The sequence below is a fragment of the Pygoscelis adeliae genome, unplaced genomic scaffold (assembly GCF_000699105.1).
Source record: "Pygoscelis adeliae isolate BGI_AS28 unplaced genomic scaffold, ASM69910v1 Scaffold232, whole genome shotgun sequence".
Classification (NCBI taxonomy): domain Eukaryota; kingdom Metazoa; phylum Chordata; class Aves; order Sphenisciformes; family Spheniscidae; genus Pygoscelis; species Pygoscelis adeliae.
In genome coordinates, this window is record NW_008824473.1 from 4,497,576 (window position 1) to 4,553,531 (window position 55,956).

A 55,956-nucleotide genomic window follows, 5' to 3' on the forward strand; every position below is an offset into this window, starting at 1 on the left:
GATTGTTGTTGTCCCTACATCTTAGGCAGCGGGAATGTGCTCACACTATGGAAAAATACAACTACACAATGATTTTAGATAATTCTGCAGAGCTGAAAAAGAAACAAGCAGGGATAGGAATTGGAGAAGACATGTCCCATTTACAGCTCTGCCCTAAAAGAGGAGGAAGCCGAGGATACCTCTGACCCGCTTCCACCCTCCCTCACAGTTCAAGTGAGAGAAGAGTTAAAAGAGCTTTCTAGCCACTTGGCTACCTCACGGACAGCTTCTGGGCTGGCATGAGAGCATGTGTAGTAGTACATGAACATATGTGAACCTCATGAAGGTCAAGGCAATCCCAGTATCAGTACAGACTGGGTGATGAATGGATTGAGATCAACCCTGCAGAGAAGGACTTTGGTATACAGGTGAATGAGAAATTGGGTATGAGCTGGCAATGTGCACTTGCAACCCAGAAGGCCAATCACATCCTGGGCTGCATAAAAAGAAGTGGTCAGCAGGTCAAGGGGAGTGATTCTCCCCCTCTACTCGACTCTCGTGAGACACCCGCCTGGAGTTATGCATCCAGTTCTGGGGTCCCCAGCACACAAAAGACATGGACCTGTTAGAGCAGGTCCAGAGGAGAGCCACGAGAATGGTCAGAGGGCTGGGACACTTCTATGAAGAAAGGCTGAGAGAATTGGGGTTGTTCAGCCTGGAGAAGAGAAGGCTTCGGGCAGACCTTATTGCAGCCTTTCAATATATAAAGGAGGCTTATAAGAAAGGTGGAAAGAGACTTTTTACTAGGGCCTGTAGTGACAGGACAAAGGGCAACGGTTTTAAACTGAAAGAGGGTAGATTTAGGTTGGATATAAGGAAGACGTTCTTTACGTTAAGGGTGGTGAGACACTGGAACAGATTACCCACAGAAGCTGTGGATGCCCCATCATTGGAAGTGTTCAAAATCAGGTTGGACAGGGCCTTGAGCAACCTGATCTAGTGAAAGATGTCCCTGCACATGGCAGAGGGATTGGACTAGCTGATCTTTAAAGGTCCCTTCCAACCCAAAACATTCTGTGATTCCATACGCAGTACCAGGGTCCTGAGTACACCAGGAGGCTCTTGCTGCCATGACCATACTCTTCCAGAGCCTCTGCTTAAGCAGACATCTACCACTCATTGTCCCAGGAGCTACATTTAAGCTCAGGTCCTTGTCCTTTCCCTGAGCTTATTGTTCAGGTTCAGCAAGACAGGGCAACTGTGCAAGGGAAGGCAAGCTGGGAGCCAGCGGTTACACAAGGCAGGGCAGCAACCTCATGAGCAAGGTGCACAGTCCCACAGCACCTAATGAAGAAGAGCAGAGCTGGTTTGGTGACTGTAACCAGGACTGGCCAAGCATCCAATGACAGATGTCCACTGAGGAGGCAGGTCCAAGGTCAAGCTCAGCTATCAAGTCAATAAGATAATGCCAGGTACAAAACCAGGCACAGCATACCCACAACACAGCTAGGGCTGGAGGTTCAGCTTAAATACAGCTGCTGAGCCAATGGGTGGAGGCAGCATGGCTGGAGAATGTGGATGAGGCTGGCCAGGGCAATCAGAGCCTGCTGGTGTGCTCAGGGCCGAGAACGTGGTGTGTTGTCACATACAGAGCTTGCAGAAGTCCCCAGTCACTCCAATGGCCTTGTTTGCAAGCTTGAAATGCAGGAAATAAATTAGTTCTTCCCTGAGGACACTCTTGGCTCCAAGCTTAACAGGCAGTTCAGACATAGACAAGATGACCTTTACTAGGCCGAGGGGCACATAGGTATAGAATAAAATGTTCAACATCACCTGAGTGAATTAGGAGCTCAAACACTGTTTTCCAAGACCTTGGAAGGCACATTTCTGAAAATGTTTTGACATGTGAATATGTGATGAGTCATTAGTGGTGACTTTCAGGAGAAGGATATCATGCTCATTGGTAAAGCAAACACCTTCTTCCCTTCACTGTGCTTTGAATCAAAATGTCGTGGGCTATCACCTGCACATCTATTCCCCACTTGCTTGAAAGAATGACCTTCATGTGGGTTCCCTAGAAAAGTCACCAGTCTGAGAAAACGCAAACCTCTGATGGGTCTGGACGTAGGGGACACGAGGATGCAGGCTCACACGTACTCAGAACCAGCCTTGCTCATTCACCAACATTTGCATGCCTCAAAAAACCCTTTTACTAAGTCCCAGAAAGGGGGAAGAGTAAACCTCAGTAGGATAGGAGAAAAGCAGGAAAGCCTCACCAAAACTCTTTTACAGAAGGTGTGGGTCTTTCCAATGTGATTGCCCTATTTATATTGTTTTCTGACACCAGGTACTCTCAGGATTATTCAGTTATTTTTGTGCTAAACGTTCCATAATAAATGCAAAGATTTAATGGCTAAAACACAGTGTAAACCCCTTCCATTAATGAGCAAAATTATTACAAATGTGTGATGCTCAGCTCTGGAAACAGGAAGGTCTCATTCTGCTTTCATGAGATTGGAATAAGAGCAATGGATTTTGCTATACCGCAACTGGCTAGCTATATTATCGAAGTTATCTATGGGATAGGAACATGACCTAAATTATAGTCTTGCTTACTGGTACTGCTGTAGCTAAGTTTGTGTCAGCAGTTCTATGCGAAAACAGCTTTTCCACTTAAAAATTATTACTGTGCTAAAGCTTGGAATCAGGTCTTATTTCTGGAACATATTTGTTTCTCTTCTGAAAATTAAAAATAATCCATGTATCTTGTTCAAAACTTCAGCGTAAAGCAAGAGTGACATATGCACACACACACGCATGCAAACACAAATTTTGAGAAAATGGTGAAAACAATGAAATTATAATTTGATAAAATTCAAATTGTGGATCAGCTAATGTCAGCAGACCTCAGGACCTGAATGTCTGCTTTCTTATTGATGGCCCAGGCTATATTCCAGAATCTAAAGCTGCCATTTTCTAGCTCGGGATCAACTAGCATGAATTAGCCCCATCTCTGCTGTAAGGCTATCTTACCCCACGAAACAGGGTGGCTTCATTTAAACTCCCTGTTGAGGATGGTAAGTCCCAAACCATGGCTAGGAATTGTTCAGTTCGGGCTAGAATCATGGAAAAGCCCCTTCTAATAAACAAATACTATAAAAAATTACTTGCCAGTGCCAGAGGCACTACGTGATTTACTAGCGTAGGTAGAGCCTAAAGGGTAAGTCATCCATTTGCATATATACAACAATTTTAAGTGTGGTGACATGAATATTTTTCATTGATCTCCCCAAATATTGACAATGTTGTTACCTGCTTGTTATCTGAATGCTTTCCAATTTTTTTTTCTCAGTCAGTTGTAATGCTTTCTTCAGCCCTTCCTGGTGAAATTTATCTCTGTCTTTTTATATCTTTGAACAGCTGATAACATAGAGTTCTGTTCTCTCTCTCTGACTGAGAGTTTGGAGGAGTTATATAATTTGATTGCAATGTTTTACTTTCCATACCTACAGTCCAAAAGAAATTGCAACCCAGCATTTGAAGAGAGAATGAAAGAAATTCCCTCTAGGTTAGCTTCATATCGCTATTCCAAAAAGGTGCAGCATCTTTGAAAATGTTATTCTATTTTGTAGCAAACATATCTATATAAGCAAAAGTAATTTTAAATATTAAGAAAACATGAAAAAGACAACTGGGAGCTCAAGGGATAGAAGTTGATTCCAGTTTTTTGTCCAAATCACTTTGCCATTTAGCAAACAGACATACATGTGTATAAATATAAGATACATAATTATCCAAATACAATTGCTAAGTGCTTACTGAAGTCCAAAGAATACAAAGAGGTGAAGAAAAAAGAGTCAGGCTAAGTATGCAGAGGTCTAAAGCCTATGAGAGGTGAACAATCAACACAGGATGAGGGAAATGTTGGTACAGCTTATCCCTTCTTCGGTTGGATGGAGAGCAAATTAGACCCTAGGCACTCTTGTGTCAATTCAAAATAAGCCTATGAACACTTGTGATGCAAAATCTTTTAAATTGTTTCTGCCCTTTCCAATGTCTACAACTTATACAATTATATATGAAAACTATTGAAAAGCTTTGTTTGACTAAAATAAAAGAAAACTCTTCGGTGAGGACTCAGGTGATGATCTAATTGAAGAAGAGGACTGTCTTCTAAATTTTTATTTGACCTTTCAAAAAATTCCCTATTTTGGCTTTTTTATTACTATGTTTTTTAGAGGTGGTAAGAAAATGGAAAATACCTGTGGTGGAATAGATCATGACTGTCTCCAGGCTTATACATCTCAGTTTGCTTGGCTCTATTTCTGTGACATGTCTTTGCAGACATTGTGCTGAATACTCAGCTAAGAGAAGTCTACAGAGAAAATTGTTGGAGAAAATGCTGTTCAGATAGTTTACACAAAGTGAGGATATTATCTTACTTAGGAGACTGGCTATCTACCAGACTCGAGCTCAAAGGGCACAATACAGGTACCAAAACATAAGTGTCTAATGTCATTCTAGACTGCTTAAATGTGCCTGGCCTCCTGCCACTACTTCAGGACAGGACAGGTCTCCTCAAGATCCTGAGTCGTAGCAGCCAGCCCCACTGTCCAGGCCATGTCAGACAGCAGTAGATGCCTTTGCATCACCAGCTGACTGAAGCCCGTTGACAACAGGCAGTTGCCTAAAAGCAGATGCTTTGTTATTAGGCACTGTGGAGTACTGTGCTTTGTCATCAGCTGCCACTTGAAAAGGGGACAGGTCTTTAAGTCCTTTCTCTTAGCCTATACAGATGAGTTGGATACTTTAGAGCATCTCAAATGATACTAGATGCCTACATGTAGGTAACAATACTCTTATGGTGTCTGTGTTAGAGAGTTGAAACACTCCTTAGGCTCCATAACTCTATTTACTAGATCCCTATTGACCATAGAATCATAGAATCATAGAATCATTAAGGTTGGAAGAGACCTTTAAGATCATCGAGTCCAACCGTCAACCCAACACCACCATGCCCACTAAACCATGTCCCTAAGCACCTCATCTACCCGTCTTTTAAATACCTCCAGGGATGGTGACTCCACCACTTCCCTGGGCAGCCTGTTCCAATGTTTAACCATGAGGAGTGCTTGGACTCCTAGCACACATGTAGACACCTATGTTTGCTGTCTCTCAGGATCAAAGTGTGAGATACAGCGTCTGAGACCATTTATAAAAAAGGTGGTCTGCATCTCACAGAGAAGTGGAGGTAATCTTAATGAGATATACGATGGAATAACTTATGAAATAAATAGCTTTTCTAACGGGAAATTTTATTTTGTGAGATGTTGCTAGCAGTGCCATGCAGCCTATAATAATGTATTAATAGAGTTTCTCACCACTGCACAATTCCTAAGACAAAAGGTATTGCATACAACATGAGGTAAACCCACTCTGGACCTCCTTACAATGAATAAAGACAAGTTAATCACTGCATTGGAATCTGGTGGTTGCCAAAGCTGACCATTTAATACGGTCAAAAGCATATTTCCAGCCAGTACTTCAGAGGAGCTCAATGTCCCCAAACAGGAAAAGGATGAGGAAATTTGTTTGGGAGGAAAAAATCAGAAGAAAAATAAGAATAACTATACTTAAAAAGAATTCCAGAGATTATCCTCAAATACCTTTTCCCCCCTGATTTTACAACCAAAAAAGGACAATTTAAGCCATAACCTTGCTTGTTTCAGTAGAAAAGTGAAATGGAATTAGAAGTGAAAAAAAAATTAAAAGTATGAGACATGAAGAATGAGGAAATATAAAGTTTATATAGTAGTGTCTCTGTACTTATTAGTAATAAGGCAAAAATAAAACTGAGTTGCACTGAAGATATCAGTGACAGATTCACAGCATGGCTGAAGATAGTTGGAAGAAGCTGAAGTTTATGATGAGGAAAATAAATTCTAGTAATGTTACAGAACCATAACTAAACAGACACAAGACAATGGGTAGAAATTAAATATGTAAAAAAAGTCATTAAACACTGTTTCTCTGCATTTGGAGAGGAGTAGACTGATGCACTTTCATCAGACTGATGTACTTTTATCATATGAGGACTATCATGTTCTTTTTAAAGGGAAAAAACTAGATAATATTTGTTAGTGAGAAATACTTTATAATTGGGTTTTCATAATAATTTGTACTTGGTAACTTGGTGGGTAACAGAGTCTTCTTCAGTAGCAGTGGATTTTTCCAAGGTGTTTCATTTAAAAAAATACAATGAGCGGTACTTTAAAAAACTGTACTTTAAATGGCTCCCAAACTGTCTCATCTTCACAGCAAAGACAACTTATCACCAAGTGGATATGTTCCAGTAGAGGGTCGCATCAACTGGCAGAAGGCCAAATGCTATGTGCTGGTTATCTGGACATCATATTCAAAGCTAAGGGGTATGTGGCTGCACACCAGACTGCTGCTTTCTACATAAAATCATAGAATCATAGAATATCTTGAGTTGGAAGGGACCCATAAGGATCATCGAGTACAACTCCCTGCTCCTTGCAGGACTACCTAAAACTAAACCATATAACACTATAATGCTGCATTACTTTAGGCAAAGGGTTGCAGTTATAGGAACTCACTGGGAGACAGTGTCTCGTGGAGAAGAATAATGATGCAGTAAACCAGCCTTGCAGGAGGCAGCAGTTCCCACTCCCACTGAAGTCTCGTAGAGCAGACTGTCCCAGCAGCTGCTGCCCACTGCAGCTGCATGCCCAGACAGAAGCAGCCAACTCCCCAGGACCTCACCATACGCCCTGCAAGCTGGAAGCTACTGTTCCTGTACCAGCTGGCAACCCTGTTAAGTTCATAAGCTTAAAGTTTTCTGGTGTTTGTACTTCAAGGAGGAAACAGAAGAAGACTAATGTACTGAGTGGGGATGCCTTGGACCTGTGCTAATTGAGCAGACCCTCCTTCCTACCAGCCTGGGAACCAGCCCTCTACTTCTGGATGCTTCCTGCAAGGACACATTAGCAGACACAAGGATGAAAAGTCTGATAAATAAGCCTTACTCAACTGTCAATCTAAATTATGTCAGCTGCTACCCCAAGATGCAACCCTCTGTACACAGACAGGAAAGTGCTGAGTGCCTGTCATAACCTGCCAGATCCTGAAACCAGCCTAGAAAAGTCCCAAACTTTTCATGTCTTAGATCATGGTTATATGTTGTCTGGAGCATAAGCAGGCAACGGCATTTTGTTGAACTCAGTACAGCAGTAAGGATGAAGTTTAATGGTTTGTGTTATACAACAGTTCGGGGTAGATGATGCAACATCCCTTCTGACCTTAAAGAGTAGTGATCTGAAAGCAGACAGGCTTTGCTAATGCTTGGATTAGGGGAAGATGTTTAACACCCAACGATTTTCAAAGGAGGTCTACGTTGATACAGCATTAGTATATACAAACAATAAGCAGTGAGCTAGCCAAGTTTGCCAGGTCCACCTTTTTCTTTTCCTATAAATTATCTGTACTGTTTGAAATACAGAGCTGCTACCAAAATTTTTACCTGTAACCACAACTTTCTTACAAATTCAACAACTCCTTGAGACTCTCTTACACTCTTTACATTAGGAATCATTTGAATTGGTTCATGTTCCAGGGCCACCTGACTTTCTTTCATACATAGATCAGCACATTTTAGATGCTATAATACAAAGTACAGTATATATATATATGGATCTGTTTTAAAAACAGCATCTTGCCTTCATCTGTGCAGTTCTTATCATAAAAGAGGTTTGATCAACCTTTGAATCAAATCAAAGGAATTTTGCCATTGACAATTTGAATCAAATTAAGTGCAGTCTAGTACAAAAACAGTCTGAAAAGCAATGGAGAGGAGGCTAACAGTACTAGAATATAGACACTGTCAAGTTTGAAGCAAAACAGTGAGCAATTTTTCAGAACAACAAAAACAAAGATTCATGCTCAACTAAAATATCTGTTGCGGTCTGCTAATAGCTTGTACCACTGTTACCATTTTTGTAAATTTCCAAAGCTATAATTTCCTTTTTAGGAGAAAGGAAAAAAAGGATTTGGGTCACCACAAATTTTGTAATGCTTATAGTATGTGCTCTAACACTTTCCATTTAACATGTAAGTGCAGTGTAGAGTCTGAACAAATAAAATTTCAATTTGGAGGAATGGAAGTTTTCAGATGAAAAAATAATAAGCACCTACTGCCTTCAGAATCTGGAACTGAATTGTTTTTAGTGGAACTCATTTGATATGAGTCAGCCTTAAGTAATATTTTAAAAATGCTGCAGGACTTCACAGAAATATTTAACTAATTATTACTGGAGATTTGAGTCAATATCACATTTTTGTTTATTGAATATATATATGCTAACAGGCTGTATATTCACTATTTAGAGATATGGAAAACACCATGCATAAACACTACACTACCTCTTTATAATTAAATGGCTTGCTGTATGGTGCCCATGGAACTGCCTTTTCCTTTAATGGAGATTTCTTTACCTTCTGCTGCAGGTAGACAATTAAAATGAACTAGCCTTCATTTCATCTTGAGAGTAATATTTAATTTAAATTATGAGTGATCAGTGCAAAAAATCACTACTCATTTTATGTGACAATGTGAAAAGTTCCACAAGCACCTTTTCTGGGGGTATATGCTCCTATGACCCAGATATCCTACTCTTAATTTTGGGCACCTAAATCTCTTGGTTCTTAGGGTACGCATCTGTGTACCAGATGTGTACATAGGTTTAAGACTAAAAGGAAGAAGTTGGTTTAGATAATATCTATTAGGTTTTAGTAACTTGAGACTTTTTTTAGGAAAACGGGGATTAAAAGCAAACAGACTGGGAGGCATTTCCATTTATGCAGAAGTGCTTAGAAGTTATAACGAAGATAGTTTTACAGGAGAGGAAAGACAGAAAGGATATCACTGATGAGTGAAGAGAGAAAATAATGAGACTGTAACTCAACAATAGTTGAAGGCTAGGTCTCACCCACTGCAAAGTGATATACTTGCAGTGAGTTCTGCTTTCAGATTCTTTCACTACAACCCATGAGACTTCTTGGCCACCTCCAGCCATGAAAATATGAATTAACAAGAAAGGAGCTTTGCATCAAATAAAAGGAATATTTCTGTTCATGTATCACAAGCCGAAGAAAACTAGATGAGAATAGGTTTTGATCACATTTCCCAAAAAAGAATAATTTTGGAGAAAACAAACTGAGATGGCTTAATTAGGAGCACAGTTGCTGTAAAGGTGAAATATCAATATGTCCTGACATTATCAGGTATGAAACATATTCACAATCAGTTTTCAACTTAGATGTCGTAGGTGAATTTACACATTATTTTGTGTATTCCTTGAAAATTAGCTAGACTATGTTCACATGCCATTTAATGACTTCTGAGAGCTACCAAAAAACCCCCAACAAACCGAAATAGGGCCAGAAAGAAGAAATCACCCACCCACTTTCCCACCCTTTGCTGCAGAAGAAGCCATACCTCCATTTGCTGGGCTCTGGTCCCTACCTGCTCTCCCAAACAGAGGTTTATGAGGTGAGTGCTTCATGAGTCAGAACAGTAAGGTTAGGAAAGCATATAAAATGATGCTGAAGGGACAGTATTAAATAACAGAGTGGAGAGATGGCAAAAATCTTATTAAAGAAAAGGGAAAATCTATTGTTTTATATCTTATCCTTGGAAGGCATGTGATTCTTCATCTTGACTGTGCAATTTATATCGCTAATTTAAAACAGTCAGCAAGACAGGAACTATATGAATGAAAAAGTCTCAGCTGAACTTTATGTGACCCAAGCTTTTACAATATGTTAATTGCAAAATATCACGTTTGTTTAATAAGAATTTTCTACAAGTTATAAAGATATGCATGCTTTGTATTTCTGTTAATAGAATGAGAAAAAGGATGTATACTGGACCTACAGAAATCAATGTAATAAACAACTGGTGCATAAATATAACTGTGCCAAAAACATTTTAAGACTGCACTATACTGTATTTGCAGCCAATGTACAATTCTATACTGCAAATATAAAACTACGTCTATTACTGAAAGATCAAAAAATATATTAATTTATTCTAATATTGAGCTTGTCCTTCAAAACAAATCCTTAATCATAGAAAACACAACTAGTGCCTTTCCCGTGAATTTTAAAATTCTCTTTACAAGCATTATGCTCCTTTGCTCAGCTTGCTGCACCTTCTTCCACAGAGCAAACCTCAGTATTGCCTTAAAGGGCATTTCTTTCTGTGTTAAAAATCTTTTCTTTATTCCAATTGATCTTTTGCTGAATGCTCCTGCTTGTTGACCCATTTGCAGCTGAGGCTACAGTTTAGGTTTTCCTTGGTCAGCTGAGACTAATGAAGTAATTTTCAGACAATTGTCATACCGCGCATGAGAAACTCCGTCTGGTCTCCGTTTGTCCACATGCAGAACAACAGCTTTGTCCACTTCTACACTTCCAGTTCTGATACCGTGCATATTTCTTCACCTACTTAGGTTAATTCACTATCGTAATCCCACTGCTTCACATTCACTTATTTGCATCATTCAAATAGTAATGTAGTTATGGTCTGTCATCAGCATGTTTCCTAACGTGTAAATGGTTCTCCCACAGCAGGTGTGATCTCAGAACATCAAAAGAGTAACTTTCACTCCCTATGGGCTGCACTGGCACTTGGCACTCTGTCTTGAGCAAATTTGTTTGCTAATTGCTTTATTGCAGAAGCACAGAGGTCTGTCATTGTTTGGCGTCTTTCCTGTTCTCGGTGAAGGGGACTGAATTATGCCAGGCCTTTCCCTGCTCCCAGTAACCTGCGTTGGCATGGAGGCCCAGGTGCATCAGCAGCAGATTTTGGGGGAAGCCCACATCCAGACTCCTCTTCTTCAGGAAGTTGCTAGGGTTCTCCAGTGCAGCCACATCCTGTACCATGACTTTTCATAAATATAGCTAGTTGGTAACAGGCAAAAAAACTTGATCTGTACCCACAACAATTACAGTCAAATACAATTAAAGCCACAAGACACTTTAAAATAGCTTGTGCATGCTTTTTGTATGTACATTTCACATTTGTCCCCATCCAGCTTTATAAGAAAGAGCTTGCACCCCATAAAAAGGGAAGACATCCACCATTTAGAGATAAGGGAAGGTTCTTGTAGAAACATTAAGACCCACTTTAAACAGTTACTGTCTTAATGCATTATTTTTTGGCATTGCCTGGTGAAAATAACATCTCATCCAAGCCTTAAGATGCATTCTTGAACTACATCCATGGAATAAGAAACAGACAACGTAAAGCTGAGTAGTTCCAGATTCTGAAAAGCAGGAGAAAGCTGTAAGTGCAAAAATGAACAAATGTATAAAGTGAGTTTACAGTAACTGCTGAAAAACCATTCCTGGGATGTGTTTTTATTAAACAAACATGCACTCAATCACCAAAGTAAATCTCCAGACCAAGTAAATTCCAATGCTTTGCAGAAGAAACTTTGAACTCGGTATTTAATGTTGTGGAAAAGGTTATAATTCAAAGATAATCCTGCATCTTTGGTTCTGATCCTCAAGCTAAAACTTTTATTAAGGATATTTTACTGTGGACATAAGATAGTTAAAGAAAAAGGCAGAAATGAATGAGTCACTTGGCTGAAGAAGCACAGCAGCATTGAGGTCTGAGCACTATTTGTTAGCTCATGTCTAGCAGTATAAAATAAGTTGGAAAACAAAAGTCTGTTTGTAATCTGTTTTATAATCCAAAATGTTTTCCCTCTAAAATACAAAAATTCCTTGTATAAGGCTATGGTTAGTGGTCTAAACTTTCTCAGGTTTGTGAAACACTGATCATTCTCTCATCCCACAGGAATAACAGATGGGTTGTCCTTGTACAAAATATGGTATCCACCTGCACTTCATTAGAGAGCTGCATTTTTGTACATGCCACACCACAAGATCACCATGATGACATAGCAGCTTCAGAGAACAGCGTGACTAGGGCTTTTTTTTTTTTTCTCTTGTAACACAGAGGATCTGGCAGACTTTTACCTCCTGACACTGTTTACAGCATATATTGGTCGATACAGTCCCTTATTGCATCTGCTCTGGGAATTAAGGAAAGCAGCTTCAAAGCAGTAAGGTAAGTGCTGCTGCATGTTTTAACTGTAATGTTCAGCTATTTAAATGTAGCTGTAATGGGAACATGAAAACATGTCAGGATAAGTTTGCCAGTTTGTAAATTGAACACAAATCAACAGTTGCTTAGTGGATTCGCTTTCTCAGTTTCCTTAAAACAACCTCACATATTTTGTGCATCAGTGTTGCACCTTTTTACAGTTTTGTCCTACTTCAAAAGAAGAGTTGATGTACAGTACAAAGAAATTTGTAAGACTACTCACTGCTTACTTATTCATTCATAATCTATCAGTAAGAGCTCCACAGATTTCATTTGTTAAATCATTTTGCTTCATTTTAAAAAAGACAAGGTATCCTGATATTTAAATAATTAATCAAGAAATTTTTAGTTAATTTTAAAGCACATTTTAAATATACTATTAAAACTTCTTAAAATTAAATCTTTTGCAAAATGTGTAAGATGTTATGCTGCAGAATTAAGGTATATTTAGTTTAAGGCTGATTGAATAATAAACATACTTATTTTGTTTCACAACAACTTTAGAATTAAGGTAGTATAGACTAGCTCCAAAGTAGTTTGAGTAGTTTGTCTACTCTACTGTAGTAAGCATTTTTCCAAAATTGTGGATTTGCTATTTAGTATGTTTTGGCAAGTTGCCTGAGGAACTTCACAAATATTTTCACAGGTATTTTACAACATAACTGGTTAGAACAAACGCAGGCAATTAGTTCAAGCATGCTTATGTTATAACATAAACATCTAAGAATGTATTCTGATTTTATCTTTTGGATTCATATAGTTCAGTGCAACAAACAAGAATGTGTACACGATGTATTTACCTTTTACACTTCTGACACAGAAATATTTAGATACATGAACGATAAATCCATGAATAAAACAAGTTAACTACACTACATATGTGCTTTACTGTGCTATTTTATGTCACACACATGCTTATATGCCCTTGCACTACAGAATTGTCACCTACATTTTAAAATGTTGTTGATAAAATAATTCAAAACACTTGCTATCTAATTTTTTAAATTATTTCCATGGTTCTGCACAGTAGTTAAACATTGTATACTATTCAAAATAACTGTCAGCCTATGATATCAATAATAAAATTAAGCATTACAAATATTATTTGAAACTAGAACAATAGAATTTGAATTTAAAATAGGATGTTTATGCTACTTTATCAGTAAGACTATAAAATGATGCAGATGTGTAAAAATGTCACTGTAAGGCCAAAGAGTGTAGTCCAAGAAGTTCATTACACTTTGTCTTATACTTTGAATACAGAAGCAGTTAGTCCCCCATCCTTAATGCTTAGTACCTAGATAGGACCAGATTTTGAGCTGAATTGTGTCACTGTAGTGTCTTTGCTTTCAGAGGAGCTGTACTTATTTATACCAGCAGGGGACTGAATGTTGAGTTTGCATGTTCTCATGCAGTAATGAAGAACAGACAAAGGAAATTACACTGATAACTCATATTACAATGATTGCTCTATTCTATGGTTTGGAATTAGATTAAATGTGATGGGACCAACATCACGGAAAAGATATGCAATCGTCCTCCTTATGCAGGGAACAGCAGCTTAACATCTAGCAGAGGGACTTTGTGGGTGATTGGAGATAACATGAGAACATTTTTTTAAAAATCTTCATGCTGTACTGCATGAGACCAATAGGCCCTGCCTAGAGGTAATTTAGTTGAGATTATTAGCTGACTAGAATGTGATGTGGCTTTTATCAAGCCAATAAAAGCAAGGAAACTTAGAATTAGGGAAGGGAAGACTTTCTAGCTATGGCCCTGCATTTTAACACTAGGTACTCTGTAACACTAAACAATGCCAATAACAAGACTAACTTACTCTGCTGGAAGATTGCCCAGGTCCAAGATCAATGTTTTGTGGTCTGTTTACAGGCTTCATATACTTTCTGAAATTACTTGAGAACAAGAATGTTCTAAAGATTTTCTTAATTGTCTCACTCCCTGAACAGTAGTTGAGTACACTGAGCCTTGTCTTTTACTGGTGAAAATCAAAGTAAGCTTACTGACTTCACTTTTCCAACACATCTATCTAGGCAGTAAGAAATAAAAGCAAGATACTAATCTTCACAGATTAGCATCTTGTGAAGTATCTGGTGAGAAAGGTATGCCCTTAAAAATTCAGGTGAGACCACTCATATTGGATCACAACAAAACATCCCCAAGGACGCTGAACATCCTTTTGTGATATATGAACTGGAAGACCAACGATGTGAAGCCAGTGTTTTATTGTTCTATTGGTTTAGAATGGTCTTACAATGTAATCAACACAGTTATTATTATATATAGAATTTGCAAGAACATTTGCACTATCTGAAATTTAGTTATTTCAGATCAACTGTAGATACATATTAGATAGAGTATACTCATGCACACATATGCAGTGCTGGTTGTTTGACATGTCCAAGATAATATGCTATATATTTCTATTAGTTTGTTCTTTAGATGAATATGAAACTTAGTGGATCATGCTTTACTGGACATGATCCATGAGAAGAAGATATTTCAAGCTACAGGCATCTTAACAACACACTATACAGAAGATCATTACCCTCAGTTTGTAACTTCCCTGGCTCTTTCAAACTTAAGTCAAATTGCCACATGTTATTTATATGTGAGACAATTTGGTATATTATAGAATCATAAAATCATAGAATAGTTTGGGTTGGAAGGGACCTTTAAAGGTAATCTAGTCCACCCCCCCTGCCGTGGGCAGGGACATCTTCAACTAGATCAGGTTGTTCAGAGCCCCGTCCAACCTGACCTTGAATGTTTCCAGGGATGGGGCAATATTAGGAAAGCTTGATAGAATTTAAATGGCAGAAGTGCCTCTGAACATGGCCTTCAGCAAAACTGAAAACTCTTCTGTGCCAAGTTTAGAAAACTTGGACTTTATTATCATTCTTGTGACTTAATGAATGAATGCAGGAAGGTATAAAGAATGTTTTACTTACAACAGCAGAATGGCCTGCAATTTTGCTTTAAAAAGGCAGGTTATAACAAGACAGGAACTGTAAGTTTATAATATTAACAACACAATACTAACAAATTAATACATTTTTTCTTAATTAATAGCTTTAAACAGGAAGCCTAAATTAATTAGTTTTTAATTATAATATTTATGTGGAAAAGTTTCAAATATTGCTGAAAGAGAGAAAAAACTAAAGTTATAACATTTTATTGCCTTTCACCATACAGGGACAAGACACATTGCAAAGATGACTTTAAACTCCCTACCCGTCTTTCTGTTGTTGATTAGTGGCATTTTTTGCCAATATGACTATGGTCCCGCAGATGATTACGGTTATGATCCTTTTGGGCCATCCTCAGCAGTCTGTGCCCCAGAATGTAATTGTCCTTTAAGCTACCCTACTGCCATGTATTGTGACAATCTTAAACTGAAAACCATTCCGATTGTACCAAGTGGAATAAAATATCTTTATCTTCGAAACAATATGATTGAGGGCATTGAAGAGAACACGTTTGATAATGTAACAGACCTACAGTGGCTGATCCTAGATCATAACCATTTGGAAAATTCAAAAATTAAGGGAAGAGTCTTCTCTAAACTAAAGCATCTGAAGAAACTTCACATTAACTACAACAATTTGACTGAAGCTGTTGGACCACTCCCCAAAACTCTGGACGACCTGCAATTAAGTCACAACAAGATCACAAAAGTCAATCCTGGTGCACTTGAGGGGCTGGTGAATCTGACTGTCATTCACCTCCAGAACAACCAGCTGAAAGCAGATTCTATTTCTGGGGCTTTCAAAGGCCTGAATTCACTTTTGTATCTTGACTTAAGCTTCAATCGACTTACAAAGCTACCAACAGGACTGCCTCACTCCTTACTCATGTTGTATTTTGATAATAACCAGATCTCCAATGTTCCCGATGAGTACTTCCAAGGTTTTAAAGCCCTGCAATATTTACGTTTATCCCACAATAAATTAACAGATTCTGGAATACCAGGCAATGTCTTCAATATCACATCACTGGTTGAGTTGGATCTCTCCTTCAATCAGCTGAAGAGCATTCCAATTGTCAGTGAGAACCTCGAAAACTTCTACCTCCAAGTCAACAAAATTAACAGTGAGTTAAACTTGCATATTTTCAATATTATTAACCACAGTCAATGCAAATATCTGAAAGGGTAAATTAACCAGTCTGAAGAAATGGTAGTGGTTAGACTGTTAGCACATTGACATTTCTCTGACTGTTGTCCACATTAATGTTAAAAGACAGACATTTATCTGATAGCTACTCAAATTAACCTTAAAGACAGAAATGTCTGTTTTTTCTACTAATGTGGGTATTATTGGCCAAATTCTCATCTCATATAAGTTGGAGTAACTCCATAGAAGCCAATGGAGTTGACTTATACAGTTGAGGAAAAAAACAGTGGGAAAAGTTTAATCAGTGTGGAAGACGTTCAGAATTCCTGTCAGCAAAAAGAGACAGCTATCAGCTGGGGCTCTGACTATGGTATGTGTAACCATTCAGAAGGCTGGTCGTGAAAGTGCTGGAGGGAGGAGAGCGGGAGAAGACAACAAATTCATAAGGTATCAGGCACAAGGCACAGTGAAAAAGATACAACAATGTAGCTGCTTTTTTCTCTTTTGTTCCTTCTTTCACAGAGTATCCTTCCAAACCCATCTTGAAATCCAAAGAGCTGCCCCTATTGTTTCTTCTTTTCATTCCCTTTTCCCACATTGTATTATCAGGTGGCAAGCTTGTCTCCATTCAAGCATGATTTGAAAAAATGTTTCTTCTGAAGTCAATAAATGTCATACCTTGCACGAGATCATGGAGGTTTCTACTGAGACAGGGCTTTTACGAGGCTGTCCTAATCCTGGGGTGGGAAGGAGGTGTTGGAGAGCTGGAGAGGCCTCACCATCACGTCATAAGCTCTCCAGCTGCACCTCTGTCAGCGGTGGTCCCTGATGAAGAGGCAGATCTGTCAAACATAACAGTGTTTCTGCAGGAGGACTTAGATTATCTTGCTAGCTGGCACAAGTTAAACCATAAAACCCTCTCTTCTGTTTGCCTGCTCGTATCCATCAGGGGTTTAGGTTATCAGTGTTAGCTATTCCATACATAGCTAACTCCATACAGATGTAGCCTTTGAAGCCAAATATTTTAGTGCTGATTTTACCAGACAGAGGGCAAGACCTTTTGAAATGTTTTGTATTTACTATGCTTCACATTTTCCTCAATGTTATGATTTTTTTTCCTAATAGATCTCAGTTCCTTGTTTTGATGAGGGAAAACAATGAGTTAATGCTTCCTACCTGAGGCACCACATACAGCAACCTGTAGAACTCATATCAGATACTCTCCCTCTCCTAAAAGAACAAACAATGATAATGTTTAATTTCTCATAAGATATATGAGGCAATTTTCCCTGCTTAGAATGGTTGTTCTGAGCCTTCTGCAAGATACCCAGGTACCGAGTTTGCTTTCCATCCACATTTCCAAGGACTTCTGAGCAATTGTGACAACGATTTAATTTTGCAATGAAAGCTGTATTTCCAGAGTACTGGTCAGCAGCAGAGGGGGATGGTGTGATAAGTGTGCACCAGCTCTGCTGCACTGTCATTGCTACCCTATGGACTGGTGCAAGAGAACTCCGATTTACTGGTTTTTGTTTAACCATAAAATCTAGCAGACTTCAATAACAAATTTTCTTGACTATCTAATTTCACAGGCATAATATTGTGTTCCCTAAGATGCTAATTGACAATGTGGGACAAAATTTAGTTAGCAATAAGCATTTCAGTTTAATGAAGTACAAGATACAGGGTGATCAAAGCCTTTGCATTTCACTATTCATTACACCTGACCTGCAGCTGTGAGTGCTTAGTCTTTCTAAAAATTCAGCTGATTGACCTTTGAGTATTTGAGCCTCAAACAAATGACCAGTTTCCTTTCTTAATAAAATATTGTAATTTGCCAGCCATTTGTGTAAGGATGACTGTAAACAAGGCCAGCTTCCCTTCCATACCATGGCCCGTGGTACACATATACTGTGAGAGGGAGACTTTTGTATTAGGGGTAATGATAATTTGTCCTACAATGTACAAAAGGTATAATCTTTCAGATTATGCTTATATAGCTTAAAGTTTTCACTTATACTGAAACCTAACATGAATATATTTCTCCAGAGTTCTTAATTTGCTACTGTCTCCCTTTTTCTCAGGTACCTTTAGGCTATCAATTAACATTTGTATTTGTCTAAGGAAGAGTAATCTGGTTCCAACCTTTTTGATATTCCCAGAAAGAAAGGAAATATTTCTCTAAATTATTGTCCATGATTTTCATCCTGGGCTTGCTACAGTCATTATGCATTGCCATACATAAGAAATTACCTGTTTGAGAAATATCCTCATTTGAGTGACTGAGCTTTTTGAACAAGAGTTGATGAATATACACATAAAAAAATTTGTAGCAGAATTGGCATTACTTCAGTTCTGTCTCCATCTGTGATGCGAGGAGCAGTGGGGAAAGCAGATAGCAAAGCGGAATGAAGACAAATTCAGAGTAACACCTCTGATCTCTAACTAATAAATTGAAGCACATCCATTGTATTGAGTGTAAGTTAGGTATCAACTGTATACTCCATCTACTGTACTTGATGTTAGTTGGATCTCCAAGCTAGCATAGGACCATGGAAGGTTTATAAAAGCCTTTGCTTTCTCCATACCTCAAACCTAAACTGTAACTTCTAAATTGAAATTTCTTTTTTTAATATTTCTTATTAGTAGTAATTTAAGGATAGAATTTTCTATTTAATAACAGTGGTTTGCTACCATGCTTTAAGATGCCACTAGGATTATATACATATATACACACACACACTTGTAGAGAAATGGATTGTAAACTGCAGGATGGAAAAAAGTACAGGAATCAAAGAGGTTCAGTGATACAAGAAGAGGGTCCAAAGGCAGACTTCTCCATATTTCATTTGTACTTGTAAAGGATTAAGAAGAGAGTCGTTTCCGTTGAAACCCCAGCAAGAAGATACCACATGAATGGAGTATAAAAAGGGGAATGTGAAAATGTTCCAGATGACAGTTAAGGGGCCACGTATTCTGCTCCAGTCCATCAGCTGGATCAGTACCTGTACCATAATTGCACTTATTCTAAACAGAGTTAGTTGTGGAGATGCTTTATCGTCTTTTATCTGGCTCACTCCACCAAACCCAAAGGATTTTTTTACAATGGCCTGTGCAGAAATGACTCAGATATGATTACTGTGGGACCACAGAGCAGCAAGGATGACTATGGGACTTCAGATCCCATTAGGATTGCCCACTGTATTGCATGCTTGAACAAGGAAACTTTGCACAGTTAATCTTCCTCTCAGCTAAAGGCTGCTTACACTCCTGATGTACAAGGGATATACTCTCACCGAGCATATAGTAAAAAAATAATTCTGTCTAAAAATAAGTATTTCTATGCTCCCATTTTGCTCTATGGGTATGGGAGAGGAGAGGAGAGGAGAGGAGAGGAGAGGAGAGGAGAGGAGAGGACAGGACAGGACAGGACAGGACAGGACAGGACAGGACAGGACATGCTTGTTCCTGATATTTTTTTCCTCCCAGATATTTCAAATATTCAGGTAGTTTGTTAGAATATCAGAATTTCTTATGACGACAGCCATTTTTAGTGAGAAAATCGTTGTTCAGATGATGGAAATTTTCATCCAATCCTTCTTAGTCTCTCAGTGTCTGGCTCATGCAGGAATTCTGTGTTGGGAAAATCTGAATGCCACACTAGTGGCAAAATTCCAGGTACGCTGCCTCTGAACCAGAATATTATAAATTCAGGAAGACATTTTAACACCTGCAACACTAATAAGTGTGATAAGGAGGAAGTAAGCTACTGACATGTTTTATGCAACAGCACTCTAATCTCACTGATTGCAGTTCCCATATAGATCATGTAAGTAACAGCACATCAAGTGCATTCACAAGATCCACTTATCGTATTTTCTGCTAGTAGAGAATGCAATTTGAAAACAAACATTTTTAATATGCTTCTAACAACTGACAATTATATGAACTGTATAAAAAATTAATACTCAAATGCAAACAGTGTGCACCAAATATTGGAGCCAAATCCCACTGAAGTCCATGACAGAATTCCTTTGAATTCTGTGAGGACTAGATCTGCATCCACTTCCAAAGTGGTTTCAGTCTCATAAATAGTCAACACAGCCGTGTATTTTGGTAACATAGATAAATTTTGTGGTTTACATGCATGAAGTTTAAATTCTTTGAGTAGTTAAGCTTCTACCCAACTTGTATAAGCATACCTTATTTTGCAGCCAAATGTTAGTATTTATGCTCAAAACTAACAATATGAAAAAAAACAAATAACTAAATTTAGAAAGTTTTTTAATGTCTGCCTTCAACAAAAATATACTTACCATGTCATTCCTGAATGACAAGAAAATGGAAAAAAAATCTATATTAGAATTAATGTTTATTTTAATCTTTACAAATTACACCCAAACTATCTGCAGAAAACTGGACCTAAATAGTTAATGGTATAGCCTGTAGGCCAAACGAATGAGTTCAAAGTCTGAGGAACTTGCGTTTTCATTCAGCAAAATTCCACACAGATCTAATACTATAAACATCTATGAGATTATATGATCCCAACTCACAAGAATCATCAGTTCACTTCAGCTGGTACATTTTGAATCGGAAAAGTATCAGAATTGGTCTGCAGGCTTAAAATTATACAATATTGCAATATGGACTGCCCAATAAATGTGCTATTAAGGATGCGTTTTCTCTCTCACCCTTCCAAAAGAAGGCTGTACAATATACAAAGTCTAGGAAATCGTTTTGATTTGCTTTAATCAAATTGGTGATCAAGATCTAACATTTGAAATACATTTCCTTAATCCTTACTCAAAACAACTTATTTTGTGAAAGATACACAAACCTTCACCCATTCTTCAACATCATATCTCTGTGTCCAAAAAATTATCTAAGCTCTCATGCTTTAAAGAGCTGCCTGTACAGATGGGTGTACATTTATACTTAGTTTACACAAGTCGTGTTTCATCAATGATAGCAGATTATTGTAATGCCAGTTCTGAAAGAATCCAATTGAAGTTAAAATGGAGATATGACAGATACTTCCTCCACTTCCTTTAATACTACAACACGATGTAGGTCATCACATTTTCTTAGGTGAGTTAAATAGTGATGCAGAAAAGATATATAAGGTGGTTTTTCAAATGTCCATGAATGACCTATGATTGGTAGTTAAAATGGCATCCAATTTTGAGAACACTACCTCGATTTCTCAGAAATTATGAGAGCTAGTACTTCGCAACATAAAAGCAACTGAAGATATGAAATTTGTCCGCATACTGGTGAATGGGTTCATTAAAGGAATCCCTTTAAAATATTTTCTGTGTGAATTCAATTCATGTCAACAGCCCGAAGAAGATCAAGCCTCTCAGACTGCTTCTTTAGTAGTGATGGAGCTTTTTAATAGACTAATCCTCTGTCTGACTCAAAGGAAACTCAGGTGAGAATGAAGAATCATCTTTGCAGAATTACACTATGTGGTATGCAGGGGACATCAGGTTTATTCACATACATTCTCTCCTGAGGATAGATCTTCTCTGCATGACCGAGGTCTATAGTATGTATTTGTGTATGCTTATGTATACTCAGCACAGAATTTCTCTACTTCATGTCATTTCTAGCTTACAGTTAGTACTGCTCATAAGATACAAGACAGTTTTCCATTCAAGACCTGTCTGGTGTTATGTGAACCAAATAGTACTTCAACTGAATAGAGGCTATATATATATCATGATATATAAATTACAATAAATATAAATATTTTTATAAATATTTTTTACATTTATACTCACCTTCTAATCCTGCTGTTCTGGAAAGGTTCAACTATACAATTTAAATGTAAAACTCCTTCCCAACCCCAGCCCCAAATTTCATTTTGAAATTAGTAAATCAAAATGACACATCCAAAATAATATTTGACACAGACACCCATTGGACTGCCTGTTCTTAAGGGTAAAGCCGTATCATGGTTTCAGTTTCTCCAGAAACTTTTTACTTACTTCAAAATCTCATGTAGTACGGTTTTACCCTTCCATCATAATGTACCCAGCATGATTGATTCTTCCCTCTGCAACTCCACTTTTACTGGAGATTCATTTTTTTTCATTTTTTCTCAATGTCAGATTAGACCTCTGTATAAAATCTGAAGTCTTAAAAATCACATAGATACTGGGAGCACATAGCACTTGAAAAACTCAGTCTTGAAATTCTGAACCTCTCACAACTAATGGAAAGAACCTCTCCTAACACAAGCCCTTCAAGTTCCAGTAAACTCATGGGGAATTACATCAGTGGACATGCAAAATATTGAAAAATAGTAGAATAAATTTAAGGTCACAATTTCCAAATAAAATTTAAAAAGTGGAAAAATAATGTTTTTGTCCTATTTGTCCTAATTATTCATGCTTTCTCTTGTTCATGTTCCCTTTGTTTCAGAGTTCCCATTGAGCAGCTTCTGTAAGGTTGTTGGGCCAATGACCTATTCCAAGATCACACATTTGCGCCTGGATGGAAACAATCTCACTCGGGCTGACCTGCCACAGGAGATGTACAACTGCCTTCGGGTGGCTGCTGAGGTTTCACTGGAGTGAGATACCTGGGAGCATCCAGTTCCCTTCTAGGGGCAGTAACTACAGGAATTACATCATGATAGCTTTTTAAAAGTAGGATATGCCTTAAAAAAAGTGTCAATCTGCATATTATCCATTCAGTTTGTTAATATTTAGCATGCACTTGGCAACCTTAAGGAAACGTGTGTATATTTTTACAAATGGTTTTATTTAGAAAGCACAAGAATGACCAAATGTGGTGCAAAATATGCCTTCATCTGGCTAGGTAAGTTGATGAAAAGCATTCAACTTCATAGAAATCTATGTCCATGCATGCAATACATGCCAGGTGGTACCAGACTTACATGGAAGTCAGGTGGGTTTCATCAGAGTGCTGAGCAGTATGAGCTAGCCTGTGTAAATACAAGATTCCTCTACAACCAATCCAACTTTTTTAATTATTCATGCCTTTTTCATATTGTTAGCAATTATAAAGGAAAAAATGATGTAACAGTCTAAGAACAATTTAAAATGTATGAAAATATGTTTTCAGAGGCCATGACATTATTAAATTAATGAAATATGTAAAAGATAACAGGGAAACATTCTTCAGGTTAAAAAAGTTGTTTACTCTTCTTTTTGTCATACTTTCATTTAAACTTTCATGGTAAGATTTTTATCCATTGCTGGTATAATTTTTACTTCAAAATAAGTCATATATACAAGTATTTTTATTCAATTACTTGCATGCTACTTTTAACCAGATTGTAGAAAATAAAACATAGCAAATAGTATTTTTGTGTCCATATAATTGTCAACTATGTTTCAGTCTTTTATAAATTGAAAAAAACACTTCAGGTTAAGACAGGATAATCTAAGCTATTCTATTATTATTAAAATTAATTGTAAGGTTAAATAAACTGTTTTCTCTACTTTCAAGTTTCAATATGTTTGTAAACATACAATTTAACATCCTCCACTGCACTTGTGTTGGCCATTAAGTCAATGCCTTATGGAGTTTGCAGTATGGGAGTCACAACATTATGAAATAGTGCAAATTAATTTCTCAGCATTGTCAAAAGAACAATGAAATATCTCAGAAGCCACAGGCAATGAGTAAAATGCAGCCCTAGCTACTCATGATAGAGAGATGGTAGTATATTCTACCTGGGAATGAATAGTCCAAATATTGTCAGCATCCTGGAACACACACTAAAATAAATGTGTTGGTAACTGAAAGCCATAAATGGCTTGCTTGCAAACACAGGTCATCCCATGGGTACTATTTTCTTTTCAACTACTAGACTATTAAACACTCAAACAGAAACTCTTGTAGTTTCTATAGCAAAAGCAGATACTACCACAAAAAAAAAAAAAAAACAAACAAAAAACAAACAAAACACACCAAACCATTTAGTGGGCACATTGCCAATTCCAGATGTTCAGAATCAATACACAATTCACAGAGAAAACTGGGACTAAAACAAAAAGAGAGATGCAGGAGACAATAGAAATATTTCCCTCCTCATTTTTTCATCCACATACAGGAAGGATTGAAAGTAACTTTTGTTACAAGTAAGCTAGAATTTTCATAGAAGAATAAAGTCTAAAGCTGGGACTTTCTGAACGCATCAAAGTGGGAATCACTATGGAATAGCACTTTGTCATTATAACATAAGAGAAGAAAGAAGTGCATGCAAAAAACCCCAAAGAATAAAACAAAAAAAAAAAATGGGAACAGCATTCAACCATTTCCAGAGAGACTTTAACCCAACTGCCCCTTTCACAGGAAAATACACAAACACTAAGACCTCTAGAGCACAAACTGATACTGAGATGTGTCACCACATAGCTGTGATCTAGCAAACAGGACAGAAATGTATTCTTCTTTCAGCACACCAGTTATCTTTATGCAAAATGAAATAGTGTAAACAGTGAGACTGACAACAGTCCTCAGGATAGATTAAAACCTGTTGATGAGGGTACTTTCTGCATACCCGTATGTTGCAAATAAAGCATCCACAGATGTTCACAAGGCATTTTGAAGTTCTCTTCAAGGGATACCCTAGAAGGAAGCCCTCTGTCAGAATAGCAAACAGTACCAATGACCTCCCTCAGAAACAGAGGAACCTTCATCTTTCAATGAACACTTGGACAACTAAGAGAAAATGGCATTTGGCAGTACATTTTTATCTTGAACACCTCTTTCTTGTGGTTCAGAAATTCTCAGTTAGTTGGAGAGAGATAACACTGCAAGCTTGTTCTTCACACTATCTGTGAAAAAACTAGAACATGAGGTCCTTCTGCTAAAAGAGAAACGTGACTCTCTACCTCTTTGCTTTCATATTGTGAGACACAGAAGCACAGATTTCTGCTTCTGCATTAATGAATTGGTCTAAATCGCTATAAAGACTGTTTAAGTTCCCAATATCTACATATCTTGCAGAAACAGATAGGCAACACTATACATGTACCTTAGGTCTCAGTTTGTGAAAGCTGCATGAATTGTTTTCTAGGCACTAGGCAGAAATGTAGGTGTTTGGGAATACTTAGCAGAGCTAGAGCCTTGGAAACTGATTCATCGTAACTTGCAATTTCTGCCCTTCCTGGAAGGGAAGGTGATGGACCTTGGTTATAAAGCACTCAGCATTCTGGATACAGAAAAACTTGATGCATACATCCCTGTTCCCACCTAATCTGATCATATTATAAAATACTTATGTGTACAGGTGCAAACATGTTACTTAAAAGTAGGCAGACATGAACAGATAATAACGCAGCTGCAGTAGCATAGAGACAGCGGAGTGGGTAAATTAGCCTGAACTAAACTCTGTTTAGGGCTACATAATATGCAGCCTATAGTATAGCTATACAATTTACTTACAATATGTGTCCCTCCTTTCAGGTCAAAATGGGTAAATTTGTCATGACACTCATGTCCATGTGAAGTTTCATATGGAAGAATTTACAAAAATCAAGATCTTTTGGAAAGATATGAATTTGAAAGCAGACATAAAAAGGAAAGTTTGCTACTAGTGTCATGAAAAGCAGTATTACAACGACAATATACAAAATCAACAGACAAAAACTTCACCTATGAAATTTCAGGAACTGGTCCGCAAATATGTTGCACAGCCATTCACAAAGACAGAGACACCTTTCCAATAAACAAGTATTGTCTGATTTAAAAGACATTTTTCATGTTAGATTAAATTACAGAAGTTCCCTAGAAGGAACAGGCAGTGACTCACGTGAATTTCTGGACATACATTGGAAGCATAAATCCTACATGCCCTCTACTGCTTTAGAGAGTCCAGCATAGTCAAATGGATCAAGAAAGGAGTGAGCAGTGGTTGATTACAGCTGTCCTTCTAGTGCAAGGTACCTGGCAGGGTCCCATCCTTACTTGCAAACCTTCAGTTTTACTGAAAGGGAATAAATAGGTAGTAGCTTAGCATAAACCAAATTATTTTGAAAACTGGGAACAAGAAGGCAAAACATCATTAACAAAGGCAGTCTGAATTGTTATATGTGCAGCTGCAACAAGCATAGACTGAAGACGGTAGACTGTGAGGTTATAAAGCAAAATGAAGTTCAGTGGAAAGCCACTGAGATGGAAGGCTGCAAAGACAATTTCCCTCAGCCTTCTCCTTTCCAGACTATGCCAAGTCAATTCCCTTAGCTTCTCTGAATATACCGTATGCCTCAGTCCCATGATTTATTGCAGTCTTCCACTGCCTCAAAGAGTACTATAGAAAAAGGGGCCAGATTCAGGGGTGCACAATGAAAGGACAAAAAGGCACAGGAAAAGTTCTAAAAAGAGAAATTCAGGCTGGACATACAAAGAAATTCTTCACAATGAACATGTAAAGTACTGACATAGATTGCCCAAGGAGGCTGTGGACTCTCCATCCTTGGAGATTTTTAAAACTTGCATAGGCAGTGCCCTGAGGAACTGATCCGGCTTTAAAGTTAGCCTTATTTTTAGAAGGAGGTTGAACTAAATGACCTTCAGATGTTCCTTCAAACTTATTTATAATTTCTGTGAATCTGTGCTTCTAAGAATACTAGTAACCAATGGGGGACATCAATTTTAATAACCAGCTCTACAGCTGAAGAGTTTTGCATTAAATTCATGTGGAAAATTTATTGTTTCAGGTTCCAGTCCATAATTCAGACTCCCATGATACTCACAAAATCATAACTCAGCTAACATTGGATATAGATTCCATAGGTAAAAACTGTGGAAACTTCCCTTCGATGCCCAGATGTCTGCAGCTGACTTGTGCAAACCTGCTCCCATTTTGACACTTGTGAGTTACTGAGTGCTGGCAGCAAAGTCAGAGATCCATCCCATCTAACTCTCTCATGTGGGACTGCACTGGCAAACATGCTTGGATGTCTACACAGAATAAGGGAAACAGTCTATGAGCTACCATCCCAGTGGACAGAGTGCTCATGGAGGACATTTTGATTCTCAACTTTTTTGAGGATTTAGATATTGGATGAAAGACTCTCAGTCTGTAAGAAAATAACTTAATTGGTAGGCTATATAGCTTTCATGGATAAATACCTCTTAAATCTTTCTACTTAGTGTGAACAGTTCAACATTAGTTAGCACAGAGAAAGAAAAAGACTGCTAACTGTACTTCAGGACACTCACCTTGAATGCAGGAATGTCAGGTTCAAGTGCCTGGGCAAATGATCGCTTTGTTATGCAAAGCAAAACAACCTTAAAAGAAGAGGGTGAAGCTATACTCTGCAGCTTCTCAGATAAAGTTGTGGCTGTGGGCTAGACAGGAAATAATTGTGCCCATATCTCCACATGCTGGAACCACAAGAAGGATCCCACCAGTCGTTTCTGAGAGGTGACCTGCCTGAAGTGCCCAACTCAAACAAGTTCAGAGGTGAGACTGAATTGCTCAGGGCTGGGCTCACTGAATCACAGTGAGTGATCGTCACTTTGCCCTGAAGATTTCAGTTTGGATGATTTCCTACTTCACAAGGAAAGATATAAAGGATCATGGAGTTTTCTATTCCCTCCAAGAAAACAATCTTGAGTGACCTTTTGAACAGCAGTGTCTAAATCCATTGTTATGAGATGTTTAAAAATATTTTTAAATGTTCATGAAAAAAATGCCACATTGTTTAAAATGTTTTATAAGTGCTGCCTATACCTTCTGTCAAATCTGGTTGTAACTGTTAAACCACTGTAAGATCATTCTGATTAGCATATAGGCTGTGGTTTTATAGTTGCAGAGATCTCTCTACTGTAATATCTCAGCAGCGGAGGTGGGAAAAATCACCCAAATATTTTCTCAGAATTAGACCTTGCAAGTGGTTTTTTTTTTTTGTTCCCCAAGGGACAGGTATGAATATTGGTAAGAGAAAGAAAACTAAGTCTGGGATACCAATGTGAATTGTAGCACATGTCTTTGCCAGAAAACATAACTAGCTGCTTAATAATACAGAATTTGCTGAATTTAGGCTTCTATCCTTCATCAGACATGCAAAACCTCACACATCTCATATCTATTGAGGAGCTGCTTGCTAGCTGCATGCCTCTAGGCATAGCTGCACTGCCTGCAAGGCACGTAATACACATTTTCTTAATAGATAGATGGACTCCTTGTTGGGGTTGATGCACCAGCACTCAGCAGAGAAAGATATCACTGATCTGGAGAGCTTCCATGCCAGGAGTTCCATGCTAGTTTGGAGGTTGCTGCCCCTGTTATCTTTCCTACTGCAGCTCAATCAGTTCTTGTATTGCTCAGTTAGCACAAGGGTTTATGGCTACGGAGGTGACTGAGTTAACATGTAGCCTTTGGACCTGCAAAGAGAATGGGTTGTTAGCTTTAACTATACAGGCAGCTACGCTGTGCAAAAGAGCATTTTTGTTTTTACCCCTCGTCTCCTAGCATGGGGTAAAACATGCAAGACGACAGTGTTATCTGGTCAACTTGACTAGAGCACATATTCCAAAAATTACAAAGACACTTTTGAATATATTGAATAATATCTGTAAAAATGTGTTTCTATTGAAGATAATGCTTTTATTGAAACGTGCATAAGACTTCAGATGGAAGTACTGGAAGTCTTTAGAAATTTCATACCTTATAAACCAATTTAATAATAAGCTGTCCTGAAGACAAACAAGGCCCAGTGCTGTCTTTCAAAATTCCTGTTTTCATCAACTTTCCAGTATCTCATTGTGTGCATCTGCCACCCATTTTACTCTGTAGACAGGTTTCCAAACTAGATAAACAAATGTTTCCTGAACTTCACATTTCGACTTCATCATTATGACCATTTTGCTGCCAAAAAAGTAAACAGTAAGACTAATAACTTCTCAAAATTATGTGCAAAGCCACATTGATTTCAAGAAGAATTTGTTATTCCATGTGTGAAAATGAGATATTTTTATTAAGGTTCCTAAGTTTGGGTAAGAAAAGTCATCCTCTGCAGTATTTTAATTCCCACCCTAGATTCAAAAAGATAAGTTTGTTCCTAATGAAAACCACAGCCCTGAGATGAGGTGTATATTATACACAGAATGTAGAAAGGAACCGGGATTTACCTCTGGGATTCACAGGCTCCACCGTGATGAGCGAAGAATCATCTAAGATAAGAGTAGTCAATGCTGGAGCACAACCCTGACTGTTTAGGGCCTCTGGAGTGCTGCACGGTGCTTGGATAGGGATGGATGCATGAATTCTCCCTGGATCTGGGTTCTAGAGCTGTCTTCAGAGAAAAAGGTGGTGTTAGTTGGCACCAAAGTGCTGCATGTTGAGGACTTTCATCGATAGTATAAAGACTTAGTTTCAACATGTTCCATCTGAAAGAATAATTAGTGACCAGAGTATTCATGGTGAGTGAGATTCTAGCTTCAAGACAGGACTCTGGAAGAAAACTTGAGTGCTTTGGGAAATGCCAACTCTCAAAAATTATGACCAACATAACAGTTTAAGAAAAAAAAAAATCACATATTCTAGTGTTTAATTTCAGTATTTCCCAAGAGTATCTGCATTAAAAATTAGACCAAAAAATATTACAATTAATGGAAAATAAAATAAGGGCTGGGTTTTCATATAGCTTATGCCATTTGGCTTTTCTTTTTAAATAATAAAAAAGCACCTGAACCTTGAATTTCTCATCTGGCAGAATCACTATAGCAGAGCTTTATTATAAGGGGACTGAAATCTTTTTTTTCATTAAGTTGTGGGAGTACTCTTTTATGAAACCCTTGTCATTTATTTTAGAGGACAGATCTTTCTATAAGTCTAAGCTTCTAGGAATTCATCATTGTGGGAATCTAAAATGAAGACAAAATCAAATATTTTTTTACTTCTTTAACAACAGAACAAAATAAGAGAACAAAAATAACACTAACACTTCACAGCCTGTTTTCACTATCTTTATGCTATCTCAGAATATTTAATCCATGATGATTTACTTTTCAAAACTGCAGATTTACAGAATGGGCATTGGATGACTAATTCATGTTTTAATTTACCTTTAGTTGCCTGGAAAATATTAATCATCTAAATAGCCACATGCAGGCCCAAGAACTCAATGTATGTGTGGAATTGATAAATGCATGTTAGATATTTAATTTAAGATACATTTAGCATATATGGTTGTACATCTAACATTTTAGAAATCGGTTCCCTGGGTAGGATAGATTTGTTTCAGTCTTGAAATTGTTGAAAGCATGAAAGCAAATTAAGCTAAGAGATTGACAGCCACATTTACATAGTAGGTAAACTAAACCTAGCTAGCCAAGATAAATACCAGATCTTGGCATTGTGTCGTGGAACCTTTATGGTGTCACTGTGGTAAAAAGCCCAAAATAGAGAGAGAAAGGGAACAGACAGCCAAAAAATTCCTTAATGAAGCATATTCAAGAGAGCTCTATATTTCCCTCAAAAGCTGAGCCCTTTTCCATAGTTATTCTGTTCTGAAATGTGTTGCCCTGCAAGGATTTCTTTAAGCTGATCTACTCAGTTCTCACTGTGGTTTTTACAAGGGAGCGGCGGTGTGCAGAATGTAAACTGCTAGAATTTTGTTTCTGAACTTTTAGAATAGGATCTCATCTTCCTAAATACTATATAAAAAAGGGGTCAGATGACATTTACATTTCACAAATTAAGCCAGACCAGCTATTTTCTAGGGTTCCTTTAAGCAATGTCTCCTCATCTAACCTGAAATCTGCCCAGGTAAACTCCCTATACTTTAGCTGTCTGCATATGCACAGAAATGCCTATTTAAATAAGAGACGCAATTTCTCCCACTGAGAGGTCTAGGCAGGAAATTCTAGGCTTCTAGGAGAGGTGCAGAGTTCCTGCTCCTAAGTCTGTTTTGGTTTTGTTTTTTCACCAGGAATGATGTAGAGTAAAATGCGTCTGTAGGAGCAGGGTCTGGAACATCTGTGCTGGCCCCTTTGATCTGTCGGCACTGTCCCTTGGGCTAGCCTGAAGGGATCACTCATCTGCTTTATTTTAGACTCTTTGGTCATGCCGACCTTTTTGTGGCTCCTTTTTAAAAGGAGTAGCAGATATTATTAATTGGGATATATCACTGTCTGGTGATCAGGGAACTGTTTGGAAATAGAAGTTTTGCCTTTCTGACTCTGAGTAAAACTCAGAGCTTCCTACTCTCTATTTCAAGCAGCAATGCAAAAAAGAGAGAGAGATCACCACTACATGCCAATCTTCAGAAATGAAAGAGGCAGACTGAACCCTGAGTAAATGTAAACACCTGCCTTAAGTGGTCTGCATGGCTGTCTGGAGCTACCAGTAGAGTACATGGTGGAGGGTACATAAACTGGACTTATTTTCTGCTTCAGGTTTTGAAGCATCACCTTTTCTCTAGTCATCATGAAGAGAATTTAAAAGTATGTTTCAGATAAACTGATTGTCCTTTGGAGCAAGACACCTAGCATTTTAGTAAAGTAGTACCCAAATAAAGCACACTGGATTGCAGCCTTTGCTAAATGGAGCAATCCACAGGGCTGGTGAATTAGCTCTGCTTGCAGTATACTCCTGGGTTTGCTGATGATGAACTATACACATGCTTGATGTTTAACAGACCTTGCTTCGTATTAAATCTGAGACATATGGCAGCCATTACTGAAAGAAAGCAATGCATTTTTTCACCGTCAGCAACTTTGATGCTGAAACAGAACAAAAGCTCTTACAGCACTCCCAGTTGTCCATATCTCCTCCCAATGGGTCTTTCTAAGTCTCTCTTTTTAGCCCTTCTAGTCTTTCTCAAGCTTATGGGCTGTTCTAGTCCCAAGCATGTACATCACTTTGCTCAAGGAGATGTTACCACCGTCTGCAGTTGTTGGTGCTCCTCACTTTTTTTTTTTTTTTTTTTAATACGGATTCTCTTATTACATTGATTAACAATGTGGATTTCCAGGATAATTATGGAGCAAAAATCCTGTAATAGCTTGAGACATCTTCCTCAAACTAGAATACTCCCAACAGTATCTTTTAAAAGGTCTTCAAAATTCACAGAGTAGGCATTCACAGTATTTTTACTGTAATAATTTTTCCACTTCCTTTAATCATCATGCAAATACCTTATATACTGTTACTTTTTGGGAGATTGTTCATGAACTCAGGAGCAGTTTGTATTTCACTGATATTTGCCTTTGATTGCTCAGCTTCACAAGTTAAAAATGACCTCATTAACACAAAATTCTTAGCCCCCTCTTACTGAAAATAAGGCCCTGGAAGGTGTCTCAGGTTGGATACTCAAAACAAAAAGCCTCCCAAACCATTAGTCATTTCTGAAAATCTTGGCCGTGGTCTTTTATTAGTCTGTAAAACTTTATCACCATATATTGCACCCTTTAAATAATAAATAGTAACACCAGATGACGGAGGACTGAACAAAACAAATGTATGATGGAGAATATGCATGCAATCTTGAAGGTTTCATGGAAAGTAGGCCTTTCTCCAGAGTCTGCTTGGGCACCCAAGCAATCACTTGTTCCTGCAGAGATCTTTCCGAAATTTTTGAGTGCACGTAAGAATACATATTACAGTCATCACACCCTTTCTTCCTGATTTTGAGGACATTTCTTGTCTTCTTTTTCTGCTCATTGTTTGCATCAGAAGAAATGAAAATTCACGTTATTGAGAAAGTCTTAGCAAATGTTTTTGCTGTTTTCTTCTCCTAATGAAGATTGAATGGGATGGCAGTGTATGTGTTTGATAAGGATCAAATACCTGGCCTCCAAATTGACAAAGGGCAGACTGTGACATGCCTCTCCCTTGCTGAATATAGTTCATACAAATAGTCCCACTGCCTGTCACAAGGTAACCAGCAAGTCCCTCTGCCAGGGACTTCTGTGATAAAATAATGAACATCTGCACATGATTAGCAGGTTAAAGGGTGAATTCAGACCCCCATGAAGCATAAGATAAATCAATCTTTCTTTCCTTGTTAAATGCAACATCTGGCAACTTGCATTTAAGTGTGTCACAACAGATATCTGCCAGCAGGACTCACTATTTTAAATCCTTCAGTATAACATCTGTGAAGGTCTCGGCTTATTCTTTAATGGTGAACAGACCTCAGTGCCTCCATATCCTCTCTACACACTCTGTGAAGATTTAGCACAAATGCAAACCAGTTTTATGTTGCACTGCCTGGCTTTTACAAGAATCATAGATGCACTTTTCATGGTGAAGTCTCCTTAAATCACTCACAACGGAACACATAACTATTTTTAACCAGAGAGCAGTGCCTCTGCCTCTCCCCACCTCTATTCCATGGACTCCAGCTGACAAGCCTCATCATCATTAACGTGTGGTACCACGTCTGCTGTGGGAAGTCAAAGAAAACATTTTAAGGCCTTGGTGTTTAAAGTAACACTCATAATGAAAAGGTTAATACAGTACATCTAATTTTTGTGCTTATAATTAGTACATCTGCTTAAAGCTAGAACCTTTATTTTTAGGTAGAGGTATAAATTAATTTCATCTAATTTAAACTTTTGAAATATTCATCTTATTATGCATGAAGGAATCAATTTTATACCTGGCTTATAAGAAAGCCCTAACAATCTTTAAGAGATGTTGAAGGGTCTGGAGTTCTAGCAGAGTGAAACACTTAAACACTTGTTTTATTTTTAAGCACATACTTAAGCCATGTAAAAATTACTGGTAGTAAGGATGTATTTTTTTCCTAAACAAAAAACAAAGTAGTACAAACATATACTTATGAAAAAAATTTTATGGCGTGTTTAATATTAGCCTTGCTGAAGTCAGTGGAAGCTGCCCATGTACTTAAGGGTTGCTTTCCTTTTTTTGATTACTTATCTTTTTGTCTACTCTACTTCTAAACTTCTTCTGAGACATTCTTAATTTAGGAAGCAAAGTATTAAACATTATGGAATAAGTTGTTAGAGGTTTTATTGTTAAAATAAATTAGATGAAATTGAATAAAAATAATTATATAAATAAGTTTTAAAACTAATGTAAAGTCATGAAAGGTACCAGGATACATTATATGTTTTCAGTATTTTCATTAGCTTTTTCCTCAAAATACTTATGCTGTTGTTCCGGCTTTGAACGTGGCTAGTTTTCCTGATATGAAGTTGTTGCTTTAAGTTTGGACTAAGAAAGAAAACAAAAATCCTCCAACATACTTAATGTGAGAAATATGTGTCTATGCCTTGGATAGCAAGTTGACTGGAAAGAGTTTACTTTAGATCAATGATAAACCAAGATAATTAATTTGTGCCTTGATAATTAGAACCAGGCCTCACTGCAGGAGGCACTGGAGAGTATGATAACTTTGTAGAAATATATATAAATACCTTTCTGAACAAAAAGAAAAAGGTATGGTTTAATCTTTAAAGAAATGAAAATATGTTATTAAAAAATTCTTAGCAAATGCTTTTGCTATCTTCTCCTAATCAAGAATTATGTCTTTAAATGGCATGGCAGCATCTGCATTTGATAAAAATCAAATAAAATATTTCCGTAGAAACAGATGGCACTGTTTTTAATTCTTTGTGGCCAGTTCAGGTATTATGAGAATGAATTATGATGTAAGTGAGCTTTGCGTGTAAAGTATCTTCTGACAAAAATTTTGAATAAAGGTACATTTTGTGTTACCTGTTTCATCTAGACCAGTTCCTCTCATCTGCTAAAACATAAAAATCAAATGCCTTCAGCTTTGTGGCTGCTTGATATTAAAGTCAGGATTTCCTGTCGTTTCCTGCCTAGGTGCTGAGGTGCCTTAGTTATTTTAGGGGTTAAAAGCTGTAGCCACTGATGCGTATATATTAGGCTGTATTCATAGAACACGGCTTGTAGCCTGACTCAAGCTATTACAGTCTGACAACAGTGACCAATAGAAAGAGAAGAAGATCCAAGAAAGCTGAGGTAAGCCCAAACTCTGAAGCAATGTCAAATTAGAAACAATCGCTAATAAGGTGTGTATGGTAATACATCTGGGAAAATTAGAATGTACTTCAAGTTTTATATGCTATTAATTCTTAGGAGGACAGGAAGCAAACACAGTTGTTAGCAGCCAAAGGCTGTGAATTTAGAGTGATTTCTAACTGGCTTCAGATAGCTACAGGAACTTGACTAACAAGGTAAATTATTTTATATTTCTTTTTAAAATTGTTATTAAGGTTATGAATATTTACACAGTGAGAAGTTGCCATTTCACTGTGTAAATTAGAGATCTTATTCTTCAGAAATATTTTATTTGTCCTTTTTTGGGGTGCTTCCAGATAGCATTTTCTGAGGCTGGAAGATCTGTAGGATACTGGACTTGTTACTGCTAATAACAATGTTGAAAACTATTAAATGACTACATATCGTATGCAGCAACTTAACTGAGCTCTTAACCTTACTGGTGCCTTAACCCTTTGAGAGAATTTACCTTATATTTAAATACTATTTTTTCCAAAACTAACCTCCTAATTTTGACCAGAAATTTCAGCTACCAGTCTTTTGCCTCTGCATTGCAAAATGCTTGCTAATCTTCATCAGAAAGCAAGCAAGATAACAGAGTTTGTTAAGCTCTGTTTTTGTGCTACAAAATATTTCCTTTTGGAGTAAATTACCATTGATTATTTTGTTCATCATTTAATGGTGGAAGAGGTTAAACAAAGCAAATAATTGAGTAGGTAAAATAGATACAAGATGCAAGAGTGTATATGATATAATTTGGTTAGGACTTACTTTTTGTGTCATTTAGATCAGGCATTTGTTTTGGCTGTTTGCTTTAGAGAAGGAAATTCATAACTTTGGATATGAGAGTGAATGAGGGAGGGGAATGGATTACTCATATTCCCTCCAAGCTTTTTAAGAACATGCCCAACAAACAGCTGTTAAAATACTCTTTGATCTTTCACTCTTCTGTGATGCAAAAAGACCCTGGAAAATCTGATCCAGATGCAATTATAATTTCAGAGAGGAAAAACAGAACAGAGGGTATGATTAATTTTAAAAGGAAGAACACTGAGTACAATAGTATTTATATCATCATGGTATTGATAGCTTTACTGAAGATGGTATATTATATAAAGTGGTTTATAGCTCTGTACAGGAAAACTTAAATAAATTTATAAGGAACACTGATTTAATGTCAGAAAAATGATCCATGATTTCAGGTTCTTTGAAATGACTCTTGCATAAACATCAGTTAAATCGGTAGCCAATGTGGAGTCTAAGTTGAATCAGGAAAATGTTCTTCAACATGTAGCACTGAATTGTTTATACCTCTTATATTACTGTTCATTTTTTCCTTAACATACTACAGGTAATACCACAGAGGACAGAATTTGGCTGTTTATAAAGGAAATATTATTTTCTATGTAATACTGCTTTGTTAATGTAGTATGCTGTTAGAGAGTTCTGTTGAGAGACAGCTAATTGTTTTTCTCCCCTTCCAAGGCAAACAATGACTCTAAAAGTCTACACAAGCCTTTTGCTCTTATTCTTGGTCAATTCTGTGTGGACTCGAACTGTAAGACAAGTTTATGATGAGCTGGATCCTGAACATTGGTCTCACTACACTTTTGAGTGTCCACGAGAGTGCTTTTGTCCTCCTAGTTTCCCCAATGCATTATACTGTGATAACAAAGGACTTAAAGAAATACCTCCAATCCCAGCAAGAATTTGGTACCTCTATCTTCAAAACAATCAAATTGAAACAGTTTCAGAGAAACCTTTTGTGAATGCCACTCATCTGAGATGGATAAATCTGAACAAGAATAAGATCACCAACAGTGGAATTGAGAGTGGTGTGCTGAGCAAGCTGAAAAGGCTGCTTTACTTATTCCTTGAAGATAATGAATTGGAAGAGGTGCCTGCCCCATTACCAGTGGGCCTGGAACAGCTAAGACTGGCTAGAAACAAAATCTCTAGAATCCCAGAAGGAGTCTTCAGCAACTTGGAAAACCTTACTATGTTAGATCTGCACCAGAACAGTTTGTTGGACAGCGCTCTTCAAAGCGATACCTTCCAAGGACTCAACAACCTTATGCAACTCAACATAGCAAAAAATTCACTCAAGAAAATGCCTTTAAGCATTCCAGCTAACACACTGCAGCTGTTTTTGGACAACAACTCCATTGAAGTGATACCAGAAAACTACTTCAGTGCAATACCCAAAGTGACTTTCCTTAGGCTGAACTACAATAAATTATCTGATGATGGTATTCCCCCAAATGGGTTTAATGTTTCATCTATTCTAGATCTACAGCTGTCTCACAACCAGCTCACTAAAATTCCACCGATCAATGCTCATCTCGAGCACCTTCACCTTGATCACAACAGAATCAAAAGTAAGTGTGTATTGTCAGTGTGGGATCCTACCAAGACATAATTATTTTAAAATGTCTGCTTAACTACAAAGAATGCTCTTTGAAATAAAGAGATTAAAAATGTGCTGTAGATTATAGGGAGATGAGCAAGAGGACCTCCCACAGACCAGTTTTCAAGTCAGGTCTAAAATATGACAACCAAATACGTGCATGGAAGTAATACCACATGTGAAAAACGTTCATATGCATACAGAAAAAGCATTTTGCAAGCAGATCAGAAATATGAGTGGATTAAGGAGAATTTGTGCATTCACATTTTGCTATGTACATGCCAGTAACCAGTTTGTGTGAACAAATTAAGTTTCCCACAGAAAGGCTAAGAGTAAATAAGCAAGAAACAACAACAAAAAAGTGGGTGCAACAAGTTAGGATATTCAATCCACATCTGTATGACTGTTAGATTTTCAAAGTTCCTGAGCACCTTATGGACCACTAAACTAACAGAATTGCTGTATGCTCAATTCTTCTGAGTATATGTCTGCCGACCTAAATTATGTAGTAGGAGCTTAAGGTGAGGTACCCTTAAAATGGAATAAAATATTGGCTGCAGTCAACAAAATCTACTTCAAATATGACTAATTAGAAAGTGGATATTGAATATTTCAGGCTTGAATATCCTCCCCATCTTTTGTTTACTGTGCACAAAATGCGGACACTTGGGTTTAGTCTTCATGAAAAATCTTTCACTGACTTTACAGAAGTTTTGTCCTACTAAGGTTTATCTCCTCAAATGTCTTCTAACATTTTCCACTTTGTATAAATGAGACAAGGTTTTGTACCCAAGGCAACAGAATCTTGTTGTCATGTCATAGTTCTGCTTCTAGCACTGCTTCCAGATTCATCCAGATACAGCAGGGATGTGGTGGTTAGGGACACTGGGTAAAGTATCTGTTCGGTAAGTCCTATAGACCTTAAATCCTTTGTTTCATGCCAAAAGCCAAAATCAAAGTGATGACTTTCTATTTATCACTGCACAGAAGGTAACCAAGTCTCTACATTTGTCTTTCTGTCATGCTGATTTAATCGAATAAATGGTTCCTTATTCCTGTATTGTGTCACTGTAGTTCACAAATATACTAAAAATAATGGTTTGGCTTCTGTATGAAACAAGGACATATCAAAGAAAGATACCTATTAATAATTCAGGTTAATTCACTGCATTTTGCAAAACAAATCTATAAAACCTTGTAAAGAAAAATCAATTTTGTACAACTGGCACATATTTAAGTGGTCTGCAAGAAGTTTAAAAGTTAATTAGAGAGAGTTAGGGCTTATGACAAAGGTTGTTACTGAACGTGTTTCTTTGCCCTCTGGTTACAAAGGGATTTATTTTAATTGCTTCACTGCAGGGCCTCAGGTGCAGACTTTATCTCCTGTCACTTTAAGTGGACACTAAATTGAAATCAATGGAATGTAAGTTGTACAGTTTAAGGAGTCTTTTGTGTCTAGGTAGTATTTAAAGACCTGCCAAATTATCTTCCTTTCCTAAATAAGTTTAAAAAAGGTGAAAACCATGAAAATCAATGTGTAGTGTGTGCAGTATCGTCCCATTTTCAAATGACACATGGGTACCCATGAGCCTAAATCACAATAGTTTTCCACAAGCCTTATATTCATTAATGCCTTTACCACTTTTCAAAATTCATTACTAACTTAAGCACAACACTGCTCCTAATTTAAAAAAAAAAAAAAATTATTCTTAGTAACCACATATAAAGGAATCAAAAAATATTAAAAAAGGCAACCTGACACCTTACATGAAATGTAGGTATTATGTAAGGCACATTCTACCACATAGCATAATTGTTCAAGAGGTAAGGGATAACGACACAGTCTTCATGAAACACTGCTCTAATAGCTGATATCTCAAAGGGCCTTTAGGATTGCAAACAAGGAATGTAATTCCATCAGGCAGGAGTAATAAGATGTGGCATTCATTTTGCAGATTGATTTTGTCATCTTAAACCCAGGAAGTTGATGATCAGTCATTACTTTAAGATAACCCATGTAAAAGGTTTGAAAGAAAAATAACTGTAAAAGCCTGGATCTGGTTTCTCTACAAAAGAGTCCCCCTGAAAGTTTATTTTTACCTGTGCAGTACAAGCCCTTTTTATAATATTAATTCTCAGATACCCCTGCACACCTGCCAATCGCTGCTTTATTTTCCCTTGGTGGTTCATAGTTACACTGCTGGCATTGCAAGAGCTCAGACAACAAAATTTCTATGTAAATATTATTTGCCTACTTATTGTATGTTATTGTATAACATCAGTTCTTCATGTAAGTCGAAAGCCCTATTTCTCCAAGGAGAATTTATGAAGATATAAGGCAATATCCTGAAGTCCAGTGAAGTCAATGATAGCCTCATCATTGGTCTCAGTGGAACCAGGATTTTGCCTCTGGTCCCTTCCCCAAAGATCTCAATGCACAGAGGAAAAAAAGTACTTGAAGTTTGGAAGCAAAATCAACATAAAACCAAAACTAATTATGGCTACAACAGATATGCACCACACTTGTTCCATGGCATTTTAAAACACACATGTTTACATATTTATTTATGAGATACACATGCAAGGTTCTGGGGAGATGTCAAATGATGGAAAAGGGAGTGTTAGAGGAAGCAAAAAGAAGAGAAGGCATGAAACGATGATGCAGTGAGTAAGCAAGGGTAAGCAGGTGGTATTACAGTGTGATAAAAGGGAGAGAATATTAAGTTTCCCTAGAGGAACACCAGGAGATTGGGATAGCTCCTCTGAGCTAATATTATTCCATGTGTAGAGAAAGGGAGAAGTCCTTGGGACAAGTAGCAATGCCAGTCTGTCAGAATCCATTATAGGATATTTGGAAAGAAATGGTTGAAGTTACAGATCCTGACTTATTGTCAGACTCCTGCGCTACAGCTGGTACTAGCTTCTTTGCTGGAAGAGCCCAGAAAGATACAGATTTCCAGGCTGATCCATGGCTGCTGCAGTTAAGTATTACATGAAAAGGAGAAAGGGAGTCCAACTATTCGAGTTGGACTACAGTGAGTGCAGCTACAGGTTACAAGAATAGAACAGAAGTACGCTCACAGTCATATATGTCAGAACATATCTATCTTCTAGATCAACTTACTTTCTGAATGTTTCTAAATTATGAGTTTTACTGGAAAAGAAACAGGATCTTCTGTGGTACTTCAGCAGACATACAGTATTAGCCATTAATGAGAACCTCTTTTGCAGTTTTCCCCTACAGCAGCTCCAGAGTCTCATTTTTAAATATTACACCATTTAACAATACTGTTGACAACAGGTGGAATTCATCTTATTTGAGTTAACCATCCTAGATTTCTGTATCTAGTTTGGGTTAGTCATACAGACGACCTACTCAATTAATGGAAGGAGATACACAATTGCAGAGGGAAAATCATCCCATCTTAAGGAAGCGTTCATCTCTCTCCAGAGTTTATGAACAGAGTCTAAATGGTTTACTTAGACTGACACTTACCCTCTCCATGGATCAGTTTAGGTAGGGTGAATTGTACCCGTGTAGATGGATTGTCCCTCCTGCTTAAGCAAAATTCAGCAATATACCCATAAACAGGACTGCAAGAGAAGAGGAGAGAGAGAGAGGCTTTTACTCCTCTGATAGTTTGGGTATGATTTACTGTTCATGGGAAGAGAACAATAAAAAACCAAACCACTTCATACCACACATCATCAGGAAATAACTTCTTCATAGGTGGCCTGTGGTTAGAGAACTGCTGCCTCACTTTAAGGTTGGAGTAATTAACCCAGTGAAAACTAGTGCAGTGGGATAGTTTCTAGGTCAGAGAACACAGAGATTTAGAACACACTTGAAGCCATCTTGTCTCTTAAGGACAGTAGTGCTGACCTGAAAAGGCAGATATTTTCTGCTACATAGTGTTGATTCACTTGTAAAACTTTTAATAATTGCTTTCATAATGAAGCCTCTCTCTCAAGCTTCCTGCTTTGTAGCTTCACACATAAAAATAAGTTGTAGCTTGTTTCTTCGAAGAATATCAAGTGCTTTACAAACATTAATCAAATATCACAACATAGGCAAAGACATTTTGATATCATGGATATGATAAAAGTCTTAGGCCTTGGCCAACTGGATGCATTTATCTAGTTTCCATGACAAAGATAAAGTCCATTTCCAAGATGTTGCAAACATCTGGGCAATTTTTCAAAATAAGATGGGTTTTTTTCTTTTTGGGGAAAAAAAAAGGGGGGGGGTGTGGGTGTTTCATCATAACATTTAACCAATTTGGGAGATTATAATCAAAAGATGTGTGCATATTATCATTGGTAAATATAAGGGGAGAAAAATTTTGGTAGAAAGCTTTTCTTTTCCTATTTCTGGGCTGCTAAAAAACCTGTGCTCAAAAAAAATCTGTTATACACATGTTCTCTATTCAACCACTTTTTGCAGATGGTCTGGGGCCAACAAAATCCTCAAGCAGTCAGACCAATCACTAAATACCTTAATTTGGTCAAAGGAATTTGACATTTTTGATAAACAAACAACATTTCATTATGTTCTCAAATAAGGCCATTATGAGGCTGAAATAAGGCAGCAACAGCTTCATTATTCAACAACTGAAGACAAAATATGAAAAGCATTTTAGCCAAGTGACAGTGCAGAGGTAACTTAAGGAAGACAATGTAAAGAACTCAGTCTATTCAACTCTTATCAAAATGGGTAATGATTTAAGCCATAGCTTCAAATTTTATCTGAACTGAAACAAGCTATGTGTGATTTATAAAGAATTTTAAGGACTTGTTGGCTTTCAGATTAGGAAGAAAAATATCCCATTGCACAAGTTACATTCTTGTAATTAAAACCAACTGTACTGAAAAATTTGAGAGAACAGGAAAGTACAGATATTAAAAGTTACAGACACTATATGAAAAGCTCCTCTGATTCATGACTGTTGTCATTTTGAATGCAAGATCTTTATTGGGGAATGTTATCAGCTAAAATTAATATACTGTCATTGCAGTAAGGTGTTCAAAATCCCTCAGCATTAACCTTGTTCTCTGAGGGCAGAGAGCTATTTCTCAATGAACAGTTACCCAGCAGTTGTCTAAATTAGTTCCTCTCTGTCCAAGGTAAAAATATACATCCAGTGGCCTTTATTCATAACTGCAGCACATTAAATATGTGATTCACTGATCTAGATTACATTATGTTAAGGTGGTTTTTTGCTTGATCAAAAGAAAGCAATTAATTGTTAATTCGGCATTTTCCAACTCTGATAGGACCAAGTGTCTCCCATACAAATATCAATGGAATCCTGTTTTATTTGTTTTCTAAATGAATTTTATCTTCATGAACCTTTCCCATGGAAATTACCTAACATGTTGATCTACATTTTCAGGTGTCAATGGTACTCAGATATGCCCAGTCTCAATTTCCGTAGCAGAAGACTATGGGTTTTATGGCAACATCCCTCGCCTCCGATACCTTCGCCTGGATGGAAATGAAATTCAACCTCCAATCCCATTGGACATCATGATATGTTTCCAACTACTTCAAGCTGTTGTCATATAAAGATATCGCGGTGTCACTCTTGTGCTGTGAGAGTGCTAAGATACAAGTTTTGCTGGAATGAAACTTGTTCTAACTCATAAATCAAGAAGTAACAGCTTTATTTTTACTTTAATTTTTTCTTTGCTTGCATCTTTTCTACGGCTGAAAAGATTGTTCTTCTTTCAGAAGAGATTTTGGATGGCCATGAAACATGCTTAACACTTTACCTAGGAATTCCTAATGCGAATATATTGAAAATCGTCTGTGTAAGATCCCAAATATTCCAAAGCAAATTCTTGTCTACTCCATCTTTCTTGTCAAATGCTACAATGTCTATCCTGTTAACATCATTGCTACAGACAAATTATAGCTCCTTATTTTGTTACATAGTAACTAACACAATGAATTTGGGTGCACTTGGCTAAATATATATGCTAGAAAAATCATGAGTTGCATGACTACTAGTTATCAGAACTGCCACTGTCTTTTTTAAGGTAGTGACTAATGGTGAACAACCACTTAACATGTAAATAACTCATAAATTGCTGTCATCCTTTGAAGGCTGATAATTTTAGGGCATGAAGTATATGAGGCTCAGAGTCCAAAGCAATATACTGAATATATATTGTTGTATGGACTCATTTAGTGTATGATTTCAGAACTGGAATACACTGATTCAACTCAAATTCAGGGACAAGGGAACACGAGATGAAATCTTGGTCTATCAAAGTGCCAATTTTCTGCTGTTTCATTCTGCAGTATTCCATTTCTAGTTTTGACACTATTTCTTTCTGTAGCTTTGGGATAGTCATTGAATATTTGGTTTATTTTAGCTTCCATAGAGATAAAACCAAGAACAGTAATGATTACATATTTCACAGACTAGGTACTTCACAAAAATTGGAATGGCTAGTTAATATAATGGTGATAAAGAGAAAATTAAGAAATTAAGAGATACATCCCTTCCCAATTATTTACTGAACTAGCCAAATATTTGCATAGGAATTGTATCAGTTAAAGCAAATACAGTCAACTCAGAGCAGTATTTAGCTATCTGCTGACTCATATACACGCACGTAATAACACTGGATTTTAGAGAAGTCCAGGTATTTAGAATAAAGCACATTCACAATTTGCTAACAAGGGAGACACCAGCAGGCATCTTTTTATAAAATCTGGTCTTTTTTCCCCCTTATTTTTATAAGATACTAGTGGGATTTCAATACACAATTTCAATATTAGAGTCAACTATTCACTGGGAGAGCATGACATTTTTATTTCTGATAGCCAGCACGACAGACTATCCATCAGTCATATTATTTTAGTCTTCTTGTATTTGTAGGTAGAAGCAATTAGTTGTTCTTTGATAGCTTGCATCTGTTTCTAACATTTTAAGACTGGCCTCAGTAATAAGCATTTAAAGACTATGCGTGTGGTATAATTTTTTCTTTGAAGATGAAGCATTTTCTTAAAAGTAGATTTTTAAAAGGGTTGAGAACTGCAATTTCTAACATTCAATCTCTTTTTATCTGAAAACCAGGCCTTATTCTGCTCCAGCGCACTTGTGGAAATAACCCAGTATAAAAACCCAGCATAGAAATAACCCATTCAGAAATCCTATCACAAAAACATTTATTTTTTGCAGTTCTTTCTATGTGATTGCTGAGAAACTCCTGCCCTTCTAGCAAAATATTTTCTGTACCTCTCTGTTCACCCTGTATGAAAAAAATACAGATTTAAAAAGAATCTACAATATGTATGCATGTTTACCTATGTTCTTTACTCAATAATAGCACAGTAATTTATTTTTTTGGGGAAAAAAAAGTTATGTGATAATACTACTAATTAAATTATAACAATAATTATGTGCTTGTACTTGGAAATGAATTTCTACTTTAAAAAAAGAACAAATATACATACTCCAAAGTGAATATTCACAGCATATATGATTATTATTAACATTATTTACAGTTCTAACTGATTGTACAGAAAAGTGTCTTGAAGTTCCAGCCAAAAATTATGACCCTTTTAGGCACTATATGCATGTTAAACCAGAAAAGACTAACCCTTCCCCGAAGAGATGTCAAGCTTATATATGAGAAGGGATGATATGTAAAATCATATAAGGACACTGGAGCATCAAGGTACTCAACTTTCTTGATAGGGGCATTATGTGATGAAATCAGGGGCACATAATATGATGAATTCACTTTTAGCAGTTATTTTCCACCAGCTGGCCTGATATTAATGGATTTTTCCAATCCACTGTAGGGTGGAAAGCTTTATTAATTAGTTCTTCAAAGGTCAGTTCTATCTTACAGAACAATCTTTGTACACATGCAGACTGATGCTCAAGACTTGTCCCTGTCAAATCCCAGTTAATCTGGGTGAAGACAAAAATTCATGGTACATCCTTGGACAAACTTTTATTGGGCTGAAGAGCTGCTGCTGCCAAGTGCTCTGTGTTCTACACCTTTGATGCAACCCGCTGACTCTGCATCTGGGAACTGTTTAATAAAGAGAAAATCCTAAGCATCCTCATTTAGGCTAATTTGTTCCATCTTGATCCCTCTCCCAGAATGAGCAGTATGAAGTAGAATGAAAAATAGTTATGTTACTGCAGTGACTGTCACAAGATAAATCAACCCTGGTTGGGGTTTGAGCTGCTTTACTGCATGCGTATCTCTATTTGCAACAGTCTTAATGTTCTTAAACATTCTGGGAACGTTGGTGAAATTTCCCCTCAGATTGCAATAGCAGGCCTAAATTGCATTACTGTGTGGAACTAAACAATGTAGGCTTTCAACCGCACCTCATTCAATCCATTCGTTATGCCAGAAGACTATAAAGGAAAATGTAAAACACAATGTCCTTTTCCCTGTGAAGAAGGTCCCTAAAAAAATGTAAAAAAGCATCACTGTGCTTGAAAGTCTGATGTTAATTCTTCCTAATCCAAGATTGGTCTAAGACTCCCCACCGACATTTCCTGGTTCAGAAAAAAATTGCAGTCTCTTCCACTGCAAGGAGGGAGGAACAGACCTCTCAGCTGTCCTGTCTGAACCCACAGCTGCCTTCATAAAGCCGACATTTGTTTCACTTAATTGTCAGAGCACATCACAAACAGTTTTGAATGGAATATCATGTACAGAAACAAAGACATTTACAAGTACGAGAGGTTGAGAACAAAGCAGGTCACCTTAAGTACACGGTTATGTACTTAAGTACATAATGTACTTAAGTATGGTTATGTACTTATGTACTTATGACGGTTGGACTCGATGATCTTGGAGGTCTCTTCCAACCTTAATGATTCTATGATTCTATGATACACTGCAATTGTGGTCAATCACTAACCAAACCACAAACACCTAGTGCTTTGCCAGAAATGTATATTATGTATGAGTTAATTTTGAAATTATGGCTGTTAACACAGATGTGCTATCACCTCAGCCCAGGGTACAGACAGTTGCTCTGTAAAGAAGAGCATTAAAGCAAAGTGAGAGACTCGAGAACTGAGAAATATCCAGATGTTTCTGACACATCTGCCAGCTTGATTGGAGGCTGGATGCTTGATCTGTCAAAAGACTGTGTGGTTTTATAACGCAGCTGGCTCTGCAGGAAGGAAAGCCCTTTATAGATACTGCCAGCATAGTTAAAATTTCAGCCATATGCATGAATCTCCTTTCTCTGTACTCTTCTCTGGCATTTTCTGTTTCTTTTGCAATATTCCAGTTTGCTGCCACTTTCTCCTTCAATATTTTTAATGAAAAACACCACCACAACAATCATCTGCAGAGGTGCCAGTGACCACAGCAGCTTGTATGACACTTGAAGGAAGAAACACAAACACTAAGAGGTAAAAATTTGGAAGACAACTAGAAAGCCAATTTACATGTTTGTAATTACTAACTCCAACACATATCATGTGTCACTGAAGGGATTTTCATTCACCCTTGCTGCTCTCAAGTTGTTTCCAATGTCTGCCACAAATGCTTGCTGTTATTTTTCCGGCCTAGAAAAACTATTTGCTGATATTATATCACAGCTAGTTTCATTATCTATCTGGAATCAGATTATTGTAACACCTAAACTGCTGTGTTGGTTGTTGAACGGCTAATGATCCCACTTCTGCCATATGTGGCAGGGAATCTTTGGCATTGTGTTGAACTCAGCAAGTAAACAACCTCCTCTTGACTGAAAGCCTCCCATAATTGCATTTTTTTCCCCCAGAATTGCTTACCCATTTAAACATAAAGGGTAGCTCTACAAGCCACAACACTGTCTCAGTAATGATACTCAGGAGAAGTACTAACCACTTCAAGTCAAGCGTATGAAGCAATATGCATCATTTGCATCATGTTCTGCCTTCGCTAATTTACCTTCTTCCCCATTAATAGAGGTAATATCACTTCTGAGTCCTGTGCTTGCTCTGTCAGTGCTAGTTCAAACAAATCTGTACTGTAATGAATTTGAAATACATTTGAAATTTCCCAATACAGTTGTTTCTTACACTCCCTGCACTGTTGTCAACAGCCTGGGTATTCTTCTTACTGTTTTTGTCTTGGTTTCTGTAGCATATGCATTTGACCAACCTATCTGCCTGTCAGTTTGATTTAGTTTTGTTTCTTCAGTGTTTTTTAACTTAAGCATGTTTATGCATGCTGCGCTAATGGCTGTTCTGATTTCATCTGTTTCCTGGCAGTTCAGCTGCATCTGGGTTTCTCTAGGGGAAGCACCATCCTGACTGCCGCACGCATACTGCAGCAGAACAGCATGCCCCGTTGCTCACAGAATTCACACCTCCTCCTACGCACGTTTGGGGACCCAGGCTGATGTTGTCATGTAGATAGGCTATATCTGGAAATCTCTTTTCCAAGGCTTCCCCTCCCTGCCCCAGTCTTTTTTGTAGGAAAATTAGTGAAGAAACTGGAATCACATCTTCCACAAACAAAAGCTGTTCCTAATTAGGGGCTGGGGCAATGAAAGTTACATGTGGAATCAGCAGCTCTCAGTGAAGCTAAGCTTTTTCAGTAAATCATTTATTCATTAAAATGTTCTATCACAGTTTTTGTGAATTATTAGTGAATTCAGAAAAAATATGCAAGTAGTTTCAGCCACGGGAAAGAAAAAAAAATTAAAACAGTGATCATGCTTCTTATTTAATAATCCTGTGGCTAAGACATCCACGTACCATGATATGCCCTTCTCCAGGTAATGAAACCCTGGAATTTGTCTGAAATCATACTCCTACAACTAGGAAGCCTATTTCAAGGAGGGTAATCTCCTTGTGATACTCTGCTTTGTTTCAGGACTTTAAATAATCACTGATTCTCTATCCTGGCAGTGAGGATAACCTTCATGGTATTATAGGATCTAGGCTCAAATCCTTGTCTGAGTCAGAAGCAGAGTGAATTGGAGTGTAGAAGTTTTTCTCTGAGGAGGCTGTTTTGAGCGCCAAGACTAGAGTTTCAGTCTGTTTTGTGAATCCTAAGATTTGTTTCTTTTAATGACTGGAAGTGCTTCAAACAAAAGACTGATAGTAACCCTTCCCAACACTACTTAGCAGCAGAATAGGCAGGAGCTACTCTGCTGAAGTGACACCTAAAATGTCTTCTCTGAGAAAGCTGCCAGGCTTGGGACCCCCACAATCCCTGCCTCTGAATTACTGGCCAAATGGAGAAGTGAAAGCTGTTGGTGCAGATTTTCTCTGAAGGTCATGGTTGTTTTGGATCTTTTAAAAATCTAGTCATTTATGTGTTTGTTTTGGTTTGATGTAAGTTCTTTAACATTCAATTTAAAATACAAAAAAATATGGTGTGAGGTTTATTTTCCACTTCAATAAGAAAAGAAGATGAAAATATTTAATTCTGAGTCAAATAAACATAAATATTTTTATATTGATCTGAACATCAAACAAACAAACAGAAAAGCCAATTTTCTGTTCTCAAGCCAAGATTTCTGTGTTTTCCTTTTTTCCTCCATTGGTCTTTTTTTTACATTTGCATTCTGTCTGGGATCACATAACAGTGTTATCAGGTATTGAAGAACATTGAGAATGATTTCAGCTGCAATATTATGCATGCTTCTTATTCTCCTCAAAGTATTAATAAGACTGTATTTTCCTACATTTGTAAGCTCTGCATACAGGCCCTTTTTTATGCTGTTTCAACTGCAATTGTTGTCAATGTTTGTGCAAGATGCCTGTGCAGGAAATACAGCATTCCCAGGGATTCAAGGCTTCCTATGGTGCCTGCTTCCACATATTTAGACATCCACTGCCTACCTCCTGAAGCTCTCGTGGGACCTATTCCTGGTGGTTTAATACTACCTCAATACTGGGATTTTTCCCAATGTTGGTACTGTGAAGGATGGAGCAGGATAAGTCCCATTGTCGCTGGGCTGCTTCTAAACACGGGCCATCTGGGCTGATGGAGGAATGACAGCCTGTGGGCCTTGTGTCTGAGGAGCTGAAGCAGGTGACTAGCAGCTCAAGGTTATGAAGAGGTTGAATTGAGTGGTAGGAATCAAGGCAAAAAGGGTTCAAAAACTAAATGAAATCTGTTTTATCACAAACACGTGGAGCAGAAAATCATCCAGCACAAGCCAGACAGAGATGAAGATGTAATTGGGGCAAACTTTCAGATTTACAAGTACATGCAATTACTTGTATAAGTGAGAAACACAGAAAGAAGCAAAAATTAGTTCTGTCTGGCCGAGCATCAAGAACAATGAAAAAAAACCCAAAACAATAGTTTTTTAATTTGTTTCAAGCTCTAGCAGCTTGGAGGATCCTAATACCGATTGAAGTCCAAAAGCCCACCTAATGCATTCTGCTTGGCACATTAGAACCCTATAACACTTCCATCAAATTTAGAAAAAAAAAAACTAAATCTTTGGTATATCAGCTGTGCTTTCTGTCAGCAGCTATATAGAACTGCTACCTGAAATACATTTTCTATTAGAGCAGGCCTTAACGTTAAATGTGTCAAGAAGAAGTAATTAGGAAACAAGTCCACAGCCTGATCTATATCAGTGTCAGCAAACAGTTCCCTTTAGGTGGGAGCTGCATGCACTCTGGAGGGCAAATATACTTCTGAAGTAATTGCCTTGCTCCTTTTCATGTTTCCTTCAAGCAGCCATCCACACAGATTGAACTATCTGAATGTCCATGAACTACCTGGAGAAAAGACACCCCAGTTCTTGCACTTCCATTCCCACAAGGGAGTCTGGAGGCTGAATGAGGGGCAAGGGGAGGAAAGATCCTGGTTTGGCTGGGGAAATTTTCATGGCAGCCCCTGATAAATGGAGACATGAGCCGGGCCTCTTAGACAGGGCTGTCTAAACAAAAGGCTAAAAAAAAAGGCAACCTAAAAATAAGGAATTATTTTTAATTACATTTTGGGTTTTAAGCATTCATAGGGTTTATAAAATCATACTTTATCCCTGTGTAACAGGACTAAAAATTTGACTGTTCTTTTTAACCAAAGCTGAAATTCTCTATAATCGGTGACTTGAGGAACAGAACATTTAGCATTGTCACTACCTCAGCCTCACCTGGTTCAGTATCATTTGTCACTGAGTCCACTTAATGATCTCCTGCAGTTGCCTCTTGAGGCATGCTAGCTCAACTCATCGGCGCAGATAGGACAAAGATCTTTGGAAACCTATGCATGAAGTTTGGACAGTTCGCTGTTAAGGCATAAAACCAGAGGGTCTTCAGAGAGAAGAAATAGTGGAAAGCTGTGAATGCAGAAATGGAAACATTTTTCCCCAAAATTTGCTCTTTTGATTGCACTGACAACTTTTGCAGGGTTTTCTAATAATGTATAATGATTTGTACTTCTTGTTTCCCTTCTCAGAGGTAAACTGTAGGTTGGTGACACGAATGGGTTTGTGGCATTGTGTGGTTGTTTTTTTTTTTTTTTATATTGACCATTGTGATCAGGTCTAAACAGTCATTGGTCAACTCTTCCAAGTCTCCAGAAACTGTTTAAACATAACAGTTCAGGCACAGCCCATCAGTTATAAGTGCTGCTGAAAGCATATGTAAACATATCCTTTGCTTTTAAAAAAAAAAAAAAAAAAAGCACCTCTCCTTTGAAAGCTGTTACTGTTTTCAGGGAAAATGTCAAATACTCCTACAGTTTTCATTAACTTGTTCATCATTTCAAAAACCATTTCCATAACAGTTCTGATGAATTCATGTACCTTTTTAAAAAGAAAATAAACTTTGAACAAGTCTATCTTATCATTAACAGACAATTCAAAATGTTTTAGATAAATCTTTTCACGTTGGTCTGCTAGAAGACACATTTCGTGTTGAATATTTGCATCCCATTAAAAAGAAAACACTTATAATTTCTAATTTGTCCCTGCTCTCTCTGTGTGTAGAGACACATATTTTCATTTTAAGACTGTTTTTGAATTCAACAAAATGCCTGAAGAACTGGGAATCACCTGAGCTGGTGACTGCAGTCTACTTGTTTGCTGGGAATGGAAATTTCTATTCTTTCAAGAGAGCAAGCCCTCACATCAAAACCTCTTGACTCATCTAAAGATGAGTAGGACATGCTGAAGCCCTGTGCTTTCTACGGCTGAAAAAAGCTGAAACCACTGCAAATTACCTAGCTCATACAGCCCTTGACCAAGTGGTGCTTCTCCCTCTGCATCACAAGATCACAGAGATAAGTTGTCAATTGCTGCGCTCACCCGTGAGCAGATACAAACAGTGTGGGAAGGGAAGTGATGTGATAAAGCCTATTTATATGTGATATGATCATACAAACAAATGGGACATGGGTTAATAGATCACAGCCAAAATGGCTGTAGATGGTATTCTTTACTTAGAAAGGTATATTAGCCTTTGCCACATTGATGCTCTTTTCCACTTGGGGAAAAAAAAAAAAAAAAGCCCCTTTACTGTATTGTAATTGTAGAAAAACTGCCTGTTTAGGGAGAATTCTTAGACATCTCAAAAATCTGTGCAAGAGCTTCAGCCGTAGTTGTTATCAGATTTACGCAGTACTCTCAGATACATGAAAAGGTTTTTGTTGCTGCCAATATTTGGCCAAGTAGCAAAACAACTGTATTTGTCATTTGTCATGTCACCAATATAACCAAAACTTGATAAGGAAGGAGACAAAGGAAGTCAAATACTAGAAGAGAGAAGATGAGAAATGTGAAAAAGAAGACTAGGAGGGAAAAGAAGAGAAGGAATTTGGGATGGGGTTATAAAAGAGGAAGAAGGAAAATAAGACTAATTTGGAAGAGAAGGAAGCTTGAGAGATGCCTTTTTGGGCATTCCTCTACATGAGAGTAAAAGGAGGGGGAAGGAGACACAAAGAGCTCAGATGCTTTTGGGAGGAAAACTGAGAGCCTGGAAGCTTGGAAACTGCTGGTCCACAATGCCTCTTGTAGCAGTGTGTGGTCTTTCCTAAAACCTGAGACTTGTAATACCTCAGCCTAGTCTAGTCTAGCGTTACTTCTTTGGGGAACTGGCAGGACAGCAACAGCTAATAGTAAGTGTTTAATATTTGTAATGCTGTCTAAAGTGCTGTGATTAATACGTAATCCAACATTTGATCCCTGTCCAAACACAAAGAAACTGTGCCGATGTGAAAATAACACCCATGAGCTTTCTTCAGATCATGCATTACTATATTTTGTGCAGTGTTTCATGCTGATGTGGAGTTGCCTTTTAAAATGAATTCCAGAAGGAATATGGTAATATGCCACAACCATGAATTTCGTTAAAGATTTGTTGGAAACCACATGAAGAGGCAATGTCAGCTGGCAAATCAGCTCTGCAGTGTTCTCAGACTTAACCTTTATCCTGTAAACCATATGCTTCTCCATGTGCTTAGTTTTATCAGCTAACGTTTCAGACACTGGCTGATACAAGATCCACAGTCCACTAATTTTCAGTGGCCCTCTAACTTGTTGGGTTTTTCAGAAATGCTATGGCCCCTTAAATACTTTCAGGTGCTGAATCATGGCTCAGATGTACTACAAGCTCAAAAGCAAAGCTTTGCTTCTTGCTCGCCTCCACTTGACATCATGCAATGAAAAAGTCCTCATTTTTTCTAGGAGTAACAGAAAAAAGAGTGTCCATGCTAAAGGAGAAAAGTCAACATTGGATGGTTATAGAAACAATGTTTAAAGAAGTTCTAAATACAGTCCCGACACTGGTTAATCATAAAATCTTTGACATCTCTACTCTTGTAAATGGGATGGCTTTGTAAATTCATCTTATTCAGACAGGTAGACAACCGGATACTTAATCTTGATTAATATGGACCTAATTCAAATTTAAATTCAGTTTGCAGAATATCAGAAATCCAACTCATGGGAATTTTTTCACTGGAGAGCAGGTTACCTTCCCAGATAAACATTTTTCAGGCTTTTTTTTTTTTTTTTAATGGCAGATAAACGTCTGATCTTACATCCTTTGGGGTTCCAGGAATCTAAGAGTGAAAAGCTTATTACATGGATAGATTGTGTTACTTTGGTCCCAAACGGATTCCAGTCAACGAGTCGACAGTGAAAACAGCAGCACTGTTTTGAAATGGCCATGACAGCAATAGCAACAAAATTCAGCTGTTCCCTCACCCTGGACTATGAAGTCAGTGAAGGAGTCATTCCCAGACAGTGAGGGTGACCTTATGGCCTCCTATTAAAAAATGAAGGGAAAACAAAGGGGTAAAAGGAAAATTGTGTGAATTTCCCCAAGTCCTTTTCTACTTTAACAATATCTAGAACAGTGCAAAAAGACATTAACTTTGAGGGCTGAATTTCAGTAACAAATAGGAGGGAAAGTTGAGAAGAAAGGACTCAATAGCTCTCATATCAAACCCCTCTACCCACAGTATTGCTTTTTGGCTCAACCTTAACACAATGTCATTTTTATTTCAATACATAATCTAGTTAAGGAAAAAAAAAAAAGTTGTTCTGGATCATGCATTCCCTCTCCACATCTACATATTTTCTTGCCAGAATCCCACAGTGGTAGGGTTGCTCTCTGTGTCAATAGCACATGACTGAGTGATACATATGCTCATTTCAGTATGTTGTTTTCTAATTAAATATATGTGTAGCACACAAAAGAAACATACTATATACACATAAGACACAGGGTAGAGGAAGAGGCACAAGAGTGAATAAAATATATTATGAAATGAAGTCTTCCATTAAACTGGTTTTAGTTAGAGAAAAATTAAGCTTTTAACCATAATCAGTGTTTCAAGCTATTCCAGAACTAATTCAAGAGAAATGAAATAAGAATGAGGTACATGAAAGCTTCTGGGTTTGCAATAGTAACAGCTGTGTCTAGAGAACCTGGGCAAAAGAGGTTTTTTTATTCAAATATGTCTGTTTTAAATAGTATTTTCAATTCAAGCATACATCGCTGACCATTAAAACAAAGAAAAAATCCAGGGCTAAGTACACAGGACAAACACCATATGATCTTCAATAAACAGCCTTATAATCAAACACCATGTAATTAGTGCAAGAATTGAATGCCAAAAATATGTTATGATTCCATGAAATGTACCCTTAAGGATTTGTGAAAAAGAATAGATATTCTAGGACCTGTGCCCATTTATCCCATTCTGTTCCACATGAAAGAAATTATATTAAATCAACTGAATATCTGGAAAGAATTAAATCATCATCTCTCATTGGCAAGCCTAAAGGAAAAATTCACAAGAAAGCACAGTTTTATATAATAAAAGTTCTCATGTTTCATGGAGTAAAAGGGAAAAAAAAATAACTGCCAAAGGGAAAGTTTTTGTTGCCTTTGGTTATTCTTCTTCTCAGACAATATATTATGGAGTTCTCTTCTGCTCCCTTTTATTATCTTTATTCAATGATCTAAAGTTGCAGACATAGTACCCAAAGTTATTTAAATGAAACCATTTCAAACTCTATCACAGAAAGTCCTGCAGGAAGAAACTTTTCTCTCTAGCAGCTGATACAGTGACAGTCATTGGCACTATACAGTAGCAACCAAAACAGACCGGTCCCCTCAGCAGGATTCTTTTTAATGATAGAAATGTCTGGCTTTTTTATTGCCCTTGAGTTCTGTTTAAAGTAGCATGTGGGCCAAAATCTGCCTTTGTTAATGGTGTTTCAGAGGTGTAAATGAAAGCAAGGACTTTCTCCAGCAGACTAAGCTCACCACAGGATCCAAATGATTTACCTCAGAGATGGCTTTAGTTCAGTAATGGAGTTTTACAAATCACACTGCACTGTTCTTTAATTTATATTTAGTTTTGGCATATCATGCTTGTGCATTAGTTATCATTAAACCACCATAAAATATTCAGGACTGAACTGTCATTTAATCTGCACTCTGACGTGAAAATCTGATGATTTTCACCAGCTGAGGCTGTGTCCCTCAGACTTTACTAAGGAGAAGACATAACCTATGAATATTAGAGATGACAGATGAGATGCACACCTACACGTCTGCATAACAGAGATAATCTGAAATTTCTATTTTCCTTCCAGAGAATGATTGTGTGAGCAACTGGTGGTTCAACATCTTATTTATGGGTTTAGCAGCAACATCCGTTCCTGGGTGTCCTCTTACATCTCAAGTCATTCTTCAGTAGGTCTTAGTCCTTCCCTCACTCTCTTCCATGACCTGCTGATCTCTCATTGCTCATTTTCCTTAGACAAGTCAATTTATTCACACTACTTGATCTTTAA

General features: G+C 37.4%; 2 protein-coding genes across 2 annotated transcripts; both read left to right on the top strand.

The window, feature by feature from the left end:
• The first annotated feature begins 11,832 nt into the window (after positions 1 to 11,832).
• Positions 11,833 to 23,782, top strand: LUM (lumican). Its single transcript, XM_009321323.1, has 3 exons — positions 11,833 to 12,139; positions 15,389 to 16,285; positions 22,738 to 23,782. The coding sequence occupies exons 2-3, from the start codon at positions 15,409 to 15,411 to the stop codon at positions 22,890 to 22,892; spliced, it is 1,032 nt and encodes a 343-aa protein (XP_009319598.1). The 5' UTR covers positions 11,833 to 12,139; positions 15,389 to 15,408; the 3' UTR covers positions 22,893 to 23,782.
• An 11,412-nt stretch (positions 23,783 to 35,194) lies between these two features.
• On the top strand, positions 35,195 to 43,644 carry KERA (keratocan). The gene is made up of 4 exons (XM_009321324.1): positions 35,195 to 35,254; positions 35,375 to 35,469; positions 36,779 to 37,671; positions 43,094 to 43,644. Exons 3-4 carry the CDS (start codon positions 36,786 to 36,788, stop codon positions 43,264 to 43,266), a joined length of 1,059 nt encoding a protein of 352 aa, XP_009319599.1. The 5' UTR covers positions 35,195 to 35,254; positions 35,375 to 35,469; positions 36,779 to 36,785; the 3' UTR covers positions 43,267 to 43,644.
• The last annotated feature ends 12,312 nt before the right edge of the window (positions 43,645 to 55,956 follow it).

Coding starts and splice junctions, on each gene's coding strand:
- LUM (XM_009321323.1), top strand. CDS start 15,409: ATGACTTTAAACTCCCTACCCGTCTTTCTGTTGTTGATTAGTGGCATT. Junction 16,286..22,737: donor CCAAGTCAACAAAATTAACA/GTGAGTTAAACT, acceptor CCTTTGTTTCAG/AGTTCCCATTGAGCAGCTTC.
- KERA (XM_009321324.1), top strand. CDS start 36,786: ATGACTCTAAAAGTCTACACAAGCCTTTTGCTCTTATTCTTGGTCAAT. Junction 37,672..43,093: donor TGATCACAACAGAATCAAAA/GTAAGTGTGTAT, acceptor CTACATTTTCAG/GTGTCAATGGTACTCAGATA.